Here is a 64,416-nt window from a genome sequence, read left to right on the forward strand (position 1 = left end):
ACTGAGATACGAGAGGTACCTGGTTCAAGTCCTACCTGGGCATGGGAGCGGTTTTTCCAGCCGTGCTGCTACCCGCAGTCAAGTGGGAACTTGTGGCCAGGCACAAAGGGTACATGGATGCAGCTAATGGGGTCGTTCTCGGCACTTGTGCCTGTGGTTGTGAGACTTATCCACTCACCCCCACCATTAGGCGCTGCATCTGCCGCTAGGGTTTACTGGGTGTTAGCTGCCGTCGTGAGTTCCCTTCAGGAACGGACACGATAATTTACTCTCTTTTTTTACACTGTACATGTGTGTATGAAACCTATTTTTCAATTGTTCTTCTCTGCACGTACATGTAGATCTAAACCTTATACTTTTTGGCAATATAATTATAAGATCAACTGTCCACTCATATTCATAACAACAGCAAAAAAAGTTCAACGTTTTCTTATGACTTTCATAAGTGGAACGCCGTCACATAAAATGTAATAACTAACACACATTTATAATACATGTACATGTACATGTAGGTAATATGGTTTCTGGGAGAAATACAGCAGCCAGCAAGAGCCCTATTAAAATATGAATAAATAATAATATTAATAAGTACAAAACAATTAATAAGTACAAAAAACGAAGTTTACCCCTTCCCAGTGTGTGAATATGAAGTTTACCCCTTCCCAGTGTGTGAATATGAAGTTTACCCCTTCCCAGTGTGTGAATATGAAGTTTACCCCTTCCCAGTGTGTGAACATACATGTACATGTAGTGTACATGATTGTACACGTATGTGAGAAAGGCAGTGGCAGATGAATGGGATACTGTGCCGGTGGAGGTGTGGATGAACGTGATCTGTTACAAAGCACAGGGTCACGACTCACGAGTTCGAATATACACAGCTTCCAATACAATCATGTACCTGCTTGACGAAACGTGCGCAACGAATAACACAAAACCAGGAATCATCAAACACGGACATTATTCTGGACTGGACACCAAAATGCTTTTAAGGTGGCAGACTACCCAAAAATTCGCTGAAAAATCGAATTTGTAAATTCATATTGAGTGCTACGTCAGTTGAAAGAGCATGAATAGCTGCAAATTCTCTGAAAATTGTGTCCCTATCTGACCAGCCGTTCAAGAGTTATGGCCGAAAATGTGCCCTTGCAAGGAAAGATTTTTTTGTTGCATGCTGTCATTTGTTGGCAGCACTGTATTTGAATGTGAGCAGACCGTGCGCAACTTGTCGTATTATGGAAACACGCGAAAGTGTGCAGAATTTTGCCCCAAGTCCAAAAAAGTCCAAAAAATCACGTTAAAAAACCACGTATTGGGCTGCACGGCGGCGGGCGAAGCCCGCCGCCGTGCAGCAGGACTTTTGCCAGCACCCTCGTGACGTTGCAGATATGTGGCTTGATTATTGTAGTTGACGTTGATTTAGTGACTTTGGCAAGTTTGAGTCGTGTCAAGAAGTCAGGTAGGATTCAGTACTAGGCAGTAGTGAAACGTGAGTGGCAGTCTTTGCCGGTTTCTGAGGGCATCCTGGATTTGGTGTGCAGCGCTGTGGAAATGGCTTGCTGTGGGTGTCCCAGCACTGGATGTTGTATCAAAGGTACGACCTCGTAGCACACCCTAAACCTAAAAAAATTCAAAAATTGACTTGGGTCTGTGGGAGTCCGCGAGAGAACGCCCACTCGTTCCGTTGTGACAGATTCCAGGGCCACGTTGAGGGGCCCTACCCCACCACCCATGGCTGCTTCTGGACTTGTTTTAGGTTTGGGTCCCGCGCACGGACAGAATGGGCACGAAAATGTGAAAAAAATGTAAATGCATTTGTTTGGCTCCTGGGTGGCTCGCACACCGTGGCACTATGCCGGAAATTTGAGTTTTTCCGGCCTGGAAAGCCTGTCAGTGAGGCGCAAGAACTTGTAAATCATGTCCTGAGGGCCAGCATAGTGGCAGGAGTGTGTGGTCAAAATTTCACTCAAATCCACTGAGAAACACCAAAGTTACGGTCAATTGAATGCCATATAAAATTTATGGGTAGGCTGCCCCCTTCAGCAAACGCCTCCTCATCATTACTTTCATCCTCCACCTCCAGGCAAAAGGCCTTCGAAGTTTTACGTCACAGCTTCTTGACAACGCGTATTATGTAACTAGTAGGTGACAGTTTAGTATACTTCAAATTACTTGACCAAGTGGTGACAAACAAAAGTAATTACACTGTAGTTCAACTGTTGCGTCACCTGCACTCGTCGTGTTTCCAGTAGCAGCAAAGTAACCTGCAGTGACTACTGTACTGAGTGAACACAGCTACAGCATCATTTTGACTGAGGAGCGCGCGAGCGGAGCGAGACTTATTATTTAATTTTATTTCAAAATTTAATAAACTGCTACTTGTCGCCGAGTTCAAGTGTAGTTTTTGCTTTGTAGAAAAGGAGAAGCCGTAGCTGATATTTTTCTTGGCCACTGCTGTGAGAAAAGGAGAAGCCGTAGCTGATAATTATTTTGCTTGGCCACTGCTGTGCCTGTACTGTTGTTCGGCTTTACATGTATATGTAGTCGCCTGCCAAGAAGCGATGATGGGTGCCTCGGTTATTTCTATCTCAGCGATCGCTGATTTCTTTTACAATTTTAGTTCCTAGACCAACCAACTCGATGGGTTCGTTTCCTTGTCCTTGTTTCGACGTCAAGACGCGACTTTTGTTTGTCACCTCTTGGCCTTACTACTACTAGTACTACGAGTATTAAGGCAGCGTGACGTAGGCACTTCGACAGCCTATGCCGCCGTCCATCCCATCGTCCTCGTCCTCGTTATACTTGTAAAAAAGAGAAGAAACACATGAGAACGAGTTATGCAGCAGCTATCCACCACTATAACAAGATGATATTAAAACAATCAGAAAGTGCGATACTTAGGGCACAAAACTGATAGGCTACTGAGACATTCAGCGACCCAGTGCGCAAACCAACAGCCTTGGAAGGTTCATGGTTATGTAGGACCGTTAAATACTCAAAACGGGTTTATTCAAACAACACGACATGGAAAGAAGGAAGAAAACCAAAGATACATGTACATGTACAAGGGATGAAACTCGATGATGAAATAAAAATGAAAATGTTGACAAAGGTTTATTCCAAAGAAACTCAAGGCAAATGTAACAAGGTTGTGTAAAAGATTCAACTCAATCCCTAGACAAATGCTTTGAAAGATGTAAAGTGTGCATTAATGATTCACGCTGAGACTTTGGCATGTCGAGAACAACAAAAAATAAAAAATAGATAGAAGTAAAAAGGAAATCAATAGAAAACGCTACAGTATTCAGAAAAAAAACACAAGCAACTACACAAAGTCACAATCCGACCAACAGCATCCCCCCCCCCCCCCGTTAAAACTTCATCGACGTCGTCGTTTTCTTGTGACTTTCATCAGAAATCTTCACCACAATGGGATCATATCAGGGGCTAGACCAACACGCCTGATGCATGTACATGTAATTTTTTTGCGGGATAACGGCCTCTTTTACGGGCAAGATAAAGTCATGTAGACGTGAAAAATAGAGATGCTATGAAACGTAAAATTTTTATTCAAGTACAATACATTGGAAAACTCCAAAAATTCCACGTAAAACGCACGAAATTCAGTTCTCAATGGCCGATGCCTACCCCAGCACCATCCAGCGTCGACAGGTACAATGTAACAAAAAAAAGTAAATTATCGTGTCCGTTCCCGAAGGGAACTCACGACGGCCGCTACACCCGATAAATCCTAGCCAGGCACAAGGGAGTGTTGAACCCAGTTATGACCGTCATTATGCTAGGAGGGTAGGAGACTACTCCTTACGTCCGTCGTGTATTCTTTGATACCGTTCCTTTATAATTATGTCGTCCTGGTAGTCACGATACTAGTGTCCTCCACGTACTTGTTTCATGCTGTCAATCTAACACTAATACTAGTAATAGGTACTCAGTAGTACAATGTACATGTGGTACATGATTGTATTCGACTACACGTACATGTATGTTCGTGTTGATTGTCGTGCCTCCACTCCGCACTCGGCTACCCACTACAATGGTACTCATACCCAGTCCAGAGATACAGTACATGTCATGTACATGTACATGGTACTAAGGCCGTCGAAGTACCTACGTCACGCTGCGACGAAGGGGACGCCACAGGGAGATTGCTTTTCCCCCGTTCTCTTCACGATTTACCTGGAGGCTGCGCTCCGACATCTAAGGCAAGAGGTGCCAGCAAGACCTCTCAGCGACAACGGTTTGTCGCTCGAACTCGTATTATATGCGGATGATGCAGACTTTGTCAGCACCTCAAAGTCCTGGCTGGCGGACGTGGAGGTGACTGCCAGCACGGTGCTACCACAGTGGTCCCTGGTCATGAACCAGGACAAAACTGATTATACGGACGTCTTCAGAAGTGCGGACAGGATCGATGAAGAGTGGAGGACAACGCGCAGGCTGGGTTCGCTGCTGGGCTACGAAGAGGATATTATGCTACGGAGACAGCTGGCGACGAAGCATTTCAGTCCCTATGGAGCCTCTGGAAGAGGCATCAGCACATCAGCGAGAAGTTGCGTCTGCGGCTATACAACACCTTTATTATCCCAGTACTGACGTACAACTCGGGTACGTGGGGGGTCAGTGTGACCGTTCTGTCTCGCCTGGATTCCTTCCACTGCCGTCAGTTAAGGTCACTCATCGGTGTGAAATGGCCAAAATAATACCTTTTGATGCTCTCTATGCCAGATGCGAAGCTGAACCCTTGAGTGTCATGGTCAAGAGATCACGCTGGAGGCTGTTTAGCCACATCCTGCGGATGGCGGTTGAATCCCCAGCTGTTATGGCTATGTTCTCGTACTTCGCCAATCAGCGACAGCAATGCTGGAGGGGTAGACCGCGGACGACCCTGCCGCAGGCATTGGTGGGAGATCTGCGCCAAGGCAATGCTGGATTGCTCCGGAACCTAGACGCTCTGCAGAGGCTGCGAGCCATTGCCCATGGCCAACCCGCATGGCGAGATCTTCAGTGTATGCATGAAGATCTGTGCATCGTGACATTCCGACAGACCCTGAAACAGTCAACCTCAGGAAATAGCACCATTATTATCACTCAAGCTGCAATATTCAATGACATAATTATAGACATATTCATAAAATAATGACATATCTTCAATACCCATGAGCTACATTGTATATGATAATTATTCTAACTCAGTTTTTTTCCCCTGTCATAGTCCTGTTTATCATGTTCAGCATAGGCGAAGTTGTGGATCATGCTAGCATGGTTGACTCCAACGCGTACATGCAACTTGCAAGTAATAATAATAATATTAATAATTTATGAAAGGATTGGGAGAACTTCCAATTCAAAGGAACAGTAGGGGAAGTGAACTGCCAGAAAAGAGAAAAAAATCGCCGAGCCACCAGGACTCAAACTCGGGATCTTGCTTGTCGTGATATGAGCAATGCTCTAACCGCTGATTACAAAAATTAATAATATTATTTTCAAGCGCGGTCTCTTGCAGAAGCACAGCAAGCGCCCTCCTAGCTCGACATGTACATAATGTACATGTACATGTACATGTACATGTACATTATACATGTACATGACTGTCACGTTAGCAGATTCAGTACTGACTCTGTGGCAGAATATCCTAGTACAGACCAACGCATATGGCCGATCGGTTTGCAGGCCTGCCTGCGAATCAGCGCCGACAACCACGGTCAACTGGGTATTCAGTGACTATTCACAGCTCGGTGTGAGGAAGGATGCAGTTTACAGGGTTATGGGCCGTTTACACGCCGGTTGAGAGTCTCACCTCCTCTCCCCTAACTCACTTGTGATGTCTGCATTCGCCACTAAGTGTAGTGCTAGTGGTGGCCTGCGGAAGCGAAGGCTATAGCTTGTGTGTTTCTGAACATTCAAGTGATGCTACCGCGGATCCCGCGAATATTATTATTATTATTATTATTATTATTTGAAACTCGGGTATTGAGCCAATAATAAATGTAGAAAGGAAAAGGACATATGGAAACGAGTTAAGAGTAACTCTCCACCACTGTAACTAGATGGAGACTAGATGGAGATGTGTTGAAGCTAGGTGTCAGGACGTCGAATGTCTCAGTACTCTGTCAGTTTTGTGCCTAGTTGTTGCACTTTCTGACTGTATATAGTATCTAGTTACAGTGATGGAGAGTTACTCTTAACTCGTATCCATATGTCCTTTTCTCTTCTACATTTAATTATTATTATTATATTACAGTCGTCCCTCTCTAATCCGGCACTTGTTTATCCGGAACCCTTGCCAACCGGCGCACTTTCTGACGAAACCAATTTTTTTCGTTCAATTCCTACATCTTAATCCGGCACTTGAATTACGCCTCCGGCAGTGACTTTTTGAAACGAATCGCTCAAACTGCACGTAGTTTGATTTCATAATCCGGCAGTCGTAAATCGCGTACCGCACAGGTGCTATCCACGCTAGGCCAGTCTGGTCAATGTTGTCCAGGAGACAACGGTCTGTCAACCATACTTTCTTATTTTAGCAAGGAGTAGTGTCCTGCCAATTTTCAGGTGTGTGTGTGTGTGTGCAAGAGTGAATGTGAACATGTTCTCTGTTTTACTTTATCACTTTATCACTGTGTATATTCTCGGAGAACAATTGAGAATATAAAGCCGTGCACCAAATACTTGGGTCGACACGGAAAAACCCTGCGTTTTGACGTACATATGATACATTTGGGTAGGGCCGGGTCAGAGGGCAGGATTTCTTAATCCAGCACCCTCGTTAAATTAATCCAGCAGAAAACGCCGTAGCAAAAGGTGCCGGATTAGAGAGGGACAACTGAATTACAAGTACATGACTGTAGGGTTGTTGTTACACGTGCCTGCGGTGTTCCCCAGGGTTCGGTCCTGGGGCCCCTGCTCTTCAGCATTGTAGTAGTAATGGTGCAACCTGTGCTGCTAGTGCTAACGATCCTGCTGGAATTCCCTTGCTGAAGGAGACTGCCGCGGATGGATTGCAGAGCTTGAGGTGATCCCTTTCAAGTATCTAGCAAAAACATAATACGAAATCCCAGTCCCCTAAGGCCCAGGCACTGAGACTGCACTGGTAGCAACGGTATACGCCGAGGGCCTCAGCTGGATATCGAACGGTAACTGGAAGTGCCTTCTGAGACGTACATGTACATTGTGACCATTAATTTTATCTGCTGGCACTTCACAGGGTCGTGATACCCGCTTCTTGCGCCTGGGTCAAGCACGCGGTCCATGCCAACCGGTACAGGATCAGAGTACATGCACGTCGCGTGCTTTACCAATGTATTGTCTGAAAAGAAAGCACAACTACATGACTGTATTACTAGGTCAATTGCCTTCGGGATTCCGTCGAAAGGCAATTAAAAATATTAAATTAAAGTAAAGATAGTTCTCCATCCTGTACGCTGTAGTGCATTTGATGTAGTGCATTTGATGTAGTGCATTTGATGTAGTGCATTTGATGTAGTGCATTTTTCACAGGTGACATCGTGGCCTGGTGACATAATGACATTTCCGTCCGGAGCTAGCTCCAGACCTTCCCGCTTCCAGGACCACATCACGCTCCCCGCAATCTCGAACTGATCTGCATGCATCTATCCTGCTACCTTTCCCCTTATTTCCTTTGCACTCTATTCCTTCGCATCACACATGTTTTCTAAGTGCATTGTGTACATGTATATGATACTGTAACTATGCTTTGATCCAATCTCCACTGCTGGAACGGAGACTGAGAAAATGATGGCGGCAGATACATACGACTCGTAGTACAGAACTGAGTGAAGAAGAGTAAATCTAATTGACAACTGCAAAATGCATGGAAAATGTCTGTTTAGCAGCAAAAACGCTATACAAGAGACCGAATAGGGTGCATGAAATACTAAGCAGGAGCGGAGAGGTGGACTGATCTATACTTCAATGCCAAATGGAAAAGCAAATAAACGTTATAGTTTATCATCGGGAGGAAATAAAAGCAAAAAAGCACCTGATGTGGTTCACAATGAACACATGTACGATATTTTTGGGGATGGTGTGTGCATGAAAGCAGTCATTTGCAAAAGGACCTACACTGGGTGCATTCCAGGGCTAGTGACATTATAGGAAAGAAAGGACGGGTCAAGTTTCAGAAATCTCTTACAGAAGTCCAGGGCATGGTTGTTCTTGTTTGGCGGTCGGAAAGCATACTTATGCAGGTATGTCTGCCAGTCACTGACATGGAAACCACTGGCGTCAAACTTGAAGGAGGGAAAGTGTGTACGGAAATACTCCAGCATGGTGTTGAAGGCATTGTCAGAGCGAGCTCCGCCGAATAGCCGCCTGTCACGTATCTCTGAGTATCGCAAGTAGAGGTGCTCCTTTCTAGGCATCTCCAACGCTGCATAGTAGCCGGTGGAGAGGGCTTCATCTCGTGGCATGGATGCGCCCCAGGACAAGCAAACTCCACCAGGAAGACGTCCAGCATCTATAAAGTCACGGGCGGTGAACCAGGGGAAGGCGGTCAGCGCCTCAGTATTATTGTAATAACCATTGCCAGTCATGAACTCTGGGCCGCGAGCCTGATAATTGGCTATGACTTTATCGATGTACGAGTGCGCCATGGCGAATATCGGGTCAACGGGCAGGGAAACGTCGCGAAACGACCCACCAATGCCATAGTGGAAGAGAACGTCAAAGCCTCCCAGCAAGCCGGCCATGAGCAGTATGGAATCTTTGCTAGGTGCGGCTAGGATAGCTTGAATCACAGGCCAAGGGCATGGTCCCTTGCTCTCATCTATCTTCCTTCGCATGCAGCTCGATTCGAGGGGAAACTCTTTGCCATGGTATGTGAGAATTGGAACGACATATTTACCTTCTGCAAGCATCCCATCCTTTACGCAGTACTCAGGTGGGACTCCATTGCTGCCGAATATCTTCTTGTCCAGAAGGGGTAGCTGGTCCACCCACTGTCTTGGGTAGAGTTTGGGAATGTCCCAGAACGGCATGGAGATCCTGCAGTCGACACGTCGCAGTACATTCTCCAGAGCGAACACCAGCATGCGATGGAAGGTCACTGTGATGGGGTACACATCATTGCCTCTGCGTACAACCTGACAAGCAAACACTGAATGCGCCCATAGGACTGCAGCAAAGTCGGCCTTGTAACGCGGGTCACTAGACGCCACCACGTATGCATTGGCCAAGCGCTTCTTCTCCTCTTCGCTCAGGTCCTCGTAACTCTTGCGATGACGACAGCACTTCCAATGTCCGTCGATGCACTGACAGACGCGAGCACATTGTGCATCGATCCTTGTGGCGTTCTCTGAACACTCGCTATTGTGGAGATCTCTGTACTGACGTCGATGGACACCATTTTCAGGACTTTCTGATGATGATGCTGAATCCACATCGCGGTAGCCCAGTGTTAAATCTTTCAGGATGCGAGAGTATTCTTCAGCCTTGTTCTCATCTCTGTTGTCTGCTGCCAGGGTTTGTGATCCATGATTGAAGATCAATATAAGAAGCAGCCCTAGAAACACTGGTTGCAGGGCTAAACGGTATCCACGTTGGCTGCCATGACCGCTACTGCACCCTTCTTTCTGGACACTGAGCGTTAGCATTCTCTCAGTGTTCCGCCTTGTTCAGAGAAAGCGCCAACTAGACAGTGTGTTCTCTCACCGCGACCTAGTGGTTCAGTGATGTCCTGCAGTCATGTCCTGGACCCTTGTCCTGCAGCCTTGTCTTGGCTTGGCTTTGCTAGCTCTAGACTAGTACCAATCCCAAAATTAATCTCTACCTACAGTAGTCAAACGGGTATCGTACCAGAGCAGCAAGTACAAGTGCTGTGCGGTGAGTAGCACGCGGGTCAGCAGTATGTAGACCTGGTAGACTCCCTCACTGCACTAGTCTTTCCGTACTAGTACTCCACGTAGATGTGACCACTGACGAGTGACGTTGATGCATTGGTCAGCATGAAACTGAGACTGAGAGTAGCGACATATTTCCCTTGGGAGTTGTTTTTCAACTACTAGTAGTAGTATGTAGTTTATAACTTTATAATAATACATGGGGTTGGAGAAAATGGCTCCTACTAGTACTTTTGTCGACCACAGACAGTACAGCTGCAAGCCTGCAGTTCTACACTAGTCACTACAGACAGTAGAGGTCAGCTAGCCGGCATATCCGCCAGGTACCAGTCGTTCCAGGCATATCGATCGTGCTTTTCGTCGGTCTGTACTGTACTGTAGAACGACGTCCACGGCCACAAGTCACTAGCTAGCTAGGTGCAATCCGCAGAGCAAGTATGTACAGTACGTAGAAGCTTTTCCGGACACACACGAGTGCAAGAGATCAGTGCAAAGATTCCCACGGAGCTCCGATTGCCGATCGATGAGCAGCGACCTGCGAAGCAAGCTTGGCGGGGCACTGTTGGACCAGGAATTATTACTAGTTTCGTATGGGAAAGCCCTAGCTGAACCTGGCTGGAATGTACACCACACATCATGGTCGTGACGTGCTACATCACGCCTTTGCCTTTGCCTTTGTTATACGCCGCACTGTAGTACTAATGCACTCCTGCTCGGACTCGCGATCAATCGTGTTTTTCCGGCATGTGTGTACCTACAACAATACAGTTATTATCATCAGCATGTAGTACAGTACACCAACACTACAACAGTTACATCACTGGCAAGATTCACAGACTGTGCGTCTGCGATACCGCGCGCGTTTGAACTGCCTGGAAAAGCCCCAAAAGTTCAAAACCAAGCAAGACGGAGCGCGCTATCATCCTAGCTCTCGTCTCGGGACGGGCTGGCGCGTGTCAGCTGGCCCCTGGAGTGTTATTTACAATGAATGACATTATGTGCAGTGACGAGTGACGGCTAGAAATAGAATGAAGACTTACTTAGTTAGTTGAAGACACCACTTGCACTACACCTGTAATGGTTGACTCATGACCTGATGGTGGTAAATACACAAGCATGTTCATTGTCTTGTTCTACCCGGACTACCGTCACAAAGTCTACAGCCTAGTGCCAGCATTTTCTCTAGTTCCATTTCTGCCCATATGCGGCGATGGCTGCTGCCAGTAGGGATATCAGCGAACGCACTGCGCAGCCCATCTGCGCAGGTCAGCCTGGCCCATCTACGCGCGGCCGACAAGAAAACTCATGAACACTTTCATTTTTTTGCAAAAGAAATCGTGCGAAGAAGATGCACGGAATGGCTGAAAACTAGGCTGAGGAATAGTAGCATCCAGAGACTCTCAAACAAATTCATGGTCCATCGCTTGTGCTGCGTACTGTCACTGGACTGACATTATTATTTTTCATATTTGTACTAAATTATTATAGGGGCTTTCATGTCCGAAGTGCGTGTAAGTACTACAGTCGTCATAGGCATACTAATCTACGTAAGTAGTCGCCACACTGGTGCACACCGGTACAGTAACAACTGCAGTACTAGTGATGCAGACGTCTCTCTGCTCCGCGTCTGCTACGCTCCTTTACTTTAGTAGTAGGCTTGGCGCGGTGTTGCAGGAGAAGAAGCTTTCGTGATTTTTGTTAGGGCTGTTCAGGAACGCAGTGAACAGCTTTTTGGACATGGTGTAAGGTGTTTTTCTAAAGAGTCAGCTGTGTGTGGTGTCCCAGTGTCTATCGACCGTGATACCCTATCTGGTGGTGCAAACATTGAAAAATGCAGCAGCAGTGCCCTGATGGGTGGCGGAGCGGTCATGGCAGCCAACGTGGATACCGTTTAGCGCTGCAACCAGTGTTTCTCGGCTTTCTCCTTACATTGATCTTCACTCATGGATCACAAACTCTGGCAGCAGACAACAGAGATGCGAACAAGGCTGAAGAATACTCTCGTATTCTGAAAGATTTGACACTGGGCTACCGCGATGTGGATTCAGCATCATCAGCAGGAAGTCCTGAAAATGGCGTCCATCGACGTGAGTACAGAGATCTCCACAATAGCGAGTGTTCAGAGAGTGCCAAACGGATCGATGCACAATGTGCTCTCGACTGTCAGTGCATCGACGGGCGTTGGAAGTGCTGTCGCCATCGCAAGAGCTACGAGCACCTGAGTGAAGCGGAAAGGGAGCGCTTCGTCAATGCATATGTGGTAGCATCTACTGATCCACGGTACAAACCAGCGTTTACCTCCATTCTCTGGTCCCATGCGCTGTTTGTATGCAAGGATGTGAAGGACTACACCAAACTGAATCCACTCCTCCTTTCGTATCACAGAGCACTACTTCTAGCATTGGAAAACCTGCTTCGGCGAATTGACTGTCGAATTACGCTGCCGTTCTGGGACGTTCCTAAGCATTACACAAGCCTGTGGGCTGAGCAGCCACCCATGGAGGATAGACATGTACTGGGCGGTGACGGGCAAGGATCCCATCAATGTGTGAAGGATGGCATGCTGGCGCAAGGCAAATATTCTATACCAACGCTGCGAAACCGTGGAGCAAAGTTCCCTCTCAACCCATCGTGTCTACAAAGGCAGTTCAATAATAGTCATTCGGCTTGCCCATGGCCATTGGTTGAGGTTATCCTGTCGCTTCCCAGCTCCCAAAGCCTGCTGTTGTTAGACGGCCTATTCAGCTGTGATACGTTCGTACACAGGGGCGTGGGCGGATCATTTCGCGGATTAACCCTGCCTGCCGACCCTCTGTTCGCCATGTCTCATTCTTACACTGACAAACTCCTGGCTACGTACCAGTCACGCGGCGCTGACTTCATGGCTGGAAATGGACTCTTTAACGGCACTGAGCGTGTTCTGGCGTTCCCTTGGTTCCAAGCCAGGGACCTTATGGATGCCAACAACCTCCCGGGAGGCGTCTGCATTTCCTGGGGCGAGTCCATGCCACGTGAGAAAGCCATTTCCAGTGGTTATTATGCTGCCCTGGAAATCCCCAGGACGGACCATCTCTTCAAGCCATACACTGAGGTGCGTGAGATGCAGATCAAGGGGAAAAGAGCTGCAATGGCAGTCCGCACGCTTCTTAAGTACTTCCACCAAGAATTCACGGCGTTGACGTTTGACCGGAGTGGCTTCCATAACGATGCGGTTGCCAGCCAAGAGCAGACAGCGGCTCAGCGGAAGGAGATGGCCAAACAGTTTAACGAGAACAGCTTGGAGCCTGCTCTATGCAAGGAAATTGTGAGCATCGATCCGCAGTTCATGGTTTATAATGTGACTGGGCCAAGAGTGGACCCAGTGTGACATTTACTCACGATATTGTGGTATTGGGTATTGCTCCTTACTTGGGAGCTCCAGCTTATCCTACCTACCTCATGTTGTGATACTTGCGTAGGGACAAACATCAGAACTGACGAGCCTTGCTGCGGCATTGGAGCATAACACACTGCTGTGATGCGCGTACATTTATGATCATAGCATCCTCTGCTTGCCAAATATCACTATTTTCCTTCCTTTTTCATGATAATTATCTGTCTTCTTATAGTCATATACATGTATATGTAAAAAGGCATATTTGCCATTCTGTGATGTTGCCTTAAATAACACCAACGATATGATGACGAAAACAATTACGGCGGTGGTGGCAACGACGATGACAACAACAACAACAACAACAACAACAACAACAACAACAACAACAACAACAACAACAACAACTGAAACCACAGCACCACTGTTGGACTTTTAAACTTTCGTTAATCTCAGCTGTGACTGCCACAGCTATAATTATTTCTTTTCTAAGATGGACTGTTTTCACTGGCAACAAAATGACCGTGTGCCACGCCTTTCAACGTGATCACGTTTTATCTAGCTGCTGGTCAGAGTAGATAGTACATGTGTGTTTGGCTTCTGACCCACAAAAAATATAGTTGTACGTTCACTACTCACAGCTGGCCCTTGGTGGATAATGCTCGTTAATTAGCAGATTCTGCTCGGAAAGCAGTGAAACTGGCTGAACCATATAAACCTCACCGTAGGCACGTCCTTGCTGCATTTCTTTATACATGTCATGTACATTTAATTGTCCACAGTTGCGAAGGCACCAGCCCTAAGTATGTTTTCTTTTCTTTGTGGCACTTGGATGTGCACGTGGTGTCTGTTGAGCATGATTCTACATGACGATGATTGTACATGTTCATGTTCATGTATATGTATGCCTGAGGGCGGGTATATGAATGCCAAAATTTAATGACAATGGTTCAGAGAATTATCCATAAAAAGGTCACACTATAACTGCATAATCATGCACACAGTACTTCTAATTTTTTAAGATTGCTGAATAACAATGACCGTCCATCGCTTCCATGTATTAGCTGCAGCGGGCTGACTAATGGCAATGCATGGCTGAAACATACAAACACTAACTAGTTCATCGCTTGGCATGCATCTCTGCTAGTGACAATGTATGGCAGCGAGTCCCACATGTACATTATGGCAAGATTTGCTCCACTCTTCTGCTAGTGTTGAAATCAGCGAAGCTAGGATCAATAGCAAAGATACGACCGCACTCAGCCAGTGTACTGCTCAGCCAGGGAAGCTTGGGATTATGCACAAAAGCAGTAATGTTCGCAACGTGGAAACCTTCCTTGTCGAATGAGAACGTGTGGAAGTGCAGTCTGTAGAAGTGCAACATAAGTTTCAGGATGGGAATGTCATTGTCTTCGTAGGGCATATCGCGCAACTCTTCGTACGGCACATAGATATGGTCGGTACGCGGCACTTCTAACGCTGCATAGTACTTCATCTTGATGGCCTTTTCTCGGGGCAGAGATGAAGCCCACTTTAGACAAACACCGCCAGGAAGATTTGCTATGTCAATGCCGTCCGCTGCAGTAAACCAGGGAAAGTTTATGAGCTCACCTGACACGTTCCAGTATCCGTTCCCTGTCTTGTCGCGTAGCTGGTAGTTGGCGAAGAGTTTATCAATATAGCTGTGGAACATAAAGAACATTGGATCCGCGCCTAGTCCTATGCTGGTCCAGACGCCTCCAACACCATTGTGCGATTCTAAGTCGAACGCTTGCAGCAAGGCCACATCCACGAGCGGTGCAATGCTGACTGGCGGCGTCAGTGAAAGCTGTGCCGACTGCCAGCCGAACGGAGGGTACTTGTCACTGAATTTCCTGCGCAAACAATTGGGATATGGAAACACAGTACCGTTGTAGTGAAACTTGGGTATCTTGAAATTCTCCTCCGAGAACATTCCGTCTTGCACACAGTAGCTTGGTGGCACTCCATTCGATCCGAATATATCTCTGTCTTCACTGAATGGGGGCAGGGTTTCCCATTTATCCGTTCTATCCACGGGAATATCCCAAGCAGGGAGAATTATGTTACAATCAATTAGGCGAAGTAAGTTCTCCATGGCTAGCACTAGCAGGCGATGGTAGGACATCAACTGGCGCTTCATATTCGTCTTTTTGGCTATCTTGTCGCATGCAATGGAGGCATGCGACCACATCAGATTCGCCATCACCGGCTTGAAGCGCTCGTCTTGCGCCGCCATCTTGTACGCTTTGGCGAAGCGCAATTTCTCCGCCCTAGTCAGCATATTGTAGCTCTTGCGCACTCTGCAGCAGCGCCATTGTCCGTCAATGCACTCGCACTCCTCTCCACACTGAGCCGTGAACGGCGTGGACGTCTCGTTGCAGCTGGACGAGGAACGTGTGTGACGATGGCCGTTGTTGTTGAGCCCATTCTCTCCTCCTAACAACAAGTCCTTCACGCTATCAGGGAACTTGACAGGTAGTGCATGGGTTGCGCCAATGGGCACTAAAGCCACCAAGACCACTGCGGCAAGGCTCAGTAACCTCAATGCATTCGGCTGACCCTTTGGCCTACTTCTCGCGGCATGTGAATAGCCCATCCTTAGACCACGTCCTGGGGTAGTATATAGCGGAGTCTTCTGGAAAGCATTACTGAAACCTGCAACCATTATTATGGCCTTCCTTCTGAAAACATCCGGACTTCGAGAGCCGTTACGCTGATAAGTTCTCAAACTACAGAATTTCACTGATCTCTGTTCGCTGTCCACTGCAGAACTCACTCCGAAGAGAGCCTCAGTCTAGCCTACGTAGAGTTTTCCCTCTATCTCCTTCCCGTACATTGATTTGTAGTTCTACAATGACATTGTAGATTGCTAGTAGTACACTCTATCCTGGCCCGACCGCCGGCGACCGGCCCGGGTATGACGTTGATCCTGTACACATCCCATAGGGCTTGAAAGTGATGACGTCAATCGTCGCTTGGCAACAAAACTGGATCCACTTCGCTTTTTGGATCCACTCGCGTCAAGCTGATTTGATGCTGTTTCCCATACTTTTCGAAGCAGAAAGAAGCGACATTTTGAGAAGAGGCCACTTGAAGAACTGTGGGAGCAATTTTCGATACCTAGTATACTCTTGACCCGGCAGGGCGGCTTCGTATGACCATGGTGCAGTGTTTTGCAGCAGAATGCAACCACAGGACAGAGGATCGCAAGTGCAGCTTCTTCCGATTCCCGGCGAGGGATCCAGAGCGCAGAGAGATATGGAGGAAGATGTGTCGGTAAGGATATGTAGGCAGCCTGTACAGTACCTGGATAGTTTTATCGTGATGTGCTATTCACGCTGTGAGTAAATGCTTACCAAGTCTGCTAATGCGTTTTGCTTTGCTGGCGGATGGATGGCGTAACGCTTTTTCACAGTTTGTATTTTGTTCGATCGAGTGGAAGTAATTTTTTCAATTATTTTTTTTATTTTCCCATAGTTGCAGGGAAGCCTACATGTAGTTGGTCCCATAGGTCTTCAAACATTTGGTTGGTGACGGATGTGCGTAAATATCTACGGCGTGATAAATTCTTCCTCAGATTTTTCTCTTTCATATCCTGCAGGGCATGATTTACTCAAACCCAGAATCAGATGCATAGCAACTCACGTGTGTTACAGTGCATGGCATAAATGAAAGATCAGTGCAGTGTACAATGTAACCTCAAGAGTATATAACTCCCCAAGAGTGTGCAACTCCTGATACCCTTTCTATGGGGTACGTCGACGGCGAAAACTCACATCACGTGCAGTGTCGCAGTTGTACGTTTCCAGCCCGTTTTTAGCGAGCAGCGGAGTAATAAAAAAAATCTCTGACAGAAACTCACTGCGGGTATGCAAATCCCCAGCCAAATCATGGCAGATATTCGGATTGCACGCACGCAATCCTTCGTTTGTACGTAGTACGAACGTATCAGAGACACGTGATATGAGTTTTCGCCGTCGGAGACTCCATGTGCAGAGTTGCACACTCTTGGGGGGTTATATACTCTTGATAACATTTAGTCTGTGGACTCCACAATCTGCGCAGTCGACAACGTATTTGTGCTACTGTCAGAGTCAGTACCGTACCGAGTGCTCAGAACATGTGGGGTACAGGTACACACTTCACACGACCTTTCGACCGCAATGCATGGCATGCATCGCACATTTTCGTTACACAACCCTGACCTTGAGTCGCAAGTAGGCGCATCTGCGTCGCAAACTGCCATGCGAAGTAGGCGCATCTGCGTCGCAAACTGCCATGCGATATGGGATAAATCATGCCCTGCCGTGCTAACTTATATTTTTGGCAGAACGATTTTGTTTTTAATCAATGATAGCCGTCTAGGCTAAGCTAAACCAAATTAGTACATGAGCAAGACTGTGCAAATCCTTATACAATCATGTAGGTGGCTTTTTATGATGCAATCTATTGTGACTATTTACTATTGTTTCAAGTTATTGAGCAGCTAGCTAAACTCTCCTGGATATTGTTTGCTCTGTACTTTGCAGGCGACAAGACAAGGAGCCAGATGCCAGTTCTCGACTATGTAGCTGTCATTTCAAAGACGGAGATAAAAAGAAGGACCCCACTATATTTCCACGAAATAAGGATAAGGCGTTCGGTTTTCAGGACCCTGAACCAATGCATAGAAGGTATGTAGTCTAGGTCAATGTAAGAGATTTGTATATTGAACTTGATGTTCTCCTGAAGCGATTTCTAAATTTGTTTTGCCATCCCCCTAAATGAAGTGTGCTATGTGAATTCTAGTAGAGGACCAGATCAGTATTTCATAACACTGTGAACCATCGACAGGCAATCTTTCATTTTTGTTTTGTTTCTCACTGTCTCTCCATTATTTTGTGCAGGAAACGGACTGTAAAGGCATTAGCTGTTGATGATACGGACAAGGATGGTAGCGAACCAACTGAAGCTGACCCATTTGAAGCTGAACGTGAAGCTGCTGAACGCGAAGCTGCTGAACGTGAAGCTACTACTATGCAACGCCTGCTTGAACTTTTCCAACGCATCGACACGTCAATTCTCGAAGTGAAGTATGATAAGCTGAAGGCTGAAGTTAGTGCCTTAGAAAAGCGAAAAGCGAAGGTGGAAATCCAGTTCTGTTTCGAATTTATTTCCCGGAAAGCTGAACTTGTTCGGCACTACACCGGCCTGCCGTCTGCTGACGACTTTCGTATCCTGTTTCGTCTTTGCACGAGGTTCCCGATAGAGTATCACCAGGGCTGGCGAGTGGAGCTGGTACCAATGGAGGACCAGCTCCTCATCACCCTCATGAAGTTGCGGTGCAACTTCAGTCTGACTGACCTCGGCTTACGTTTCGGCACTTCGCACACCACTATATCTAATATCTTCCATACATGGCTTTCTGTCCTTCATACTGTACTCTATCAAGGCATGCTCCCGTCGCAACTTCCGTCCGTCACGAAAAACAAGACTTCTCTACCCGTCTGCTTCTCTACGTTCTCCAGTTGTCGTTTAATACTTGATTGTACTGAAGTCGAAATTGCAATTCCAAGCCGTATGGACACTCAGACGTGGACCTATTCCCACTACAAACATAAAAATACATTCAAAGGTCTTGTGGGTGTCGCACCGAACGGTGTTGTCAATTATGTCAGTCCTCTGTACCCAGGTTCAACCAGCGACAAAGAAGTCGTTCGCCACTGTGGAGTGCTGTCAAAGTTGACAGCCGGTGACATGGTACTCGCCGATAAAGGATTCCTGATCCATGACTTGATGCCGGCTGGTGTTTCTCTAAATCTTCCTCCTTTTCTCACTACTCCTCAGTTTACCGCTGCTCAAGCAAATGTAACTGCCCGCATCGCAAGAGCTCGGATCCATGTGGAGCGAGCCATACAACGCATAAAGATCTTCGCCATTCTCGACTACATACCCTACCAATACCGTTCTTTCTCCAGCGAAATCTTCCAAGTCTGTGCAATGCTAACTAATCTTTGTAATCCTCTCCTGAAGGAGATTGAAGCTGGTGACCTCAGCGCTGATCCTGCATCAGAAACTTCTGAGCACACCGACATCTCTACTCTCACACCACTGCAAACCCCTGCTGCTACGCCATCACAGAAACTGCCCATCACACCCGACATGGTGAATCAGTTATTCGCAGTCCTGTCAGCTGCAGACCCGTTAGCCAAAGCACCAGCACCGTCAGCATCAGCCGCAGCACCGTCAGCCAAAGTACAGTCAGCATCAGCCACAGTACAGTCAGCATCAGCCGCAGCACCGTCAGCATCTGCCGCAGCAGCAGTACCGTCAGCATCTGCCGCAGCAGCAGCACCGTCAGCATCAGCCATCACACCCGACATGGTGAATCAGTTATTCGCAGTCCTGTCAGCTGCAGACCCGTTAGCCACAGCAGCAGCACCGTCAGCATCTGCCGCAGCAGCAGTACCGTCAGCATCAGGCGCAACAGCAGCACCGTCAGCCGCAGCAGCAGCACGGTCAGCATCTGCTGCAGCACCGTCAGCCGCAGCAGCAGCACCCGCAGCATCTGCCGCAGCACCGTCAGCCGCAGCAGCAGCACCCTCAGCATCTGCCGCAGCACCGTCAGCCGCAGCAGCAGCACCCTCAGCATCTGCTGCAGCCGCAGTTTCACGGGTCTCCCTGGATACATTGCATTATTTGCCACATGACATGTGCCAGTCTCGAATGGATGGGCGGCAATGGAGCAATGCCTGCACCATCATTGCATGTCTACAGGCCTGGAAGTACCTGACTGTGCCCTACCCCATACAGCCATTGTCATCTGCCGAAGTCACGAAGAGATTTGTAAACAGCATGAGAGAGGGCAATCGACTGTATGATGATGCCAAGTTGGGGAACAATCTCCTTGCCATTTATGATGCGCTTGATGTCATACCAGGCAAGCCACTTCGGGTGGCACCTCGTTCCGATTTTGGTGCACGAAATGAGGAAGGTTTATCAAAGTTGTTAAAGAAGTGTAAGGATCAGGCTATTCTTTCCCAATCTGTTCTTCCTGCCTCTTTAATTCAAAATCCCTACACCATTCTTCTGGTATTTTTCCCATCTGGTTATGCTCAAGTCTTCGACAGCCATGCCCATGGCGAGCGTGGTGCCCTAATCGCTATTCTCCCAGCTGACATGAAAGTTGCAGCGAATTTTCTTTCCACGCTTGTTGGGCACATAAAAGATAGCCATCTCTGTATATTGGCACGAAAACAGTAGTTTATCCTTTTGGTGCGTTTTGCCAAAATTATCTTGACCCACTGATTGTGACGAGAAATGTAGTTCTGGAAACTATAAACATTTCAGCCATGTGTTATGGCGATCGCATGCATTCCCCCGATACACATCGCATACATACTCATTCTTCCAAGTTGCTTCACGTTATGATCTTGCATTTGAAAGCCCTATTTGAATATTGTGGCCAGCTGTCTTTGATGGTACGGTACGGCACAGGTACGAGCTGTCTTTGATGGTACGGTACGGCACAGGTACGGGATAGCGCAAGGCATGCCGATGGCACAAACAAACAAACACAAAGTTAAAGCTGTGATGACCTTGGCTAGCGTCAGACGTTACTGAAGTAACGTCTTTTGCATAGCTACGGTAATAATATAATTGTCAGCTTGTAGGTGCAATTGTGTGGAATGTTCAGGTGGTGTTGAAGGAAGAGGAAGGTGTAGAGTTATGATTGCAGCCATGGCACAGGTGACTAAAGCAAGAGGGGTGCTGTTTATCATGCACCTACAATATTCATGCATAAACGAACACGCACATGCACCCACACATACAGAATTATACACCCATACACAACGCATCACACACAAACACACACACACACATGCACCCAGCCACACCTACACACACAGTGGCAGAACTTCAATTTAGAACAAACATACAGATGTTCTCACTGTACTCTACTGTACGCTGTTTTGGTGGAAAGAAAGACATGGCTGGATATAGAAGGGAAGAGTTACACAGGCCATTGCAATCCTAGGATTGACTACACACCACCATCCAGAAAGACAGGCAAGAAAAAGGTTTTGTAGAATTCCTCGATCCGAGCCAAATTTCCTGACCAGGTCGGGTCAGCCCGAATTGGGATGATCACCGTCTCCAACGGAGTCCACACGACAAGGTCGCATACTTCACGACCTGTCAGACATAAGTTACCTTGGATTTGATGGAAATAATTCCATCCAGATTCAGTTGACAAATCAAGGGAAAAGTTAGCAGGAGAGGAAGAAGACACTGACAAGAAGAAGGTCTTTTCCTTCGCCATAGCTGCAAGAGATGTCGATCTTGCCGAGTACGGACACTTGACCTCGATGAGCTTTGTTTCACTAACTACGCCATCTGGGGAACCACCAATGAGGCCACATGGTGCAAGCCATAAGCCGCTGGATCTCACAGACACATATTCACACTCCTCATAGCATGCAACAGCCGTACTTTCGTGCATGAGACCCCACTGGATGGCCTTTTGCCCAGACAAATCATACTGACCAAGAAGGCGAGTAAATAAAGATTTAGATGGCTGGCGGCCAGATGAGATAGTCTTCAGCACAGGACCGAAGTTGGATGCCGTTATTCTGCCCTTGCGTAGAAGCGACCAAGTAGCATTCGAGTTTTGGCCACGTGTTGCTTTTTCCACGGCTACAATTTGGGCAGCAGATACGGATAGCCTGGTACACACATAGGTGACTTTGTGTTCTGCTTCCAGGAATCCTTGACTCAGGGTAATACCTTCAACCGTCTCCGTCGGCAAATTGTCCGCTTCTTTCACCTCGGGATCTAGCAGCCAACGAAAACCCTTCCACCTGTCAAGTGTCCCAAGCTGATGGTGAAACCATGCCCTGTCCTCATTATCCACAGGGCGTGAAATGGCACAAAACGGCTTCGACTTCGGGAAAATGTCATCCACAGTCCTACAAAGCAGATAAAATGCGTGCACACACACACACACACACACACAGAGTGCTTTTTATTACTCCGTTGCTCGCTAAAAACGGGCTGGAAACATACAACTGCGACACTGCATCACGTGACGTGAGTTTTCGCCGTCGGCGTACCCCATAGAAAGGGTATCATGAGTTGCACGCTCTTGGGGGTTATACTCTTGCTAATATCAAGAGTCTGCCTGTCTTCTGGCATATGCGAATACGTGGACTTACTGTTGACGTAAACGCGGACGTGCATATACTAATATCAATAAGTATATAAACAAGAGTGTGCAACTCGAGGATGGGTTGGCCCACGACGCAATTTTTTGTTGACGTAATATTTTCTATGACGGACACGCTGCGAGCCTTTTGGGAAGTTTTGCCTCGTGCACTTGGCCAGGCTTTACATTACAAGGTCGGTGCCCAGCACCTGCTCTTACACTGCCCTGCGGCAAAATCCGCATGCTCTGTAAAAAAAGGTGACGTCAACAAAAAATTCTGCCCGCGGGCCGCGGTATCTGCAGATTGTGCAGGAGAGATCCGGAGTTGCACACTCTTGTTTATCTACTCTTGCTAATATTGATAAGCATCCTCCACATCAGTAACAGTAACACCTGCCAACTGGTTGTCGCACATGCTGGATTGCCAGTAAGCTAAACATCGAGGCAAAGAATTTCATGAAACCAATACATGTACGTGTTGCAGTCACATCGGAGGCACCAGTTTTCTACTTTCACAAAACTAATAATCAACAATAATTTGCTTAAAAATCCTTACTTTGTTTCACTAGTTCCCTTCCGTACAGTCCAAGAACATTCCCTGTCCGTGCTGCTCACATTCTTGTTCGCGTAGACAAGGGCTGCAGCCATGTGGTGGCACCGTCCTTGGCCTTTGGGACAAGTGCACGAAGCGCGTACAACGCCACCTTCAGAACCAAGTTCGATCTACACAAAAATTTGAATATAAAAATAGTAGAAATATTCAAAGACGATGTGAGGGTGTCCAGGTCGATAGAAGAGACTGTAAGCAGCTAGGAACGGCACAACAGTTGCTTAGTGCTAGGTTGCTCACCTCCACATCATATCTCTTGTCCTTCATGCTTGCGTGGATCTTGGCAGTAATGTGCCCAAGCTCATGGTGAAACAGAAATGATTCCACGCGGTTCGAAGAGTGTGCATTTTCTCCACGCTGGATCAGCCTTGGTTCTCCACTGAAAAAAGTGGCGATGCTAGATAACGGTACTAAAGACATTCTAAAACAAACAAAACGCAGAACTGGGGGCCAGGGGGAAGACAGCAGCCTAGGCTTCTGGTCGAAATCGAAAGAAATATATGTCTCCTCCACTATTTTCAAAGCTGGTCACAAGAGCTCGAGTGGGTAGTGGATCCAGTTCATGTTGCACGTGATCCCGTGACGTAGGACTTTCAAGCCCTATTGCGCTGTATAATCATTATGGTGCAAGCTGTGTGGGCTAACAAAAGCACGAGTGCATGCAGGTGCTGGATAGCATTCAGCCTGTGGACGCAACTACTTTACTTGTACGCGCTTGCTCCGGGATGCTGCGAATGTTTCTGTGAATTTTCCCGCTAGCAGTTACGCTACTGGTATACCCGACGATACCCGACGATGCTGCATCAAGCTTGCAGTTCGGGTTTTCCGTGCAAAATCCTCAGCAAAAACTATTACAGTATAGGAACCCGCGTGATATACATGTACATGTACATGATTGTACACGGTCCCGCTCGCCTAGGATTATTTAGTTAATAACAATGCCAATGGGGCTTTCAAATGAGTGTCCTGCGGCTCAGTACAGTGTTCAATATTCGTTCCGAATGGTTCGAATAGAGCTCTTGTGCAATGGGGCTTTCATGTAGAACGTGCGTAATTTGTACTTGTATTAGAATGACCGTGTGCAGGACTGGAGCCATGATCCCACCAAGTAAGTTAGCAAGGAGCAATATCCAAGATTTACTAGTACCGGCCGTAGGAGCAGAAGATTTCCAATCCTGATCTCACTTTTGGCAGAGCCGGTTGAATAAAATACTGCCCCAATCCAGCCGATTCAAGTTACTGTTTCCCTGGGGGAACTCCCCAGCAGGCCTTGCCTTTTTACGGCGAAGCCTAGGAGGAAAACAATGCTGAGCGTTTCACGAATTCCACAAGAGAAGTACATGTACGATATTGATCTTCTTCCTCTAATTGTACTTCGAGGTAGACATGTACTTCAACCGTGCACTTGTACATGTATTTCCATTTTCTCACACGAACAAATTGATGCATACTTTGAAGTTCAACCAATTCACACATGTACACGTGTACACTGCTGTACTGTAGTACATTGTCAGTCGAAAAAACTATCCATTTTAGTCACGTATAATATTATAATTATTGTACATGTGTTGTTGGTTGACAGATGGAGGACTACCGTGTTCGTAAACAGTGACCTTACTAATGCTAGTACAAGTAGTAGTACAACCATCCGTGGTTGGTAGAGCCCCAGTCTTGCGACCATCTGAACCGTATGGGTGTTAGCCTCTGTTCTGACCCTCTTTATTCTAGGGAGTTGTCTTGGTCTTCTTGTTGTCGTTGTTGTTGTTGTTGTTGTTGTTGTTGTTGTTGTTGTTGTTGTTGTTGTTGTTGTTGTTGTTGTTGTTGTTGTTGTTGTTGTTGTTGTTGTTGTTGTTGTTGTTGTTGTTGTTGTTGTTGTTGTTGTTGTTGTTGTTGTTGTTGTTGTTGTTGTTGTTGTTGTTGTTGTTGTTGTTGTTGTTGTTGTTGTTGTTGTTGTTGTACCGTCATTCGTGTATTCTTTGTTCGCTCCTGGATGTCTTTTTGATACTCAGTCCTCATAAACTTTGTAGCTTTAGAGTCCCATTCGGGACGGATACGAGAATATTTATAATCGTGGGTTGGTTAAAGAACATTACTGAGATACGAGAGGTACCTGGTTCAAGTCCTACCTGGGCATGGGAGCGGTTTTTCCAGCCGTGCTGCTACCCGCAGTCAAGTGGGAACTTGTGGCCAGGCACAAAGGGTACATGGATGCAGCTAATGGGGTCGTTCTCGGCACTTGTGCCTGTGGTTGTGAGACTTATCCACTCACCCCCACCATTAGGCGCTGCATCTGCCGCTAGGGTTTACTGGGTGTTAGCTGCCGTCGTGAGTTCCCTTCAGGAACGGACACGATAATTTACTCTCTTTTTTTACACTGTACATGTGTGTATGAAACCTATTTTTCAATTGTTCTTCTCTGCACGTACATGTAGATCTAAACCTTATACTTTTTGGCAATATAATTATAAGATCAACTGTCCACTCATATTCATAACAACAGCAAAAAAAGTTCAACGTTTTCTTATGACTTTCATAAGTGGAACGCCGTCACATAAAATGTAATAACTAACACACATTTATAATACATGTACATGTACATGTAGGTAATATGGTTTCTGGGAGAAATACAGCAGCCAGCAAGAGCCCTATTAAAATATGAATAAATAATAATATTAATAAGTACAAAACAATTAATAAGTACAAAAAACGAAGTTTACCCCTTCCCAGTGTGTGAATATGAAGTTTACCCCTTCCCAGTGTGTGAATATGAAGTTTACCCCTTCCCAGTGTGTGAATATGAAGTTTACCCCTTCCCAGTGTGTGAACATACATGTACATGTAGTGTACATGATTGTACACGTATGTGAGAAAGGCAGTGGCAGATGAATGGGATACTGTGCCGGTGGAGGTGTGGATGAACGTGATCTGTTACAAAGCACAGGGTCACGACTCACGAGTTCGAATATACACAGCTTCCAATACAATCATGTACCTGCTTGACGAAACGTGCGCAACGAATAACACAAAACCAGGAATCATCAAACACGGACATTATTCTGGACTGGACACCAAAATGCTTTTAAGGTGGCAGACTACCCAAAAATTCGCTGAAAAATCGAATTTGTAAATTCATATTGAGTGCTACGTCAGTTGAAAGAGCATGAATAGCTGCAAATTCTCTGAAAATTGTGTCCCTATCTGACCAGCCGTTCAAGAGTTATGGCCGAAAATGTGCCCTTGCAAGGAAAGATTTTTTTGTTGCATGCTGTCATTTGTTGGCAGCACTGTATTTGAATGTGAGCAGACCGTGCGCAACTTGTCGTATTATGGAAACACGCGAAAGTGTGCAGAATTTTGCCCCAAGTCCAAAAAAGTCCAAAAAATCACGTTAAAAAACCACGTATTGGGCTGCACGGCGGCGGGCGAAGCCCGCCGCCGTGCAGCAGGACTTTTGCCAGCACCCTCGTGACGTTGCAGATATGTGGCTTGATTATTGTAGTTGACGTTGATTTAGTGACTTTGGCAAGTTTGAGTCGTGTCAAGAAGTCAGGTAGGATTCAGTACTAGGCAGTAGTGAAACGTGAGTGGCAGTCTTTGCCGGTTTCTGAGGGCATCCTGGATTTGGTGTGCAGCGCTGTGGAAATGGCTTGCTGTGGGTGTCCCAGCACTGGATGTTGTATCAAAGGTACGACCTCGTAGCACACCCTAAACCTAAAAAAATTCAAAAATTGACTTGGGTCTGTGGGAGTCCGCGAGAGAACGCCCACTCGTTCCGTTGTGACAGATTCCAGGGCCACGTTGAGGGGCCCTACCCCACCACCCATGGCTGCTTCTGGACTTGTTTTAGGTTTGGGTCCCGCGCACGGACAGAATGGGCACGAAAATGTGAAAAAAATGTAAATGCATTTGTTTGGCTCCTGGGTGGCTCGCACACCGTGGCACTATGCCGGAAATTTGAGTTTTTCCGGCCTGGAAAGCCTGTCAGTGAGGCGCAAGAACTTGTAAATCATGTCCTGAGGGCCAGCATAGTGGCAGGAGTGTGTGGTCAAAATTTCACTCAAATCCACTGAGAAACACCAAAGTTACGGTCAATTGAATGCCATATAAAATTTATGGGTAGGCTGCCCCCTTCAGCAAACGCCTCCTCATCATTACTTTCATCCTCCACCTCCAGGCAAAAGGCCTTCGAAGTTTTACGTCACAGCTTCTTGACAACGCGTATTATGTAACTAGTAGGTGACAGTTTAGTATACTTCAAATTACTTGACCAAGTGGTGACAAACAAAAGTAATTACACTGTAGTTCAACTGTTGCGTCACCTGCACTCGTCGTGTTTCCAGTAGCAGCAAAGTAACCTGCAGTGACTACTGTACTGAGTGAACACAGCTACAGCATCATTTTGACTGAGGAGCGCGCGAGCGGAGCGAGACTTATTATTTAATTTTATTTCAAAATTTAATAAACTGCTACTTGTCGCCGAGTTCAAGTGTAGTTTTTGCTTTGTAGAAAAGGAGAAGCCGTAGCTGATATTTTTCTTGGCCACTGCTGTGAGAAAAGGAGAAGCCGTAGCTGATAATTATTTTGCTTGGCCACTGCTGTGCCTGTACTGTTGTTCGGCTTTACATGTATATGTAGTCGCCTGCCAAGAAGCGATGATGGGTGCCTCGGTTATTTCTATCTCAGCGATCGCTGATTTCTTTTACAATTTTAGTTCCTAGACCAACCAACTCGATGGGTTCGTTTCCTTGTCCTTGTTTCGACGTCAAGACGCGACTTTTGTTTGTCACCTCTTGGCCTTACTACTACTAGTACTACGAGTATTAAGGCAGCGTGACGTAGGCACTTCGACAGCCTATGCCGCCGTCCATCCCATCGTCCTCGTCCTCGTTATACTTGTAAAAAAGAGAAGAAACACATGAGAACGAGTTATGCAGCAGCTATCCACCACTATAACAAGATGATATTAAAACAATCAGAAAGTGCGATACTTAGGGCACAAAACTGATAGGCTACTGAGACATTCAGCGACCCAGTGCGCAAACCAACAGCCTTGGAAGGTTCATGGTTATGTAGGACCGTTAAATACTCAAAACGGGTTTATTCAAACAACACGACATGGAAAGAAGGAAGAAAACCAAAGATACATGTACATGTACAAGGGATGAAACTCGATGATGAAATAAAAATGAAAATGTTGACAAAGGTTTATTCCAAAGAAACTCAAGGCAAATGTAACAAGGTTGTGTAAAAGATTCAACTCAATCCCTAGACAAATGCTTTGAAAGATGTAAAGTGTGCATTAATGATTCACGCTGAGACTTTGGCATGTCGAGAACAACAAAAAATAAAAAATAGATAGAAGTAAAAAGGAAATCAATAGAAAACGCTACAGTATTCAGAAAAAAAACACAAGCAACTACACAAAGTCACAATCCGACCAACAGCATCCCCCCCCCCCCCCGTTAAAACTTCATCGACGTCGTCGTTTTCTTGTGACTTTCATCAGAAATCTTCACCACAATGGGATCATATCAGGGGCTAGACCAACACGCCTGATGCATGTACATGTAATTTTTTTGCGGGATAACGGCCTCTTTTACGGGCAAGATAAAGTCATGTAGACGTGAAAAATAGAGATGCTATGAAACGTAAAATTTTTATTCAAGTACAATACATTGGAAAACTCCAAAAATTCCACGTAAAACGCACGAAATTCAGTTCTCAATGGCCGATGCCTACCCCAGCACCATCCAGCGTCGACAGGTACAATGTAACAAAAAAAAGTAAATTATCGTGTCCGTTCCCGAAGGGAACTCACGACGGCCGCTACACCCGATAAATCCTAGCCAGGCACAAGGGAGTGTTGAACCCAGTTATGACCGTCATTATGCTAGGAGGGTAGGAGACTACTCCTTACGTCCGTCGTGTATTCTTTGATACCGTTCCTTTATAATTATGTCGTCCTGGTAGTCACGATACTAGTGTCCTCCACGTACTTGTTTCATGCTGTCAATCTAACACTAATACTAGTAATAGGTACTCAGTAGTACAATGTACATGTGGTACATGATTGTATTCGACTACACGTACATGTATGTTCGTGTTGATTGTCGTGCCTCCACTCCGCACTCGGCTACCCACTACAATGGTACTCATACCCAGTCCAGAGATACAGTACATGTCATGTACATGTACATGGTACTAAGGCCGTCGAAGTACCTACGTCACGCTGCGACGAAGGGGACGCCACAGGGAGATTGCTTTTCCCCCGTTCTCTTCACGATTTACCTGGAGGCTGCGCTCCGACATCTAAGGCAAGAGGTGCCAGCAAGACCTCTCAGCGACAACGGTTTGTCGCTCGAACTCGTATTATATGCGGATGATGCAGACTTTGTCAGCACCTCAAAGTCCTGGCTGGCGGACGTGGAGGTGACTGCCAGCACGGTGCTACCACAGTGGTCCCTGGTCATGAACCAGGACAAAACTGATTATACGGACGTCTTCAGAAGTGCGGACAGGATCGATGAAGAGTGGAGGACAACGCGCAGGCTGGGTTCGCTGCTGGGCTACGAAGAGGATATTATGCTACGGAGACAGCTGGCGACGAAGCATTTCAGTCCCTATGGAGCCTCTGGAAGAGGCATCAGCACATCAGCGAGAAGTTGCGTCTGCGGCTATACAACACCTTTATTATCCCAGTACTGACGTACAACTCGGGTACGTGGGGGGTCAGTGTGACCGTTCTGTCTCGCCTGGATTCCTTCCACTGCCGTCAGTTAAGGTCACTCATCGGTGTGAAATGGCCAAAATAATACCTTTTGATGCTCTCTATGCCAGATGCGAAGCTGAACCCTTGAGTGTCATGGTCAAGAGATCACGCTGGAGGCTGTTTAGCCACATCCTGCGGATGGCGGTTGAATCCCCAGCTGTTATGGCTATGTTCTCGTACTTCGCCAATCAGCGACAGCAATGCTGGAGGGGTAGACCGCGGACGACCCTGCCGCAGGCATTGGTGGGAGATCTGCGCCAAGGCAATGCTGGATTGCTCCGGAACCTAGACGCTCTGCAGAGGCTGCGAGCCATTGCCCATGGCCAACCCGCATGGCGAGATCTTCAGTGTATGCATGAAGATCTGTGCATCGTGACATTCCGACAGACCCTGAAACAGTCAACCTCAGGAAATAGCACCATTATTATCACTCAAGCTGCAATATTCAATGACATAATTATAGACATATTCATAAAATAATGACATATCTTCAATACCCATGAGCTACATTGTATATGATAATTATTCTAACTCAGTTTTTTTCCCCTGTCATAGTCCTGTTTATCATGTTCAGCATAGGCGAAGTTGTGGATCATGCTAGCATGGTTGACTCCAACGCGTACATGCAACTTGCAAGTAATAATAATAATATTAATAATTTATGAAAGGATTGGGAGAACTTCCAATTCAAAGGAACAGTAGGGGAAGTGAACTGCCAGAAAAGAGAAAAAAATCGCCGAGCCACCAGGACTCAAACTCGGGATCTTGCTTGTCGTGATATGAGCAATGCTCTAACCGCTGATTACAAAAATTAATAATATTATTTTCAAGCGCGGTCTCTTGCAGAAGCACAGCAAGCGCCCTCCTAGCTCGACATGTACATAATGTACATGTACATGTACATGTACATGTACATTATACATGTACATGACTGTCACGTTAGCAGATTCAGTACTGACTCTGTGGCAGAATATCCTAGTACAGACCAACGCATATGGCCGATCGGTTTGCAGGCCTGCCTGCGAATCAGCGCCGACAACCACGGTCAACTGGGTATTCAGTGACTATTCACAGCTCGGTGTGAGGAAGGATGCAGTTTACAGGGTTATGGGCCGTTTACACGCCGGTTGAGAGTCTCACCTCCTCTCCCCTAACTCACTTGTGATGTCTGCATTCGCCACTAAGTGTAGTGCTAGTGGTGGCCTGCGGAAGCGAAGGCTATAGCTTGTGTGTTTCTGAACATTCAAGTGATGCTACCGCGGATCCCGCGAATATTATTATTATTATTATTATTATTATTTGAAACTCGGGTATTGAGCCAATAATAAATGTAGAAAGGAAAAGGACATATGGAAACGAGTTAAGAGTAACTCTCCACCACTGTAACTAGATGGAGACTAGATGGAGATGTGTTGAAGCTAGGTGTCAGGACGTCGAATGTCTCAGTACTCTGTCAGTTTTGTGCCTAGTTGTTGCACTTTCTGACTGTATATAGTATCTAGTTACAGTGATGGAGAGTTACTCTTAACTCGTATCCATATGTCCTTTTCTCTTCTACATTTAATTATTATTATTATATTACAGTCGTCCCTCTCTAATCCGGCACTTGTTTATCCGGAACCCTTGCCAACCGGCGCACTTTCTGACGAAACCAATTTTTTTCGTTCAATTCCTACATCTGAGGCTGCGTTTACACGACAACGCACGGCCAGTTTTCCGTTTTCAGTCCCGCATTTCTTTTTTCGTTTTCGTACGTTTACACGATCAAAGCCGATCCGAGGTGGTCTCCGTTTGTACCGTTTTCAAGCGTCTACACGAGAGCAAAGGATCCGCCAAAGTTCGTCATGTGCCAAGTGTTGCCGTGGAAGCACCAATCACACTCAAGTAATGGTTGAAAACAGGCACACGACAACACACGTCACATGACGAAAATTGTAAAAACAATTTTTTGGATTGTCGGATCCGTGTAAACGGCCGAAAACGAAACAAACGTGACGGAAAACGAGGCCAGCACACCGTTTCGACTGTTTACACACCCAAATTTATCCGGCAGAACATTTCCGTTTTCAAATTCTTCCACCTTGGCCAGCGTTTTGGTTTTCTTCCGTTTTGGTGTACAACTTTTACGTTTTGCTCCGCGTACCGTGTAAATGAACCATGGATCCGAAAGGATTTCGTTGCGTTTTCGCCCCCCAGCGTTGTCGTGTAAACGCAGCCTTAATCCGGCACTTGAATTACGCCTCCGGCAGTGACTTTTTGAAACGAATCGCTCAAACTGCACGTAGTTTGATTTCATAATCCGGCAGTCGTAAATCGCGTACCGCACAGGTGCTATCCACGCTAGGCCAGTCTGGTCAATGTTGTCCAGGAGACAACGGTCTGTCAACCATACTTTCTTATTTTAGCAAGGAGTAGTGTCCTGCCAATTTTCAGGTGTGTGTGTGTGTGTGCAAGAGTGAATGTGAACATGTTCTCTGTTTTACTTTATCACTTTATCACTGTGTATATTCTCGGAGAACAATTGAGAATATAAAGCCGTGCACCAAATACTTGGGTCGACACGGAAAAACCCTGCGTTTTGACGTACATATGATACATTTGGGTAGGGCCGGGTCAGAGGGCAGGATTTCTTAATCCAGCACCCTCGTTAAATTAATCCAGCAGAAAACGCCGTAGCAAAAGGTGCCGGATTAGAGAGGGACAACTGAATTACAAGTACATGACTGTAGGGTTGTTGTTACACGTGCCTGCGGTGTTCCCCAGGGTTCGGTCCTGGGGCCCCTGCTCTTCAGCATTGTAGTAGTAATGGTGCAACCTGTGCTGCTAGTGCTAACGATCCTGCTGGAATTCCCTTGCTGAAGGAGACTGCCGCGGATGGATTGCAGAGCTTGAGGTGATCCCTTTCAAGTATCTAGCAAAAACATAATACGAAATCCCAGTCCCCTAAGGCCCAGGCACTGAGACTGCCACTGGTAGCAACGGTATACGCCGAGGGCCTCAGCTGGATATCGAACGGTAACTGGAAGTGCCTTCTGAGACGTACATGTACATTGTGACCATTAATTTTATCTGCTGGCACTTCACAGGGTCGTGATACCCGCTTCTTGCGCCTGGGTCAAGCACGCGGTCCATGCCAACCGGTACAGGATCAGAGTACATGCACGTCGCGTGCTTTACCAATGTATTGTCTGAAAAGAAAGCACAACTACATGACTGTATTACTAGGTCAATTGCCTTCGGGATTCCGTCGAAAGGCAATTAAAAATATTAAATTAAAGTAAAGATAGTTCTCCATCCTGTACGCTGTAGTGCATTTGATGTAGTGCATTTGATGTAGTGCATTTGATGTAGTGCATTTGATGTAGTGCATTTTTCACAGGTGACATCGTGGCCTGGTGACATAATGACATTTCCGTCCGGAGCTAGCTCCAGACCTTCCCGCTTCCAGGACCACATCACGCTCCCCGCAATCTCGAACTGATCTGCATGCATCTATCCTGCTACCTTTCCCCTTATTTCCTTTGCACTCTATTCCTTCGCATCACACATGTTTTCTAAGTGCATTGTGTACATGTATATGATACTGTAACTATGCTTTGATCCAATCTCCACTGCTGGAACGGAGACTGAGAAAATGATGGCGGCAGATACATACGACTCGTAGTACAGAACTGAGTGAAGAAGAGTAAATCTAATTGACAACTGCAAAATGCATGGAAAATGTCTGTTTAGCAGCAAAAACGCTATACAAGAGACCGAATAGGGTGCATGAAATACTAAGCAGGAGCGGAGAGGTGGACTGATCTATACTTCAATGCCAAATGGAAAAGCAAATAAACGTTATAGTTTATCATCGGGAGGAAATAAAAGCAAAAAAGCACCTGATGTGGTTCACAATGAACACATGTACGATATTTTTGGGGATGGTGTGTGCATGAAAGCAGTCATTTGCAAAAGGACCTACACTGGGTGCATTCCAGGGCTAGTGACATTATAGGAAAGAAAGGACGGGTCAAGTTTCAGAAATCTCTTACAGAAGTCCAGGGCATGGTTGTTCTTGTTTGGCGGTCGGAAAGCATACTTATGCAGGTATGTCTGCCAGTCACTGACATGGAAACCACTGGCGTCAAACTTGAAGGAGGGAAAGTGTGTACGGAAATACTCCAGCATGGTGTTGAAGGCATTGTCAGAGCGAGCTCCGCCGAATAGCCGCCTGTCACGTATCTCTGAGTATCGCAAGTAGAGGTGCTCCTTTCTAGGCATCTCCAACGCTGCATAGTAGCCGGTGGAGAGGGCTTCATCTCGTGGCATGGATGCGCCCCAGGACAAGCAAACTCCACCAGGAAGACGTCCAGCATCTATAAAGTCACGGGCGGTGAACCAGGGGAAGGCGGTCAGCGCCTCAGTATTATTGTAATAACCATTGCCAGTCATGAACTCTGGGCCGCGAGCCTGATAATTGGCTATGACTTTATCGATGTACGAGTGCGCCATGGCGAATATCGGGTCAACGGGCAGGGAAACGTCGCGAAACGACCCACCAATGCCATAGTGGAAGAGAACGTCAAAGCCTCCCAGCAAGCCGGCCATGAGCAGTATGGAATCTTTGCTAGGTGCGGCTAGGATAGCTTGAATCACAGGCCAAGGGCATGGTCCCTTGCTCTCATCTATCTTCCTTCGCATGCAGCTCGATTCGAGGGGAAACTCTTTGCCATGGTATGTGAGAATTGGAACGACATATTTACCTTCTGCAAGCATCCCATCCTTTACGCAGTACTCAGGTGGGACTCCATTGCTGCCGAATATCTTCTTGTCCAGAAGGGGTAGCTGGTCCACCCACTGTCTTGGGTAGAGTTTGGGAATGTCCCAGAACGGCATGGAGATCCTGCAGTCGACACGTCGCAGTACATTCTCCAGAGCGAACACCAGCATGCGATGGAAGGTCACTGTGATGGGGTACACATCATTGCCTCTGCGTACAACCTGACAAGCAAACACTGAATGCGCCCATAGGACTGCAGCAAAGTCGGCCTTGTAACGCGGGTCACTAGACGCCACCACGTATGCATTGGCCAAGCGCTTCTTCTCCTCTTCGCTCAGGTCCTCGTAACTCTTGCGATGACGACAGCACTTCCAATGTCCGTCGATGCACTGACAGACGCGAGCACATTGTGCATCGATCCTTGTGGCGTTCTCTGAACACTCGCTATTGTGGAGATCTCTGTACTGACGTCGATGGACACCATTTTCAGGACTTTCTGATGATGATGCTGAATCCACATCGCGGTAGCCCAGTGTTAAATCTTTCAGGATGCGAGAGTATTCTTCAGCCTTGTTCTCATCTCTGTTGTCTGCTGCCAGGGTTTGTGATCCATGATTGAAGATCAATATAAGAAGCAGCCCTAGAAACACTGGTTGCAGGGCTAAACGGTATCCACGTTGGCTGCCATGACCGCTACTGCACCCTTCTTTCTGGACACTGAGCGTTAGCATTCTCTCAGTGTTCCGCCTTGTTCAGAGAAAGCGCCAACTAGACAGTGTGTTCTCTCACCGCGACCTAGTGGTTCAGTGATGTCCTGCAGTCATGTCCTGGACCCTTGTCCTGCAGCCTTGTCTTGGCTTGGCTTTGCTAGCTCTAGACTAGTACCAATCCCAAAATTAATCTCTACCTACAGTAGTCAAACGGGTATCGTACCAGAGCAGCAAGTACAAGTGCTGTGCGGTGAGTAGCACGCGGGTCAGCAGTATGTAGACCTGGTAGACTCCCTCACTGCACTAGTCTTTCCGTACTAGTACTCCACGTAGATGTGACCACTGACGAGTGACGTTGATGCATTGGTCAGCATGAAACTGAGACTGAGAGTAGCGACATATTTCCCTTGGGAGTTGTTTTTCAACTACTAGTAGTAGTATGTAGTTTATAACTTTATAATAATACATGGGGTTGGAGAAAATGGCTCCTACTAGTACTTTTGTCGACCACAGACAGTACAGCTGCAAGCCTGCAGTTCTACACTAGTCACTACAGACAGTAGAGGTCAGCTAGCCGGCATATCCGCCAGGTACCAGTCGTTCCAGGCATATCGATCGTGCTTTTCGTCGGTCTGTACTGTACTGTAGAACGACGTCCACGGCCACAAGTCACTAGCTAGCTAGGTGCAATCCGCAGAGCAAGTATGTACAGTACGTAGAAGCTTTTCCGGACACACACGAGTGCAAGAGATCAGTGCAAAGATTCCCACGGAGCTCCGATTGCCGATCGATGAGCAGCGACCTGCGAAGCAAGCTTGGCGGGGCACTGTTGGACCAGGAATTATTACTAGTTTCGTATGGGAAAGCCCTAGCTGAACCTGGCTGGAATGTACACCACACATCATGGTCGTGACGTGCTACATCACGCCTTTGCCTTTGCCTTTGTTATACGCCGCACTGTAGTACTAATGCACTCCTGCTCGGACTCGCGATCAATCGTGTTTTTCCGGCATGTGTGTACCTACAACAATACAGTTATTATCATCAGCATGTAGTACAGTACACCAACACTACAACAGTTACATCACTGGCAAGATTCACAGACTGTGCGTCTGCGATACCGCGCGCGTTTGAACTGCCTGGAAAAGCCCCAAAAGTTCAAAACCAAGCAAGACGGAGCGCGCTATCATCCTAGCTCTCGTCTCGGGACGGGCTGGCGCGTGTCAGCTGGCCCCTGGAGTGTTATTTACAATGAATGACATTATGTGCAGTGACGAGTGACGGCTAGAAATAGAATGAAGACTTACTTAGTTAGTTGAAGACACCACTTGCACTACACCTGTAATGGTTGACTCATGACCTGATGGTGGTAAATACACAAGCATGTTCATTGTCTTGTTCTACCCGGACTACCGTCACAAAGTCTACAGCCTAGTGCCAGCATTTTCTCTAGTTCCATTTCTGCCCATATGCGGCGATGGCTGCTGCCAGTAGGGATATCAGCGAACGCACTGCGCAGCCCATCTGCGCAGGTCAGCCTGGCCCATCTACGCGCGGCCGACAAGAAAACTCATGAACACTTTCATTTTTTTGCAAAAGAAATCGTGCGAAGAAGATGCACGGAATGGCTGAAAACTAGGCTGAGGAATAGTAGCATCCAGAGACTCTCAAACAAATTCATGGTCCATCGCTTGTGCTGCGTACTGTCACTGGACTGACATTATTATTTTTCATATTTGTACTAAATTATTATAGGGGCTTTCATGTCCGAAGTGCGTGTAAGTACTACAGTCGTCATAGGCATACTAATCTACGTAAGTAGTCGCCACACTGGTGCACACCGGTACAGTAACAACTGCAGTACTAGTGATGCAGACGTCTCTCTGCTCCGCGTCTGCTACGCTCCTTTACTTTAGTAGTAGGCTTGGCGCGGTGTTGCAGGAGAAGAAGCTTTCGTGATTTTTGTTAGGGCTGTTCAGGAACGCAGTGAACAGCTTTTTGGACATGGTGTAAGGTGTTTTTCTAAAGAGTCAGCTGTGTGTGGTGTCCCAGTGTCTATCGACCGTGATACCCTATCTGGTGGTGCAAACATTGAAAAATGCAGCAGCAGTGCCCTGATGGGTGGCGGAGCGGTCATGGCAGCCAACGTGGATACCGTTTAGCGCTGCAACCAGTGTTTCTCGGCTTTCTCCTTACATTGATCTTCACTCATGGATCACAAACTCTGGCAGCAGACAACAGAGATGCGAACAAGGCTGAAGAATACTCTCGTATTCTGAAAGATTTGACACTGGGCTACCGCGATGTGGATTCAGCATCATCAGCAGGAAGTCCTGAAAATGGCGTCCATCGACGTGAGTACAGAGATCTCCACAATAGCGAGTGTTCAGAGAGTGCCAAACGGATCGATGCACAATGTGCTCTCGACTGTCAGTGCATCGACGGGCGTTGGAAGTGCTGTCGCCATCGCAAGAGCTACGAGCACCTGAGTGAAGCGGAAAGGGAGCGCTTCGTCAATGCATATGTGGTAGCATCTACTGATCCACGGTACAAACCAGCGTTTACCTCCATTCTCTGGTCCCATGCGCTGTTTGTATGCAAGGATGTGAAGGACTACACCAAACTGAATCCACTCCTCCTTTCGTATCACAGAGCACTACTTCTAGCATTGGAAAACCTGCTTCGGCGAATTGACTGTCGAATTACGCTGCCGTTCTGGGACGTTCCTAAGCATTACACAAGCCTGTGGGCTGAGCAGCCACCCATGGAGGATAGACATGTACTGGGCGGTGACGGGCAAGGATCCCATCAATGTGTGAAGGATGGCATGCTGGCGCAAGGCAAATATTCTATACCAACGCTGCGAAACCGTGGAGCAAAGTTCCCTCTCAACCCATCGTGTCTACAAAGGCAGTTCAATAATAGTCATTCGGCTTGCCCATGGCCATTGGTTGAGGTTATCCTGTCGCTTCCCAGCTCCCAAAGCCTGCTGTTGTTAGACGGCCTATTCAGCTGTGATACGTTCGTACACAGGGGCGTGGGCGGATCATTTCGCGGATTAACCCTGCCTGCCGACCCTCTGTTCGCCATGTCTCATTCTTACACTGACAAACTCCTGGCTACGTACCAGTCACGCGGCGCTGACTTCATGGCTGGAAATGGACTCTTTAACGGCACTGAGCGTGTTCTGGCGTTCCCTTGGTTCCAAGCCAGGGACCTTATGGATGCCAACAACCTCCCGGGAGGCGTCTGCATTTCCTGGGGCGAGTCCATGCCACGTGAGAAAGCCATTTCCAGTGGTTATTATGCTGCCCTGGAAATCCCCAGGACGGACCATCTCTTCAAGCCATACACTGAGGTGCGTGAGATGCAGATCAAGGGGAAAAGAGCTGCAATGGCAGTCCGCACGCTTCTTAAGTACTTCCACCAAGAATTCACGGCGTTGACGTTTGACCGGAGTGGCTTCCATTACGATGCGGTTGCCAGCCAAGAGCAGACAGCGGCTCAGCGGAAGGAGATGGCCAAACAGTTTAACGAGAACAGCTTGGAGCCTGCTCTATGCAAGGAAATTGTGAGCATCGATCCGCAGTTCATGGTTTATAATGTGACTGGGCCAAGAGTGGACCCAGTGTGACATTTACTCACGATATTGTGGTATTGGGTATTGCTCCTTACTTGGGAGCTCCAGCTTATCCTACCTACCTCATGTTGTGATACTTGCGTAGGGACAAACATCAGAACTGACGAGCCTTGCTGCGGCATTGGAGCATAACACACTGCTGTGATGCGCGTACATTTATGATCATAGCATCCTCTGCTTGCCAAATATCACTATTTTCCTTCCTTTTTCATGATAATTATCTGTCTTCTTATAGTCATATACATGTATATGTAAAAAGGCATATTTGCCATTCTGTGATGTTGCCTTAAATAACACCAACGATATGATGACGAAAACAATTACGGCGGTGGTGGCAACGACGATGACAACAACAACAACAACAACAACAACAACAACAACAACAACAACAACAACAACAACAACAACAACAACAACAACTGAAACCACAGCACCACTGTTGGACTTTTAAACTTTCGTTAATCTCAGCTGTGACTGCCACAGCTATAATTATTTCTTTTCTAAGATGGACTGTTTTCACTGGCAACAAAATGACCGTGTGCCACGCCTTTCAACGTGATCACGTTTTATCTAGCTGCTGGTCAGAGTAGATAGTACATGTATGTTTGGCTTCTGACCCACAAAAAATATAGTTGTACGTTCACTACTCACAGCTGGCCCTTGGTGGATAATGCTCGTTAATTAGCAGATTCTGCTCGGAAAGCAGTGAAACTGGCTGAACCATATAAACCTCACCGTAGGCACGTCCTTGCTGCATTTCTTTATACATGTCATGTACATTTAATTGTCCACAGTTGCGAAGGCACCAGCCCTAAGTATGTTTTCTTTTCTTTGTGGCACTTGGATGTGCACGTGGTGTCTGTTGAGCATGATTCTACATGACGATGATTGTACATGTTCATGTTCATGTATATGTATGCCTGAGGGCGGGTATATGAATGCCAAAATTTAATGACAATGGTTCAGAGAATTATCCATAAAAAGGTCACACTATAACTGCATAATCATGCACACAGTACTTCTAATTTTTTAAGATTGCTGAATAACAATGACCGTCCATCGCTTCCATGTATTAGCTGCAGCGGGCTGACTAATGGCAATGCATGGCTGAAACATACAAACACTAACTAGTTCATCGCTTGGCATGCATCTCTGCTAGTGACAATGTATGGCAGCGAGTCCCACATGTACATTATGGCAAGATTTGCTCCACTCTTCTGCTAGTGTTGAAATCAGCGAAGCTAGGATCAATAGCAAAGATACGACCGCACTCAGCCAGTGTACTGCTCAGCCAGGGAAGCTTGGGATTATGCACAAAAGCAGTAATGTTCGCAACGTGGAAACCTTCCTTGTCGAATGAGAACGTGTGGAAGTGCAGTCTGTAGAAGTGCAACATAAGTTTCAGGATGGGAATGTCATTGTCTTCGTAGGGCATATCGCGCAACTCTTCGTACGGCACATAGATATGGTCGGTACGCGGCACTTCTAACGCTGCATAGTACTTCATCTTGATGGCCTTTTCTCGGGGCAGAGATGAAGCCCACTTTAGACAAACACCGCCAGGAAGATTTGCTATGTCAATGCCGTCCGCTGCAGTAAACCAGGGAAAGTTTATGAGCTCACCTGACACGTTCCAGTATCCGTTCCCTGTCTTGTCGCGTAGCTGGTAGTTGGCGAAGAGTTTATCAATATAGCTGTGGAACATAAAGAACATTGGATCCGCGCCTAGTCCTATGCTGGTCCAGACGCCTCCAACACCATTGTGCGATTCTAAGTCGAACGCTTGCAGCAAGGCCACATCCACGAGCGGTGCAATGCTGACTGGCGGCGTCAGTGAAAGCTGTGCCGACTGCCAGCCGAACGGAGGGTACTTGTCACTGAATTTCCTGCGCAAACAATTGGGATATGGAAACACAGTACCGTTGTAGTGAAACTTGGGTATCTTGAAATTCTCCTCCGAGAACATTCCGTCTTGCACACAGTAGCTTGGTGGCACTCCATTCGATCCGAATATATCTCTGTCTTCACTGAATGGGGGCAGGGTTTCCCATTTATCCGTTCTATCCACGGGAATATCCCAAGCAGGGAGAATTATGTTACAATCAATTAGGCGAAGTAAGTTCTCCATGGCTAGCACTAGCAGGCGATGGTAGGACATCAACTGGCGCTTCATATTCGTCTTTTTGGCTATCTTGTCGCATGCAATGGAGGCATGCGACCACATCAGATTCGCCATCACCGGCTTGAAGCGCTCGTCTTGCGCCGCCATCTTGTACGCTTTGGCGAAGCGCAATTTCTCCGCCCAGGCCCCTAGTCAGCATATTGTAGCTCTTGCGCACTCTGCAGCAGCGCCATTGTCCGTCAATGCACTCGCACTCCTCTCCACACTGAGCCGTGAACGGCGTGGACGTCTCGTTGCAGCTGGACGAGGAACGTGTGTGACGATGGCCGTTGTTGTTGAGCCCATTCTCTCCTCCTAACAACAAGTCCTTCACGCTATCAGGGAACTTGACAGGTAGTGCATGGGTTGCGCCAATGGGCACTAAAGCCACCAAGACCACTGCGGCAAGGCTCAGTAACCTCAATGCATTCGGCTGACCCTTTGGCCTACTTCTCGCGGCATGTGAATAGCCCATCCTTAGACCACGTCCTGGGGTAGTATATAGCGGAGTCTTCTGGAAAGCATTACTGAAACCTGCAACCATTATTATGGCCTTCCTTCTGAAAACATCCGGACTTCGAGAGCCGTTACGCTGATAAGTTCTCAAACTACAGAATTTCACTGATCTCTGTTCGCTGTCCACTGCAGAACTCACTCCGAAGAGAGCCTCAGTCTAGCCTAGAGTTTTCCCTCTATCTCCTTCCCGTACATTGATTTGTAGTTCTACAATGACATTGTAGATTGCTAGTAGTACACTCTATCCTGGCCCGACCGCCGGCGACCGGCCCGGGTATGACGTTGATCCTGTACACATCCCATTGCGCTGTATAATCATTATGGTGCAAGCTGTGTGGGCTAACAAAAGCACGAGTGCATGCAGGTGCTGGATAGCATTCAGCCTGTGGACGCAACTACTTTACTTGTACGCGCTTGCTCCGGGATGCTGCGAATGTTTCTGTGAATTTTCCCGCTAGCAGTTACGCTACTGGTATACCCGACGATACCCGACGATGCTGCATCAAGCTTGCAGTTCGGGTTTTCCGTGCAAAATCCTCAGCAAAAACTATTACAGTATAGGAACCCGCGTGATATACATGTACATGTACATGATTGTACACGGTCCCGCTCGCCTAGGATTATTTAGTTAATAACAATGCCAATGGGGCTTTCAAATGAGTGTCCTGCGGCTCAGTACAGTGTTCAATATTCGTTCCGAATGGTTCGAATAGAGCTCTTGTGCAATGGGGCTTTCATGTAGAACGTGCGTAATTTGTACTTGTATTAGAATGACCGTGTGCAGGACTGGAGCCATGATCCCACCAAGTAAGTTAGCAAGGAGCAATATCCAAGATTTACTAGTACCGGCCGTAGGAGCAGAAGATTTCCAATCCTGATCTCACTTTTGGCAGAGCCGGTTGAATAAAATACTGCCCCAATCCAGCCGATTCAAGTTACTGTTTCCCTGGGGGAACTCCCCAGCAGGCCTTGCCTTTTTACGGCGAAGCCTAGGAGGAAAACAATGCTGAGCGTTTCACGAATTCCACAAGAGAAGTACATGTACGATATTGATCTTCTTCCTCTAATTGTACTTCGAGGTAGACATGTACTTCAACCGTGCACTTGTACATGTATTTCCATTTTCTCACACGAACAAATTGATGCATACTTTGAAGTTCAACCAATTCACACATGTACACGTGTACACTGCTGTACTGTAGTACATTGTCAGTCGAAAAAACTATCCATTTTAGTCACGTATAATATTATAATTATTGTACATGTGTTGTTGGTTGACAGATGGAGGACTACCGTGTTCGTAAACAGTGACCTTACTAATGCTAGTACAAGTAGTAGTACAACCATCCGTGGTTGGTAGAGCCCCAGTCTTGCGACCATCTGAACCGTATGGGTGTTAGCCTCTGTTCTGACCCTCTTTATTCTAGGGAGTTGTCTTGGTCTTCTTGTTGTCGTTGTTGTTGTTGTTGTTGTTGTTGTTGTTGTTGTTGTTGTTGTTGTTGTTGTTGTTGTTGTTGTTGTTGTTGTTGTTGTTGTTGTTGTTGTTGTTGTTGTTGTTGTTGTTGTTGTTGTTGTACCGTCATTCGTGTATTCTTTGTTCGCTCCTGGATGTCTTTTTGATACTCAGTCCTCATAAACTTTGTAGCTTTAGAGTCCCATTCGGGACGGATACGAGAATATTTATAATCGTGGGTTGGTTAAGGAACATGACTGAGATACGAGAGGTACCTGGTTCAAGTCCTGCCTGGGAGCGGTTTTTCCAGCCGTGCTGCTACCCGCAGTCAAGTGGGAACTTGTGGCCAGGCACAAAGGGTACATGGATGCAGCTAATGGGGTCGTTCTCGGCACTTGTGCCTGTGGTTGTGAGACGTATGAAACCTATTTTTCAATTGTTCTTCTCTGCACGTACATGTAGATCTAAACCTTATACTTTTTGGCAATATAATTATAAGATCAACTGTCCACTCATATTCATAACAACAGCAAAAAAAGTTCAACGTTTTCTTATGACGTTCATAAGTGGAACGCCGTCACATAAAAATGTAATAACTAACACACATTTATAATACATGTAGGCATGTACAGGTGCATGTACATGTACATGTAGGTAATATGGTTTCAGGGAGAAATACAGCAGCCAGCAAGTACCCTATTAAAATATGAATAAATAATAATATTAATAAGTACAAAACAATTAATGAGTACAAAAAACGAAGTTTACCCCTTCCCAGTGTGTGAATATACAATGTACATGTACATGTACATGTAGTAGGCACTGGCGGATTATGCCGGCATAATTATTGGCATAATTATTGGCATAATTTGGTGGTTGAAAATTTGGAGCATAATTTGGCATCCTTTCGGAGGTAGGAGCATAACTGCATGATTGTACCACAGTTCTAGTAATAGTAGTATGTAGTCGACCCAATTGTGTACTCTTGGCAGTCTTGCTACAATGCACATGGTCAGTGCTGGTGGTCTGCATGGTAAAGGGTTCGGAGGTCATGCAGATAGTATTTTCAATGAAAAGCAGGGTAGAAATCGTGGCAATACATTTTTTGTGCTCGAGCTCGTCTTCTTCAAAGTTCTTTCTCACCCTGATACAGTACATGTAGCAGAAGATGCGAGTGAATCAGCCTTTATCAGGTATCCCCGGGGCGGACGAGATAGTGACGGGTAGTCCGCAAAACTTCGCGTACATGTACACTATGCTTGTTACGAAGTCATGACGTCTGGATCTTAGCAGCTATGACTGTGCATGCTATGGATATTGCTCTAATTGAGGTATAGTTGATGTTCGGTCACGATGGAAGGAGAGCTGGAGCTACGGAAGAGATGAGCTGATTACGATAATTCGCAGGGTTAGGGTGACATCGGTTGGACGAGTATGACGATTACGAAGACAGTTGAACATGACAGTTTTCAAAGGTAACTCAAACTAATTTGGCAATGGAAAAATCTTTCAAAGCAAAAGAAGTCAACTAATGAATGGAAGAAGTAATGTTTCCCCTTTTCCAGGTTGCTCTCTAGCATGCATGGACACTTTGGTATGGGGATACTCATGTATTTTGTTGTACTTGTGTGTGAATGTGACCACTTGCAAGTACGAAAAAGGTACAATTTTCCGAACGTTTGGGCTCCATAAGGGGTCGTCCATAATTATCGAACTTTTTTCACAAAACGAAATAATTTCGTTATGGGGTGGGAGGGGGTTGACCAATTTCGTTTCAGAAAACATTGATACAATGTGCATGCCCATAGGAGCAGTTACACACTTGCAACTTTTGTTGTATTATGCATGCATATGTCAACACTTTGTTTACGTTCTGAGGGGGAGGGAGGGAGGGGTTGGGTCTAAACTAAAAGAATTCGTTTGGTGAAAAATGTTCGATAATTACGGACGGCCCCTAAGTACAACAAAGTTTACTATGTATCCCCGCGTGCCAAAGCATAATATGAGGATTTTGCGAGCATAATGCGAGAATCCATGAAAGCATAATTCCATGATTTCGCGGGCATAATCCGCCGGAGCCTAACATGTAGTGTTCATGTACATGTACGCTGTACATATACATGTACATATAATGTATGTGAGAAAGGCAATGGCAGATGAATGTGATACTGTGTGGATGTGTGGATGAAGGTAATCTGTTTACAAAGCACAGGGTCACGAGTTCGAATACACAGCTTCCAATGGCACCTATGCATAAAACATGGCGGCCAGGTCGCCATCGCGACTTCGCACCTTTGTGCGGGGCAACTTGCTCGACGCGAGGCTCTCCTTTGTTTTCAGTCGTTGCAGTGGAAGACAGTTTCGATATTAGTTGACAGGAAGATGGCAGTCAGTCAGGATTTTTCCCAGCTCACCTTGAACCTTCTGAAGGTGAAGTGTGGAGAGTATGGTCTCAAGAAGTCGGGAAAGAAAGCCGATCTAGTTGCGAGGTGAGTTGTTTTCTTCCCACAACAAAATCTTATTTTTTTGAAATTATTTGTGAATCTGAGTTTGTTATTTATCTGCTCGTGTCGTTTACAGACTTGCTCAGCATTTCTCTGAAGGCGACGGTGATGGCAAGGAAGGGCCACCTCCGCCAGCTGCAGCGCTTGCTGTTATTCCCCACGACCCTCTGGATTTTCCTGTTACTGGGTGGCAGCCGATTAAATCTGCGAGTGGAAGGCTACTCTCCCTGTCGTTCTCCATGCAAACTATGGTTTCTTATTTCGTGGACACTATGACCAGCGATGGACCTGCCAAGAATTTCAAAGCGCTTGCTGCCACTGATAGCAAGTCAATTCGTCTGTATCGAGCAGGTTATGTCCAGAAAATCGAACTGATGAAGGCCCACAGCCGTGTGTACTACCGTGCCCGCTGTCAGCCTGAAATGAAGACCAAAGCTGACTACAAACTTCGGCTCGTTGCTCAGTGTGACTCAGGATCTGCCACCAGTGTTGTTGGTGCTCAGTGCACTTGTCCTGCTGGCAAGGGTGTTACTGCCAGTTGCAAGCATATAGCTGCACTGATGTATGGCTTGTCCGAGTTCACTCTGCTTGGGTTTAGTGACGCTCCGACGTGCACGGACATGCTGCAAAAGTGGAACCAGCCTCCTGCAGGTGCAGGTAAAAAGAGTGAGCCCATGCTGGTTCAAGACATGGAGTGGCGTAGAGGTGGCAGTACCACTGACAAATCTGCGCCAAAGAAACGTAAGCATTCTGCTGCAGAAGTACTTGACCCTCGTGCTGTTGCAAAGCGGATGGACTTTGCCCGGCGTGTGGAGGAATACGCCAACTCAACCATTCACTCCAACTCCATCCACCTAGCATTGCCTCTTGTTGCTGGTAGCTCAGGATTTGCTGCTAAGCAGAAGGAGGACAGGTTGCACAGAGCCCAAGCGCAGAAAAAGGAGAGACTGGCTAGGGCAGGGGAACAGAAGGACAAGTGGCAGGTTGAGCACAGCAGATCAGGTGATGTGACACCTGTGCCATCTGACTGCGAGTGGCTAACTGAGGACAAGCAGATGCTGTGGTACGAGTCCAATGTCATACTTACTTGTGAAGAAGCCAATGCCCTGCAAGAAGCCACTGCATCCCAAACAACAAGTGAACTCTGGAGGAATGAACGAAAGAAGCGTATTACAGCTTCCATTGCCCATACTGTAGCTCATCGACGACCTCAGACTGACCCGTCATCCCTCATAAAAACTATCATTGATCGGCCGGCGTTCACCACTCCTGCAACCAGATGGGGGATTGATCATGAAGAAGAGGCACGATGTGCCTACGTAGCCCACCAAGCCAAGTCTGGCAAGCTGATAGATGTTGTTGCATGTGGCTTATTTGTGCATGCTGATGAATGCTGGTTTGGTGCCAGTCCCGATGGCATTGTTAGGGATGGTGATACATCACTTTTGCTCGAGATTAAATGCCCGTTTGTTGCTAGAGACCAAAGTCTAGCAGAGGTAGCTGGGTCTACTGCATCATTTTGTTTGTCCAACAAGGATGGTGTGCTTTCTCTCAAAACAACACATGCCTACTATACACAAGTGCAAATGCAGCTCTTTGCTGCAGGCCTTCAATTTTGTGACTTTGTAGTGTGGTCTCCCTGCAATGATCTTTTTGTTGAGCGCATTTCATTTTGTGAAGTGCATGTCAAGAAAACTCTCGCAGCTTGCCGAACATTTTATTTTGATCATGTTCTCCCGAAACTGGCTCTGTGATCAAGTTTCTTGGTAATAGATATATTCCTCGTCATCTGAGATGACCATTGCTCACTTTGCTCCAGTTCCTGTAGTCTTGACTGTTTACATTCTTCCCTGATTTGTGGCAATCTTTTCTTCTGTAAGTGCGTCTGAACTGTTCTATACGCTGCACTCTATGTTCTTTATTATAGCTTTTTCTGTTCTGCCCTGTTCTGTAGCTCCTTCTTGATATAAACGCCGTGATTAGATGGTGGATAGTTCCATCAGCTACCGGCTTCCTGCATTTGTACATGATTAGGTAGTGTTGTATACATGTACCCAAGACGGTGGAACTCTGCTGTAAACAGTGCGTTATAGTAAATTATACTGCCATTACTGGTAACCACTACAAAAACGGCACGTACAACTGGTTTACAATAGCTCGCCATTCCGTGTTACAACGGAGTTCAAAAAGGCATGAACGTTACATGAGTATTCGTATTTACTTCAAAGTAAGCGGCACTTGCAGCAGTCACAGGCCACATTTCCTACCTGGTGAACAGCACAAACAGACAAATAGGAGCATCACTACTTCTACTTCGAAGTACGAAGTCCTGAGTGAAATAAGCATCATTGTGTAGGGGCACCATTACTCACAACATAACACAAAGAAAAGAGGGGAAGAAAATACCGAGGCCACGTAGGAATATCGGCATGCGCAAAAAGCTTTCAACAGAGCGGCCTGGTCATAAAGCAAGAATTACATAGACGCCCATCTTCATCATCATTCTGACACATATGGTGGTAGCGTGAGTTACAAGACCTACAAACTCTAAGAAGTGGGCCATCTGAGCGCTTGCAAAACAAACATACGGGAGTGGTCACATAGGCAGCAGCGGCTACAGAAGAAGATGGCACGCTGATAGCAGCAGCAGTAGCAGCTACAGGAGATGGCACGTTCGTAGCAGCAGAAGTAGCAGCTACAGCAGATGACAACTTGGTAGCAGCGGAAGCAGCAGCAGAAGCAGTAATGGCAGGTGAAAGAAATGTGCCAGCTGAAACAGCCACTGCAGAAATGTTTGCATCTGGTGATATCTGGGCAACTTCTGCAGCAGAGGAAAAGTGTGCAGACTGTGTCGATGGCTTACTAACAGGCGGAGGTACCAGGGGCTCCATGTAGTTAGTGAGGAATGCACACACAAATATGATCTGCTCAGCCAAAGGGCACAACACGGAAGATAAGAAGTGAGTTATCCTGAAGTTCTTGATCCTTTCCATTGCTCTCTCCACATGAATACGCACGCTAGCAATACGCCGAGTTTCGATCACCTCTTCTTCATCAAGCTGATCTCGAGAACCAAGAAACGGGGGTATGTTGAGATCGACACCCTCCGGTAGCAGATCGGCAATGTCGAAACCACGGTCGGCCATGATGGCATCACCCTTCTCCATCAACTTCATTAGCCCACTTCGCTTTGTCAGTTTCTTATCAGAAATGCGCCCGCCATAAAGAGGAGACAGAAACGATATTGCACCGGTAGGTGTCACACCAACTAACAGTTTGAAAGTGTTCCTGTTTTTGTAATTCGACCAGGTGGCTGCTTGTACAGTTGGGTTGGCTGGCTTCTCAATGGGAAACTCTGTTGCGTCAATAATTACCCGGGTGCGTGGGTACTTGTCTTTGAAGACGTCGGGCATGTAGCGATCAATCAGAGCCCGGCTCGGCCAAATGTCCACTTCTTTCATAGAGAAGTACATGCAACGAATGTACGTTGAAAATATTCGGGACACCGTGGATTGATCTATTCCGAATCGCAGTGCTAAATCTGACTCAGGGAAAGCATGCCGAAGTTTGACAAGGGTCAATAGCAACTCGTCTTCATACACCAATGCTCTTCGTCTGCCACGGCTGTCCTGGCCAAGGAAATCAGCTGGCACTTTAGTAGCAAAGCACATGTCTTGACATCCACACCGCAACTGATCCAGCAACAAGTCAAACGCCAGAGAACTCAGGCCCGTGTAAAACAGTACAATCTTGTTGTCATGTCGGATGTTCGAGTAATGGAGTTGGCATTTCCGCAAAGCTTCTTCCGATTCATCCAAATTGTACAAGGCCTGCTCCAACTGGGACCGCAACTTAGCCACTTGTGCTTCCAAAGTCTTTATTTTGTTCTCTTGGAGAACGGGAACTTCACCATAATCATGGTCAGCTAAAAGTGTTGCAGCCTCAGGCACCGATTCATCTGTGACTGGTAAATCAACATCGTCATCAATATCAATCGCTTCAACGGGTCGACTGACTTCGCCTGTCGAAACACGGCTCTTCCTCTTCACTACGACGGCTTTGTCCAAGAAACGGGAAGGTGGCTCGTCCTCCGTCACAGGTCGACCACCAGGAAAGTGCACCCCACAGACATACGAGTTTCCAGAAAGAGGAGTGTTGACTCTTGGTATTTTGGCAAGCCACTCGGCCCTGATATGCCGGCGTCGATCCGAATCTTTAGGCAAACGATGAAAAGATACAGCTTTACAGACCTCTGCTGTTCCTCCGCAGCCAACACGAGCCAGATCTGATCCACATAGACGACGCTTCACAAACACTTTTCGTCCTTGCGAGTTCGCATCATCAGTTTCAAACAAACCAAACTTGCAGCTGCTTTTACGATTTGAGCAGCCAGGGACGATACAATGAGCGTTGCTTGGCATGATTGTGTCAGCTGCTTACTGATCTCTAACTAACTTGCTACTTATACACAACAGCAAACTGTGACAACCCTTGCCTTCCAAGAAGGAAATAAATGTCTTGCTTTGAGTTTGATTCTTCACCAACACAAAGGAAAAAAATTTGTACATTGTACTTCAGCCTCAGCAAACGCGAAGCAGGTACGTAGGGCTCTACGATCATCAGAGTTTCCACGCGTGCATGCATGAGACTGCATGCTGCGCTGCGTGGTGCAAGTACAGTGTCGAGGTTGTGAAGTTGCCCCGCACAAAAAACCGCGGGAAAATTATGCATAGGTGCCATTCCTGCTTGAAGAAACGTGCGCAACGCGTTAACGAGTAACACAAAACCAGGAATCATCAAACACCGACATTCTGGACTGGACACCAAATGCTTTTAACACTGCCGACTTCCTCTCGTCAACATCAAGCGCCTCCTCATCATTACTCTCATCCTCCACCTCCACTCCAATATTGGCAAAAGGCCTTCGAAGTCTGACGTCACAGCTTCTTGACAACGCGTATTATGTAACTAGTAAGTACGTTAAAGGGAAACTGAACGCCAAAAATAAGTATGGCTTATCCGAAGGAGAATTGGGCACTGATTCCGATGAGCTATGTCTCGAGCCGATCAGAGAAGAGGAACTGTGTCAAATTTCATAAATAACACCTCCCATATTTGGAAATTGGCCTTGATGACGTGCGTACTGCTTAGCTGTCACCATGCTGTGCATGTTCAGCAGTGTAATTGAATGGAAGGAAACAATTACTTTGGTGTTTTGCAGCTCTGTTTCGTTCCCTGATGGTAACCAAATCTAGATGTAGGAATCTGTTGAGCAGGAGAGTGACACATGTCTTCCCGAAGGCTGTCCAGGCTGCAGTGGTGATGAAGAAGACACGATCATCACCCCGAGATCGATCGTAGCGAATTGGAAAACTCATGGTGAATTTGCTTCCACTCCAAGGCAATGTCGAGGTATGAAGGGTGCTTGTACTGCCTTCCAAAGTGAAGAGGAGATGAACATGGCTTTGCATAGCTGTTGTTCTATGCCAACTTACCTACTCTTGCTGGTACCGTAGTGGCATATTGCAAATTTCGTGGACGAACAACTCTAGTCACTAGTGGCTAGTGAGCAACACTAACAGGTGAGATTTTTCAATTCGACAAAAATTGTTTTTGTTTGAGAACTGACAGTGGCAGTCATTAGACTCAGCAGGTGTCTTTGCTGCTTCTTTCCCTTCATTGGTAGGGTTGTGCTTGAATAGTACAAGTGCTTGAAGTAAAATAAAATAAATAGAACATGTGGAACATAAATCTAATCAAGCATCAGTACATGTATTGCGAAGTTCAACTTCAAAGCACATGAAATCACAATGATCACGAAGTTTATGTAATCAGGAGTACACCCTGTGTTCAACGAGCACATACACACATGCTGTATTGCGCACACATATGTACACATGTGCGTGCACCCCCACCCCATCCCACAGACACACGCATGCAGCGCACACATCCATACACATGTGCGTGTACCCCCCCCCCCCACACACACACACACATTCCTACCCATACACATGTGCGTCCCCCCCCCCTCCCACACACACACACGTGTGCACATACCTCAGACCTGCCCATCGCGGAAGCGATGATAGCGAAAAGCTATGTTAGACATAGCAACAGATACACAAACACACACGCACGAACACACACACACACACACAAGATACGTGTAAGTGTACATGGTCTTCCTGGTGCAGATGCTGAGCCAGCACAATGGAAAATACCTCCATCAAGATGCTTGATCAAGTGTTGTGATAATGGCACTGTTTGTTTGTTTTTACAAAGAAGTGTGGGAAAGATTACAATGCATTGTAATTCATAATATTGTTCTTTGCCTTGTACTGTGCAGACCAGAATGCTTCGCTATCAACTCCTGGCTTTCCATCGGCATGGTGTTCAGCTGCAGCGGCATCTGGTCCGGGGAGTTCAAGTTGCTGGATGGCTGCACTGACACAGGATGGGTTTGCGTTGGCAATGCGATACGGCAGTCATCCCACATCACGAGCTACATGTTTATGTAATTTATATTGTCGCTCGTCCAGCAACGTCAAGGCTCTGCATGTAAACACAGGAGAACACCATAATACTACTCAGGGGATAATAATTTCGGATATCAATTTCGTGACAATTATTAGATTCACACAATATTCACAACGTATGCAACACGATGCTGTCTATTGACACTACTTCAAACTGAAGTGCTCACTACTCCTCTCCCGTTTTCATCTCCCTCTACCTTATGAATACTCTGCATTACTGGTTTCGTTTCTACCCTTTCCATTGCTGCCAGCTCCCAGTCTTTTTCAATGCACAGCACCACCTTGACAGTCATTTTTGTGATTTGATGTACACATACTTTGAAGTTCAAATTCGAATTACATGATCAGATTTTTGTTCCACATTTTCTATTTATTTTTACTTCAAGCACAACCCTACCGATGAAGGGAGAGAAGCAGCAAAGACACCTACTGAGTCTAATGACTGCCACTGTCAGTTCTCAAACAAAAACAATTTTTGTCGAATTGAAAAATCTCACCTGTTAGTGTTGCTCACTAGCCACTAGTGACTAGAGTTGTTCGTCCACGAAATTTGCAATATGCCACTACGGTACCAGCAAGAGTAGGTAAGTTGGCATAGAACAACAGCTATGCAAAGCCATGTTCATCTCCTCTTCACTTTGGAAGGCAGTACAAGCACCCTTCATACCTCGACATTGCCTTGGAGTGGAAGCAAATTCACCATGAGTTTTCCAATTCGCTACGATCGATCTCGGGGTGATGATCGTGTCTTCTTCATCACCACTGCAGCCTGGACAGCCTTCGGGAAGACATGTGTCACTCTCCTGCTCAACAGATTCCTACATCTAGATTTGGTTATCGTCAGGGAACGAAACAGAGCTGCAAAACACCAAAGTAATTGTTTTCTTCCATTCAATTACACTGCTGAACATGCACAGCATGGTGACAGCTAAGCAGTACGCACGTCATCAAGGCCAATTTCCAAATATGGGAGGTGTTATTTATGAAATTTGACACAGTTCCTCTTCTCTGATCGGCTCGAGACATAGCTCATCGGAATCAGTGCCCAATTCTCCTTCGGATAAGCCATACTTATTTTTGGCGTTCAGTTTCCCTTTAAGTAAGTAACAGTTTAGTATACTTCAAATTACTTGACCAAGTGGTGACAACGGTGCCAACGCATATGGCCGATTGGTTTGCAGGCCTGCCTGCGAATCATGAGGTCCCGAGTTCGAGACCCGCGCTGGTAGCAGGGAGCGTGTAAAGACTTTTTACGTGAGTAAAGACTCTTTATGCGTGGTGAACTGCGCCGACACCCACGGTCAACTGGGTACTCACAGCTCGGAGTGAGGGTAACAAGGATGCAGTTTACAGGGTTATGGGCCGTTACACGCCCGATTGGTTGAGAGACTCACCTACTCTCCCCTGACTCACTTGTGAGGTCTGCATTCGCCACTCAGGTGTGCAAGGCATAGGCATAGTGGTGGCCTGCGGAAGCGAAGGCTAGTTTGTGTGTTTCTGAACATTCAAGCGATGCCAACGCGAATCCCGCGAATTATTATTATAAGTGGTGACAAACAAAAGTAATTATACTGTAGTTCAACTGTTGCGTCACCTGCACTTGTCGTGTTTCCAGTAGCAGCAAAGTAACCTGCAGTGACTACTGAGTGAACACAGTTACAGCATCATTTTGACTGAGGAGCGCGCGAGCGGAGCGAGACTATTAATTTTATTTCAAAATTTAATAAACTGCTACCTGTCGCCGAGTTCAAGTGTAGTTTTCGCTTTTTAGAAAAGGAGAAGCCGTAGCTGATATTTTGCTTGGCCACTGCTGTGCCTGTACTGTCGTCCGGCTTTACATGTACAGTATTATGTAGTCGCCCGCCAAGAAGCGATGATGGGTGCCTCTGTTATTTCTATCGCAGCGAGCGCTGATTTCTTTTACAATTTTAGTTCCTAGACCAACCAACTCGATGGGTTCGTTTCCTTGTCCTTGTTTCGACGTCAAGACGCGACTTTTGTTTGTCACCTCTTGGCCTTACTACTACTAGTACTACGAGTATTAAGGCAGCGTGACGTAGGCACTTCGACAGCCTATGCCGCCGTCCATCCCATCGTCCTCGTCCTCGTTATACTTGTAAAAAAGAGAAGAAACACATGAGAACGAGATATGCAGCAACTATCCGCCACTGTAACAAGATGATAAACGGTCAGAAAGGGCGATAATAGGGCACAAAACTGACAGGCTACTGAGACATTCAGCGACCCGAGACCTAGCTCTAACACATCTCCAGTGCGCAAACCAACAGCCTTCCAACTTGGAAGGTTCATGGTTTATCGTTTACCGTTTACCGTTTATCATCTTGTTACAGTCGTGGATAGTTGCTGCATAACTCGTTCTCAAGAACGTGGCACCTGTGAAAGGCAACATACCGGTACTTTCAAAGTTTGTCATAAATCAACCTCCTCAATGTTATAAGTGTCATTGTGACTCAGTAACACACGTATACATCGCAGTGTTTGCGTTGCTGTTGGAAACTTGGCGCTGAGCATGATATGTTGGAAACTTACAAACGTACGGGTAAGTGGGTAGAAGCTCCGATCATTGCCACATTCAGTTCTCATGTGTTTCTTCTCTTTTCTACATTTTATCATTATTATTATCATTTTATCATTATTATTCATTTTATCATTATTATTAGGTTGAGTTGGGTAACTCCGCTCTTCTTCCTCGCTCACCGGAGGAATTTCTCTAGTCTCCTCGCGCAACTGGGGAGCACTCCAATGGAGAGAGAAAGATTTTTATAGGGCGGCTTGGTGTGAGAGGTGGACTGAGACTTGCCGTGACGGCGCTAACGGCGAATATCAAGACCTTACGGCCACGGAGCTGCGGGACTCTGCGCTGGTCGTCTATCCGTGTGGAGGCAAAGCAAACGCGGGCAACATTCTGCTGAAGCGAGCGTGGAGCTGAAGCTGGATTGGTGACTGACGTACCTGCTTACTCCACAACACCGGCGCATAATGATGTGCATGTACAAGACTTCGTGAGTATTCAACTCAAATTCGTGTTCCGTCAGCGTCAGTATCAGCAAGTACAGTCATGCAGTACAATTTGTTCTCAAAATAACTTCGGGACAGTCTGTTCATGGTTTTCATTTGTATTGGACTCGTTCTCTACGCTTGCGATAATTTAGCGGCAATTCTAACGTTGTAGCGTTGTTCTCTTGTAATTTAGTGGAACCTGTATTGAGTAACTGAGTTTTATGTTTCGTTACATTTTCGTCAGATCTCCTGTGTACCGGTTTTGTGGCACAATGATTATAGCCATTATATTTGGTCGGCTCCATTCTTGTGCAATCATGCATTATGTAGGTTGGTTCTCTTCATGTTATTGTGACCAATTTCTGATGTTGGTTGCCTTGTTGCTTTCTCTCCCCTCTCCTCTCACCCAAGCCATTCTGCATAAGCGAAGCTGTGGACGCAGCATACTGCTGCTACACTTCAACGCGGGAATGCGTATAATAATAATAATAATATTATTCACACATATCCGCCGGATGAGTACGCGTGGCCCATGCACCATAGTGACCCACGAATACAAATCAGCATATGTTCCCTGAGCAATACAAGCAAGCAAAGAAGGTGCGATACTTTAATAGGGCACAAAACTGACAGGCTACTGAGACATTCAGCGACCCAGTGCGCAAATAGTCTAGTCCTCCGCGGGTAATGCTCGCATTGTAACTGGCATTACGAGCATCGTTTTGAGAACTAGCAATGCTCCAGCATTGTACCCGGATTTGGAGCAAAAACAAGCATTATACCATGGTACGGTAAGGAGGGCCTGTTTTCAGCCAATCAGCGCTCGTCGGTTATATTGGCCAGTATAAATCTCGCGCGGGATAGAATCTAAATCCCTGTGCACGGTACGTACGGTAGGGCACTGCCACCGTACATGTTCACTGCCTGAAAGGCAGTGAACATGTACGTCGGCAGTACTCCAGCGCACGGACCATACAGACACAACGGACACCACATGCACGTGTACTAGTACAATCCACACAGAACGGCACACTGACGAGGGACAGTACAAAATGGAAAAGAAGAATGACCTGGAATTCGTCTACAGAGTATTATGTTATACTGAATCTGAGGATAAAGAACGTCGAATAACCACGAAGTATCCCGAATGGGTCAGCAATGTACATTGTACTTCGAAGAGTTGAAGATCATCAACAGACTGTCTCCTTCGTAAATAAGTTTATAATACCAGTGTACATGTACTTCAACCCGATTGGAAAATGCTACAATAGATTGGATTGAAATGTGATACAAAACAGTGTATGCAAATGCATCTACTTGCAAGCAAAACTGATTATAAGATGCCGCATGTGAAAATCAGCACTGTACCATAATTATAGTAACACTTACTCCCAAAGAGTCCAAGCTGTAATCTAACTAGTGATGGTAGTTTGATTCAACGACAAACTCCAGCACCGCAGCAATTCAGTCGACTTCCGCACCGCTCACGACTCAAGACAAGACTGATCATGAAGATGCTACAATATGCACTGGAACTGAAAGGAAATCTTATGCCAAACATCCACGGAGGAATCTCCTTCTGATCTTGCTCGACCATTCTTTCAATTGACAACTGATAACCATCAGAAGATGTTCATGTACTGCATGATGTAGGAGATCTCCAAATAGGTTCATTGTTCTGGAAATGCGTAGGGGTACCTGGCATAAGTAGGATATGACCCTCGTAGTCGGGTTATACCGTACCCTCATATAAATCCCTCCTGCGATCGCAGTCGGGATTTATATTCAGCCGGTATAACCCTCTGACTCGGGTTATATCCTCTACTTAGAGCCCAAAAGTGTCATTTTCTCACTTCGTGAGTGTGCATTACTGAACAGAACAGGAGCTCTACAATGTAACGTACACACTGTACTTTGTACCAGCGGCTTTTGGCAGTTTTGCTTAAACGTTAGCCTGCGACTTCGCAACATGCGTCTCTTGTTGTGAATCTTAGTGGCAGCTGCTAGGTATAGACGTACCACGTTGATGCCATCATGGGAAACGGAAAGAAACCTTGTCTTTCCTATTCACAGAGTCATGCAGTGCTGGCTTGCTTGCACCATGAGTACATCAAATGGAAATGTGTTGGAAGTCTCTGATTCTTCGCAGGAAGAGAGTGAGGAAGATGAGTACGAGACAGAGGAGGATAATAAGGAAGACGAGAACGAAGCAGAGGTGGAGGATGAGCCCGGTGAGGCATGCGCACGACTGCCCAAAGCCAAAGGAGCAAGCATATCGAGGGTTAGATCACTTATATTGTACTTTTTCATACCACACAATATACTAAATTTCCAAAATAGCATTCCGTATGCACCCTCAAAGTACTTTGAAGACTGTCGACGTAGGGTTCTTATTTACTGTTATTCACTTCTAGTTCATGATAGCAACTTCAGTTCCACATCATTTTGAAATAGCATAACCATGTAATCTACTTTCAAAGTACTAGGTACTTCCAATAGCAGTATTCCGTTCAGTGTGACTTACATTATGACACAATGCCATATGAGTGGTTCACATTGCCTTTTCAACTAGCATTACAAGTCCAAATTAGCATTCTAACGAGCATTATATGACCGAATAACTAGCAATGCTAAAAGCATTTTGAGCTGAAATAACTAGCATTACCCGCCGAGGCCTATGCGCAAACCAACAGCCTTCCAACTTGGAAGGTTCATGGTTATGTAGGACCGTTAAATACTCAAAACGGGTTTATTCAAACAACACGACATGGAAAGAAGGAAGAAAACCAAAGATTCATGTACATGTACTAGGGATGAAACTCGATGATGAAATGAAAATGAAAATTTTGACAAAGGTCTATTCCAAAGAAACTCAAGGGAAAAGTAACAAGGTTGTGTAAAAGATTCAACTCAATCCCTAGACAAATGCTTTGAAAGATGTAAAGTGTGCGTGAATGATTCACCCTGAGACTTTGGCACGTCGAGAACAAAAAAAATTAAAAATAAATAGAAGTAAAAAGGAAAACAATAGAAAACGCTACAGTTATTCAGAAAAAAACACAAGCAACTACACAAAGTCACAATCCGACCAGCAGCACCCCCCCCCCCCCCCCCCGTTAAAACTTCATCGACGTCGTCGTTTTCTTGTGACTTTCATCAGAAATCTTTACCACAATGGGATCACATTACTTAGGATTAGGGGCTAGACCAACACCTTAATGATGCATGTACATGTACACGTACATGTAATACTAATACTAGGTAAAAAAAGAGTAAATTATCGTGTCCGTTCCCGGAGGGAACTCACAACGGCCGCTAACGCCCGATAAATCCTAGCCAGGCACAGGGGGTACCTGGATGCAGCTAATGGGGTCGTTTTCGGCACTTGTGCCAGTCAGTGGTTGTGAGACTATCCACTCACCCCCACCGTTAGGCGCTGCATCTGCCGCTAGGATTTATACTAGGTTGTACATGGTATTATAATATTTATTATAACCTGTTAAACACTGGTTCGAAACCTTCCGCTGTTGGCAGAGCCCTGGTCCCTGCGGACCATTTGAACCATAATATTATGGGTGTTGGGGAGCCGAGTGTTGAACCCAGTTATGACCGTCATTATGCTAGGGGGGTAGGAGACTACTCCTTACGTCCGTCGTGTATTCTTTGATACCGTTCCTTTATAATTATGTCGTCCTGGTAGTCACGATACTAGTGTCCTCCACGTCCTTGTTTCATGCTGTCAATCTAACACTAATACTAGTAATAGGTACTCAGTAGTACAATGTACATGTGGTACATGATTGTATTCGACTACACGTACATGTATGTTCGTGTTGATTGTCGTGCCTCCACTCCGCACTCGGCTACCCACTACAATGGTACTCATACCCAGTCCAGAGATACAGTACATGTCATGTACATGTACATGTACATGGTATCATAAGGCCGTCGAAGTGCCTACGTCACGCTGCGACGAAGGGGACGCCACAGGGAGATTGCTTTTCCCCCGTTCTCTACACGATTTACCTGGAGGCTGCGCTCCGACAACTAAGGCAAGAGGTGCCAGCAAGACCGCTCAGTGACAACGGTCTGCCGCTCGAACTCGTATATGCGGATGATGCAGACTTTGTCAGCACCTCAAAGTCCTGGCTGGCGGACGTGGAGGCGACTGCCACGGTGCTACCACAGTGGTCCCTGGTCATGACCGGGACAAAACTGATTATACGGACGTCTTCGGAAGTGCGGACAGGATCGATGAAGAGTGGAGGACAACGCGCAAGCTGGGTTCGCTGCTGGGCTACGAAGAGGATATTATGCGACGGAAACAGCTGGCAACTGCAGCATTTCAGTCCCTATGGAGCCTCTGGAAGAGGCATCAGCACATCAGCGAGAAGTTCCGTCTGCGGCTGTACAACACCTTTATTATCCCAGTACTGACGTACAACTCGGGTACGTGGGGGGGGGGGTCAGTGTGACCATTCTGTCTCGTCTGGATTCCTTCCACCGCCGTCAGTTAAGGTCACTCATCGGTGTGAAATGGCCACAAATAATACCGAATGATACTCTCTATGCCAGATGCGAAGCTGAACCCTTGAGTGTTATGGTCAAGAGATCACGCTGGAGGCTGTTTGGCCACATCCTGCAGATGGCGGTTGAATCCCCAGCTGTTATGGCTATGTTCGCGTACTTCGCCAATAAGCGACAGCAATGCTGGAGGGGTAGACCCCGGACGACCCTGCCGCAGGCATTGGTGGGAGATCTGCGCCAAGGCAATGCTGGATTGCTGGGGAACCTAGACGCTCTGCAGAGGCTGCGAGCCATTGCCCATGGCCAACCCGCATGGCGAGATCTACAATGTATGGATGAAGATCTGTGCATCGTGACATTCCGACAGACCCTGAAACAGTCAACCTCAGGAAATAGCACTATTATTATCACTCAGGCTGCAATATTCAATGACATGTGAGAAGGCAGTCTTGCCTGTTCATATGGTGAAGTAAAATAAAGAAACAACAACATATGGACATATTCATAAAATGACATGTCTTCAATACCCATGACTCCATGAGCTACATTGTATATGATAATTATATCATTATATCATCGTTCTACATATACATGTAGCTCAGTTTTTGTCCCCCTGTCATAGCCCTGTTTATCATGTTCAGCATAAGCGAAGTTGTGGATCATGCTAGCATGGTTGACTCCAACGCGTACATGCAAGTAATAATAATAATAATATTTTAAAGCGCGGTCTCTTGCAGAAGCGCAGCAAGCGCCCTCCTAGCTCGACATGTGCAATGATCATGTACATTGTACATGTATATGTACATTACTGTCACGTTAGAAGACTCACTGTCACTCAGTACGAGCGTACTGTGGCAGAATATCTATCCTACTACAGACCAACGCATATGGCCGATCGGTTTGCAGGCCTGCCTGCGAATCATGAGGTCCCGAGTTCAAGACCCGCGCTGGCAGCAGGGAGCGTGTAAAAAGACAGACTTTTTACGCGTGTTGAACTGTCAGTGTGCATGTGCCGACACCCACGGTCAACTGGATACTCACAGCTCGGAATGAGGATAACAAGGATGCAGCTTACAGGGTTATGGGCTGTTACACGCCCGATTGGTTGAGAGACTTACCTCCTCTCCCCTGACTCACTTGTGAGGTCTGCATTCGCCACTAAGGTGTAGTGCTAGTGGTGGCCTGCGGAAGCGAAGACTATCTTGCGTGTTTCAGAACATTCAAGTGATGCTAACGCGGATCCCGTGAATATTATTATTATTATTATTATTATTATTATTATTATTATTATTATTTTAAAACGAAGGTAAGTTATGGGTCGCAAATATCCACGCAAACACACATCCAGTCATAATAAGGCACTTGTCATAAGTATCCGAACGTTTTCGGTCCCTTCTCATCAAGGATTATACAGGGAATGGCTCAAGCTGGAAAGACTAAAACTTATATAGCGTAAAGATAATTAGATAACAACACTCGTGACAAGGTGGAAAATTATCAAGTTTAGCACGACACAAAACTCGAAGGAAAATAATAATAGTGACAACAACATAGTGAGCAAATTAAGTTACATTGTTACCACCTCGACGAGGAGTAACACCAAACAATTGTAGCGACAACACATTTTCTTTCTGTACGCAAAGTTCAGGATCTAACTTACGGATATACAAAGCTTCTAACACAGCCAAATGTAACGCACATCTACCACGTGACAATATCGAGAATTACGAACGTACAACGACAACGGAAGTGACAACAACAGTCAATATTCGAAAACGTGGTAGACCGCGAAAACTTACCTCAATATCGGACACCGGACAAGTTGGAGTAAGAAGCTCAATAGAAATCCGTAATGGAGGAGACGTAACGGAAAGGACACCGGGTATCGCGCACCCAACGGTTAGTGTCAAGAAACGTGGAAGGCCGCGGAAACGCGAGGAGACAGATAGTGGTGATGCCACGAAGAGGCGAGATGACGGGACATTGGAGGAGACAACACCCAATGGAGCTAAGAATCGCACTTCGTCAATCAAGCAACATCTGTCAGCCCGTACCAATTGTCGTGAGTTGTACAGTGATAATGTTTTCTCGATATTGTCACGTGGTAGATGTGCGTTACATTTGGCTGTGTTAGAAGCTTTGTATATCCGTAAGTTAGATCCTGAACTTTGCGTACAGAAAGAAAATGTGTTGTCGCTACAATTGTTTGGTGTTACTCCTCGTCGAGGTGGTAACAATGTAACTTAATTTGCTCACTATGTTGTTGTCACTATTATTATTTTCCTTCGAGTTTTGTGTCGTGCTAAACTTGATAATTTTCCACCTTGTCACGAGTGTTGTTATCTAATTATCTTTACGCTATATAAGTTTTAGTCTTTCCAGCTTGAGCCATTCCCTGTATAATCCTTGATGAGAAGGGACCGAAAACGTTCGGATACTTATGACAAGTGCCTTATTATGACTGGATGTGTGTTTGCGTGGATATTTGCGACCCATAACTTACCTTCGTTTTAAAGTATTATCCGCCTCCGACCTCTTTTAAAAAATTATTATTATTATTATTATTATTATTATTACACCTATGAAAATGATAATCCTAGCGCTAGGATTTCCTGATATCTTCTCCAGTGTATGTTGTATTGCATTTTAATACATTGTGTTAATTTTTGCCCGTAAAAGAGGCTTGCACCCCATAATAATAATAATAATAATCCTCGGATGTTGAGCCATAAATAAATGTAAAATAGAAAAGGACATATGGATACGAGTTTAGAGTAACTCTCCATCACTGTAACATGATACTATATACAGTCAGAAAGTGCAATAACTAGGCACAAAACTGACAGAGTACTGAGACATTCGACGTCCTGACACCTAACTTTAACACATCTCCGTAGCGCTAACCGACAGCCTTCCAACTTGGAAGGTTCAAGGTTATGGAAAAGACCAAAGAGGGGAAGCTTTGTCAAATATCGTACTGGTCTCGTCATCGTCCAGTAACAATCGACATTCTTTGTTCCGTTGGGACTGTAGCTTTTGCTCGTTTTCGTTGCGCTTGCCTTCCCCTCTTTGGTCTTTTCCATAACCTTGAACCTTCCAAGTTGGAAGGCTGTCGGTTAGCGCTACGGAGATGTGTTAAAGTTAGGTGTCAGGACGTCGAATGTCTCAGTACTCTGTCAGTTTTGTGCCTAGTTATTGCACTTTCTGACTGTATATAGTATCATGTTACAGTGATGGAGAGTTACTCTAAACTCGTATCCATATGTCCTTTTCTATTTTACAATAATAATCCTAGCTGTACTTATGGTTGATAAATATGGTGGTAAAGACACACCTGGCAATATGGCGGTAAACACACGCCTGCCCACACACGCTCTCTAGGCTGCAAAGTTCTGGCACAGAGCTCTCCTTCTCACCACCACCACCATCAGTTCGCGCCTGGCGCCTGGTCGATGCATGGTTGGCGGTATCCGGCATAGCAGGCTGGTACATCAAGTAGTGCATGGCACATAGCAGATGACACAGCAACGACATAGCTCGATTGCGACGTACGTTTCGTCCCCGCTGGACTCATCAGGCAATATTCTTCTTGGATGTCTTCACACGGAGCTTGACTCGGGAGAATGAATTTGAAGACACCGCTGCAGCTGTACTTATGGTTGATAAATATGGTGGTAAAGACACACCTGGCAATATGGCGGTAAACACACGCCTGCCCACACACGCTCTCTAGGCTGCAAAGTTCTGGCACAGAGCTCTCCTTCTCACCACCACCAAATTCAAATTCATTCTCCCGAGTCAAGCTCCGTGTGAAGACATCCAAGAAGAAGATTGCCTGATGAGTCCAGCGGGGACGAAACGTACGTCGCAATCGAGCTATGTCGTTGCTGTGTCATCTGCTATGTGCCATGCACTACTTGATGTACCAGCCTGCTATGCCGGATACCGCCAACCATGCATCGACCAGGCGCCAGGCGCGAACTGATGGTGGTGGTGGTGAGAAGGAGAGCTCTGTGCCAGAACTTTGCAGCCTAGAGAGCGTGTGTGGGCAGGCGTGTGTTTACCGCCATATTGCCAGGTGTGTCTTTACCACCATATTTATCAACAATAATCCTAGGGCTAGGATTATCTTTTCATAGGTGTTGTTTCTGCTCACTCCATTATTATGTCTCCTTTATTCACTTCTTTCGAAGGCGATAAGCCAGACCCACCGGGAAATATTTCCATGGGTGGGACAGCAAAAAGAATGTGAAAAAAATAAAAAACGCCAAAAACCAAAGGTTTTTTAACCAAAGGTTATTATATTATTACATGACTGTAGGGTTGTTACATGCACCTGCGGTGTTCCCCAGGGTTCGGTCCTGGGGCCCCTGCTCTTCAGCATTAGGCCTTGACGGATTATGCTAATATTTTCGTGAAATTATGCTTTTCGCATTGCTGAAAAAATTGCAGAATTATGCTATTTTTATGCCAAAAGTTATCATAATATTATGCCGCATCATGCTCACATATGCTGCTAATGTATAATTATGATGGTTCTGTGCAAAATAACAGGGGAATTTTTTGTAGAGGACATTGTACTGTAGTAGCAAAATATCAACGGGGTCAACGCTCCGTCCGACCTACATGTAGCTACGACCGTCACTGATTGTAGTGGACTGGACATGTTATCAAGGGAGTCGTAAACCTACGAATTCCTGGTGGGTACTTGTACTTATACTTGAACTTGTAAAACATGTACATGTACAACT

General features: G+C 46.2%; 4 protein-coding genes and 2 long non-coding RNA genes across 6 annotated transcripts; 3 read left to right on the top strand and 3 right to left on the bottom strand.

Moving 5' to 3' along the window:
• Window positions 1-16,216: 16,216 nt before the first annotated feature.
• LOC135826565 (uncharacterized) lies at window positions 16,217-20,715 on the top strand. The gene is made up of 3 exons (XM_065339171.1): window positions 16,217-16,548; window positions 17,802-17,945; window positions 18,159-20,715. Exons 1-3 carry the CDS (start codon window positions 16,427-16,429, stop codon window positions 20,512-20,514), a joined length of 2,622 nt encoding a protein of 873 aa, XP_065195243.1. The 5' UTR covers window positions 16,217-16,426; the 3' UTR covers window positions 20,515-20,715.
• Window positions 20,716-20,840: 125 nt separating this feature from the next.
• LOC135826567 (uncharacterized) lies at window positions 20,841-23,668 on the bottom strand. Its single transcript, XM_065339172.1, has 3 exons — window positions 23,307-23,668; window positions 23,013-23,179; window positions 20,841-22,220 (listed from the first exon to the last, which is right to left on the bottom strand). The coding sequence occupies exons 1-3, from the start codon at window positions 23,484-23,486 to the stop codon at window positions 21,296-21,298; spliced, it is 1,272 nt and encodes a 423-aa protein (XP_065195244.1). The 5' UTR covers window positions 23,487-23,668; the 3' UTR covers window positions 20,841-21,295.
• A 21,678-nt stretch (window positions 23,669-45,346) lies between these two features.
• LOC135825762 (uncharacterized) lies at window positions 45,347-47,701 on the top strand. The gene is made up of 2 exons (XM_065338383.1): window positions 45,347-45,566; window positions 45,658-47,701. Exons 1-2 carry the CDS (start codon window positions 45,460-45,462, stop codon window positions 47,333-47,335), a joined length of 1,785 nt encoding a protein of 594 aa, XP_065194455.1. The 5' UTR covers window positions 45,347-45,459; the 3' UTR covers window positions 47,336-47,701.
• Window positions 47,702-47,803: 102 nt separating this feature from the next.
• Window positions 47,804-50,002, bottom strand: LOC135826754 (uncharacterized). The gene is made up of 2 exons (XM_065339356.1): window positions 48,170-50,002; window positions 47,804-47,848 (listed from the first exon to the last, which is right to left on the bottom strand). Exons 1-2 carry the CDS (start codon window positions 50,000-50,002, stop codon window positions 47,804-47,806), a joined length of 1,878 nt encoding a protein of 625 aa, XP_065195428.1.
• Window positions 50,003-50,812: 810 nt separating this feature from the next.
• On the top strand, window positions 50,813-52,479 carry LOC135825764 (uncharacterized). Its single transcript, XR_010555133.1, has 2 exons — window positions 50,813-51,163; window positions 51,928-52,479. It is a non-coding gene; the product is annotated as an uncharacterized LOC135825764 (long non-coding RNA).
• On the bottom strand, window positions 51,749-52,775 carry LOC135825763 (uncharacterized). Its single transcript, XR_010555132.1, has 2 exons — window positions 52,615-52,775; window positions 51,749-52,133 (listed from the first exon to the last, which is right to left on the bottom strand). It is a non-coding gene; the product is annotated as an uncharacterized LOC135825763 (long non-coding RNA).
• Between the last annotated feature and the right edge of the window lie 11,641 nt (window positions 52,776-64,416).

Source organism: Sycon ciliatum, chromosome 10 (genome assembly GCF_964019385.1).
Source record: "Sycon ciliatum chromosome 10, ocSycCili1.1, whole genome shotgun sequence".
Classification (NCBI taxonomy): Eukaryota; Metazoa; Porifera; class Calcarea; order Leucosolenida; family Sycettidae; genus Sycon; species Sycon ciliatum.

What these genes read in the sequence shown, in the direction of transcription:
- LOC135825762 (XM_065338383.1), top strand. Translation starts at nt 45,460, where the DNA reads ATGGCAGTCAGTCAGGATTTTTCCCAGCTCACCTTGAACCTTCTGAAG. An exon ending in AAAGCCGATCTAGTTGCGAG is followed by an intron (nt 45,567 to 45,657) that starts GTGAGTTGTTTT and finishes TGTCGTTTACAG; the next exon opens with ACTTGCTCAGCATTTCTCTG.
- LOC135826565 (XM_065339171.1), top strand. Translation starts at nt 16,427, where the DNA reads ATGACCATGGTGCAGTGTTTTGCAGCAGAATGCAACCACAGGACAGAG. An exon ending in ATATGGAGGAAGATGTGTCG is followed by an intron (nt 16,549 to 17,801) that starts GTAAGGATATGT and finishes TGTACTTTGCAG; the next exon opens with GCGACAAGACAAGGAGCCAG. An exon ending in CCTGAACCAATGCATAGAAG is followed by an intron (nt 17,946 to 18,158) that starts GTATGTAGTCTA and finishes TATTTTGTGCAG; the next exon opens with GAAACGGACTGTAAAGGCAT.
- LOC135826754 (XM_065339356.1), bottom strand. Translation starts at nt 50,002, where the DNA reads ATGCCAAGCAACGCTCATTGTATCGTCCCTGGCTGCTCAAATCGTAAA. An exon ending in CTGCCTATGTGACCACTCCC is followed by an intron (nt 47,849 to 48,169) that starts GTATGTTTGTTT and finishes GCTGTTCACCAG; the next exon opens with GTAGGAAATGTGGCCTGTGA.
- LOC135826567 (XM_065339172.1), bottom strand. Translation starts at nt 23,486, where the DNA reads ATGTCTTTAGTACCGTTATCTAGCATCGCCACTTTTTTCAGTGGAGAA. An exon ending in ACAAGAGATATGATGTGGAG is followed by an intron (nt 23,180 to 23,306) that starts GTGAGCAACCTA and finishes ATTTTTGTGTAG; the next exon opens with ATCGAACTTGGTTCTGAAGG. An exon ending in AAGGGAACTAGTGAAACAAA is followed by an intron (nt 22,221 to 23,012) that starts GTAAGGATTTTT and finishes TCTGCTTTGTAG; the next exon opens with GACTGTGGATGACATTTTCC.